The 70345-nt window shown below is 41.3% G+C and overlaps 5 protein-coding genes across 10 annotated transcripts in view; 1 reads left to right on the top strand and 4 right to left on the bottom strand.

Moving 5' to 3' along the window:
- The window catches only part of LOC307036765 (mitochondrial intermediate peptidase-like), a 37307-nt gene extending 28111 nt beyond the window's left edge, over positions 1 to 9196 (bottom strand). The window contains exons 1-11 of one of the 2 annotated variants that reach the window (XM_079677378.1): positions 8985 to 9196; positions 8580 to 8796; positions 7839 to 8012; positions 6651 to 6739; positions 6437 to 6523; positions 5765 to 5828; positions 5281 to 5463; positions 3979 to 4135; positions 3740 to 3788; positions 2696 to 2756; positions 2285 to 2337 (exon numbers count right to left, since the gene is read on the bottom strand). In XM_079677378.1, coding sequence (XP_079533504.1) covers positions 2285 to 2337; positions 2696 to 2756; positions 3740 to 3788; positions 3979 to 4135; positions 5281 to 5463; positions 5765 to 5828; positions 6437 to 6523; positions 6651 to 6739; positions 7839 to 8012; positions 8580 to 8726 — 1064 coding nt within the window. In that variant the 5' untranslated portion in view covers positions 8727 to 8796; positions 8985 to 9196. Of the gene's footprint in view, positions 1 to 2284; positions 2338 to 2695; positions 2757 to 3739; positions 3789 to 3978; positions 4136 to 5280; positions 5464 to 5764; positions 5829 to 6436; positions 6524 to 6650; positions 6740 to 7838; positions 8013 to 8579 lie in introns of both variants that reach the window. The other variant, XM_079677377.1, reaches the window with a different exon arrangement.
- Positions 9197 to 10602: 1406 nt separating this feature from the next.
- On the bottom strand, positions 10603 to 41576 carry brwd1 (bromodomain and WD repeat domain containing 1). The gene is made up of 44 exons (XM_079673743.1): positions 41043 to 41576; positions 40886 to 40944; positions 40748 to 40777; positions 39996 to 40055; positions 38679 to 38829; positions 37888 to 37986; positions 37054 to 37214; positions 36011 to 36232; positions 35346 to 35446; positions 34090 to 34160; positions 33672 to 33772; positions 32731 to 32771; positions 32547 to 32648; positions 31620 to 31773; positions 31363 to 31497; positions 30303 to 30431; positions 30009 to 30157; positions 29770 to 29846; positions 29412 to 29645; positions 28771 to 28954; positions 28391 to 28481; positions 27023 to 27121; positions 26687 to 26757; positions 24514 to 24754; positions 24184 to 24300; positions 23993 to 24100; positions 23775 to 23899; positions 22807 to 22889; positions 22585 to 22696; positions 21817 to 21878; positions 21562 to 21717; positions 21009 to 21129; positions 20773 to 20898; positions 20609 to 20675; positions 20359 to 20409; positions 18703 to 18828; positions 18470 to 18622; positions 17138 to 17292; positions 16822 to 16973; positions 16584 to 16709; positions 15770 to 15943; positions 15319 to 15639; positions 13435 to 13611; positions 10603 to 13343 (listed from the first exon to the last, which is right to left on the bottom strand). Exons 1-44 carry the CDS (start codon positions 41077 to 41079, stop codon positions 11662 to 11664), a joined length of 6993 nt encoding a protein of 2330 aa, XP_079529869.1. The 5' UTR covers positions 41080 to 41576; the 3' UTR covers positions 10603 to 11661.
- Positions 41577 to 47338: 5762 nt separating this feature from the next.
- On the bottom strand, positions 47339 to 50589 carry LOC307035902 (uncharacterized protein). The gene is made up of 5 exons (XM_079675759.1): positions 50422 to 50589; positions 49303 to 49326; positions 48547 to 48624; positions 48311 to 48439; positions 47339 to 48222 (listed from the first exon to the last, which is right to left on the bottom strand). Exons 1-5 carry the CDS (start codon positions 50443 to 50445, stop codon positions 48109 to 48111), a joined length of 369 nt encoding a protein of 122 aa, XP_079531885.1. The 5' UTR covers positions 50446 to 50589; the 3' UTR covers positions 47339 to 48108.
- A 497-nt stretch (positions 50590 to 51086) lies between these two features.
- get1 (guided entry of tail-anchored proteins factor 1) lies at positions 51087 to 57517 on the top strand. Its single transcript, XM_079675756.1, has 5 exons — positions 51087 to 51246; positions 53053 to 53218; positions 55333 to 55400; positions 55910 to 56024; positions 57197 to 57517. Exons 1-5 carry the CDS (start codon positions 51157 to 51159, stop codon positions 57268 to 57270), a joined length of 513 nt encoding a protein of 170 aa, XP_079531882.1. The 5' UTR covers positions 51087 to 51156; the 3' UTR covers positions 57271 to 57517.
- Positions 57518 to 57700: 183 nt separating this feature from the next.
- LOC307035894 (lebercilin-like protein) lies at positions 57701 to 66160 on the bottom strand. 5 transcript variants are annotated; one of them, XM_079675744.1, is made up of 10 exons: positions 65991 to 66159; positions 62880 to 63069; positions 62234 to 62499; positions 60856 to 61098; positions 60014 to 60151; positions 59867 to 59936; positions 59687 to 59781; positions 59388 to 59499; positions 58469 to 58534; positions 57701 to 58132 (listed from the first exon to the last, which is right to left on the bottom strand). In XM_079675744.1, exons 2-10 carry the CDS (start codon positions 63046 to 63048, stop codon positions 57768 to 57770), a joined length of 1524 nt encoding a protein of 507 aa, XP_079531870.1. In that variant the 5' UTR covers positions 63049 to 63069; positions 65991 to 66159; the 3' UTR covers positions 57701 to 57767. The 5 variants fall into 5 exon arrangements, with proteins under 5 accessions (XP_079531870.1, XP_079531873.1, XP_079531872.1 ...); XM_079675747.1 differs by having other exon boundaries at positions 59687 to 59778; XM_079675746.1 differs by lacking the exon at positions 65991 to 66159 and adding an exon at positions 64276 to 64316.
- Positions 66161 to 70345: the final 4185 nt, after the last annotated feature.

The raw sequence follows: 70345 nt of genomic DNA, 5'->3' as shown, positions 1-70345 counted from the left end.
TAATTCATGTTTTTAAATGTTGTAAGAAGGGGAACAAATGTACATGTATACGGTCGGATTAGTGACTGCTTTTTCCCCCAATTGCTCAACAAACACACATGTCTAAAACTCCCCAGATTATTGTGAAATCAATTGTTAGACAAAGCTACCAGACAGAGCTCAGGGCAAAAAGGCGGGGGTCTAAATATGGATGCTATGAAGCACTTTAGATAACCCACCAGTGTTTTATCAGTGATGAAAAACAGACTGCTGCTCCGTTAACCTCACACACACAATCTGTACTGCGTTTCCACGCTTGGGGAGTAAAGGATTACCGTAATGGGTAATCAGGATACAACTAAGTATTCCCCTACAGTTTCAAATAAAAGATGTAATTAGATTACTGTTATATTTCCAAAGATTGTGGATTACTAGGATGACAATGTTATTAAAAAACATCACAGTAAAAATATGTTATTGATCTTTATTGTCTCTTGAGGTATCCATAATGTCTGCAATAAATATTTGTTTATATAACTCCTTCAGGACGTTTGGACCGGTCTTGTCTCTCGTGAGCACTGGGAGGGAGAAGTGCAGCTCATTAAGAAAAGAGAAACATCTGTTAATCTCCGTCTCTCCCTTCCCTCATTTCCGTTATCTCTCTGCTGCGTCTGTCTAATAAAAAAGGCAAAAAATGAAGTGTTTCTACGATCGAAACATCTCGAAACTATTACAAGAGTAGATACTGGTGAGGGCGGCCACATGTTTTAAAGGGGACCTATCATGCAAAATGCACTTCTTGATGTCTTTTATACATAAATATGTGTCCCCGGTGCGTCGGGAACTCTCAAAGTGTCAGAAAATAAAACCCTCTCTCTTCCTCCGTACGCAAATCTCTAGTTTTTGCTATCAGAAAACATGCCTGACGTGTTTTGGACGTAATAGAGAAGCGAAGTCCCTCCCTATCCGGGGGACCTCCATGGGACCTTATTTCGGAAAAAGTATGTATTGAAGTCAATGGAGAGAGAAAGCTTATCTTTCGATCCCGTTTGAATTGTGCCACGAATGACACATATGATGTTTGTCAATTTAAAAGATAATTTTGCAAGTCAAAACAATTCAAATGTGTCGTAAAAATGTGAAGTAACACATTTTTTGTGTGAAACCGCTCAATGAACTACATCTCCCATCTCGCAGCACACACACAGACGGCCGTCACGTTGGCACATTTCACTTCTTTCTTTCAGAATGAGGCGAAAAGTATTAAAAGAGGTGAAAATCACTCCAAGTCTGGGCATGTTGAGAGCTGTACATACACACAAGGGGAGTTTTGGTCGGTTTCTAAACAGCCAGCATGCGGGACCGGGACTCTGGGATTTGTAGTCTTTCTAGTCTTTCTAGTTGCGTATTTTTCATAGTCTTATATTTCAACAGTTTTACAACAAACTGTGACTTTTTTGAAATGGAAATTATTTTTCAAGATTGACAAACATAATATGTGTAATTCCTGGCACAATTCAAACGGGATCGAAAAATAATCTTTCTGTCTCCATTGACTTCAATACATAATTTTTTCCGAAATAAGGTCCCATGGGTCGCAAGTAGATGGGCGGGACTTCCCCTCTCTATAAGGTCTTTGTTTACATTAGCAAGCATTGCTAACACTCAAAGCTAACCTGTACTGGAGAGAGCATGTGTAAAAAAGCAGCTTGAAGTGAACCCGCAAGAGAAAAAGCTTTTGAGCTCCATACTGTTTCAGAAATAATCCTTGATGTGGTTTGGAACATGATATGGCGTTTAATCAAGGCAGAATTGAACTGAATCTGCCGGGTGATTCTGAGCAGGCACAAGCTCCGCTTCCTCTTTTTCTTTTTTTCAAACTCAGGACCCAGAATCAGCATTTCTCTAAAGAGCTGGAATAGAGGGATATGAGGAATGTCTAAAATACAAGATCTGTTTGGTATTCTGAGCAAAACAAATCATAGACATGTTTTTATATATTTGTATATATCCGAGAACCATATTATATGCCTAAAAATAGCATGATAGGAGACCTTTAAAGTAAAAGCCCCCTGGAGCAGCAGATTCATTTGTCCTGGATTCTAAAGGAGTTTGAGACACTGAGATGTTTCTCATTCTCCTCCCTGTGAAACCTTTTGTAACACCTGAGGATGAGCTGAAACCCGACAACATCTCACACCCTGCTGGAATATGAAATTACAAACATCCAAAAGAGATACAGATCATGTTGACTTTCTCAAATGACAGCAGGATAATAAAAAAACTCAAATATAAAACGGCTCACCTTTCAGCACGCAGGACACCGCTGAGGTACGGATGATCCCACGGCATGAGCTCCTAAAACAACAAATGTTTAACATGTGAAGAAAGAATCACAATAAAATAGACTACGTTTAATCAAAGTGACCATAAAAGTAAATGTAACAAATGTTTGTTGCCGCTTTAATAAGAAATGTGTAATATTTGCAGGTAAATATAAAAAAAAAAAAAATGGAGTATAAAAATGTTTCTGATGCCTGGGCTGCTGCTTATGTGTTTATTTTGTCTTTATAAATATAAAACAATCCATTAAATGAGTTACGTGCGGTATCCCCTGTTGTCCTGCAGCCTTTAGACAGACTTTAAAAACCAGCCAAAGAATTTTAAAAAATCCTCATGTGAAATATATTGTGAACAAAAAGCAGATATGACTCACAGCATTAAGTGGGTTGAGTTTCTTCTTCATGTTAGTCATCATCTTGAAGTCTTTGGCTGTCCTGTGAGAGATTAAAGGAAGAAACAACAAGTCGTGAGCTAATTGACTCGAGGCTTCATTCCAGTACCCACCTATCTCCACTCAGGGTCAACGGGGGGTCAGAGCATATCCCAGCATGCATTTGGCTGAAGGCGGGGAAACACCCTGGACATTCATTTATCCTGTGGGTAATTTAGAGGCTCAGGTGCACCTGACTCACATGTCTTTGGTCTGTTTAACGACTCCAGATGTTACAAACCAGAGGAGGGAATGTGACAAAAAAATGATTTACTGATAATATTTATTAAACTAACTGAATTTGTGTCAGGTTTTGTTACATTTACGACTGGATTCTAATTTAAGGGGCCCCATTCTGGTCATTTTTAGGTTCATATTAGTATTTTGTGTCTCCACTGTGACATGTCTCCTTGCTTTAATGTTCAAAAAGCTCTTTATTTCTCTCATGCTGCAGCACCTCTTTTTCACCCTCTGTCTGAAACCAGAGCCCAGTCTGCATTAAATTGGTTGGTTAGCTGGCCGGCTCTGTTGTGTTTTGTCAAACGCTTTGAGATGTCCCGCCCCTTAGCCTATCACGTACAATGTGTTGGAGCGCTAGCCAATAGGAGCGAGCCTTTGCGGACCATTTACAAGCACAATTGAACACACTACAGGAAAGGGAAACCCCCCCCAAAGCAGAACATGGCCTCTTTAATGATGCATTTATGTAAAAACAATTACAATTCTGCAGCTGTCACAGGTGCAGGTAACTTAAATCATATTTTATACTTCCAGGAATCCTTCACACTAACTCATCTCGTCAAATAAATGTAGTGATTTAAAAGTACAACTACCTCAAAATTGTACAAACGCTTTTAAGTTATTTTCCATCACTGGCTCAGAAAAATAACAAATATTGAGAATTTCTTTCACAACTATTAAGAAAAAATATCAAGCTGAATAATTTATCGGAATATTTCTTTATGATTTATTAAAATGAGACCGTACTTGTCTGACAGCTTGTCTGTTAACAACTGAAGGAAGCTCATCACCGCCTCTGCAAAGGGAAAGAAAAAGGAATAAACAGCCTGTAACTAAAATCACAAAAAGAGCAAAAATAATGTCTGCATCTTATATTAATCTGTGTCTTTTAAAAATGGTTTCATGTCGATACTGAAATAATATTTGCAGTCACGGCACTGACTGAAAGATACTATATTGATGCTGAAGCAGAGAGGGGTATAAACCTGGTGTTTTGGCCATGGTTCCTTTCAGGGCTCGGTGAGCGTACGACTCGTAGCCCACCAGTTTGGCCATTTTGTATCTGCACTTCAGCAGCTCCTCCAGACACTTCATCAGATCTGCGTTAGGATACAGGTAAATCCTGTAGGCGATTTCTCGAACCTGCAAATGGAACCAGGACAGAACAAAATCCATGATATTACAGAATATTTAATGAATGGGCCCTCGTTATCCCACGCACATCTTGCACCACTTCCTGTGTCCACTATGTGGTGCTAGAAAACACACGTTTACATTATACTGCTCCACATCATGTGAGGAACAAGGGGTCGAATTCTCAATTTCTCTCAGGAAGGTTCCTAACTAAGTTAAATGACTCAGAGGTTTCTAAGTGTCAGCCATGATAGGAGCTGTTTGAATTCTCAAGATCAGGGGTGTCAAACTCAAATACACAGTGGGCCAACATTAAAAAAAATGGGTACCAGTCGAGGGCCGGACTGGTTCAATGTTTATTGCAAAACTTATTGAAATGAACTTATTGCACATATTAAACCTGGGACTAACAAAGCTTCAATGATTTCCTATAAAAACAACATTAAACATTAAATAATCAGTTGCATTCATTTCTTATGGCTCTATCTGCAGCTTTCCGGAGTCATTTCTTATGATTACATTTTTCCACAGGCCATCAACAGCTTCAACAAAACTATTTCCCTCAAAGTAAAAAACAAACACGCCATGTTGTCGTGTGAGAAAAAGTGCAGAAGGAAACATCCATGTAAACTCAGTGTGCTGCTCTGTGATGCTAGCTCAAGCAGATACTTGGCATCTGATCTTAGGTGCAAGGTCATCAATGTTTGGGCTCAGGCTCTGAGCGGAGGAGACCCCTCAGGATGGAGTGAAGGTGTGCGTGCAATATACCGGCGGCCCAGATCTAATATAATTAAAAATCATCCTGCGGGCCGAAATTAAATCCACCACGGGCCTGATTTGGCCCCCGGGCCTTGAGTTTGACACATGTGCTCTAGATGATAGGAAAGGAGAAAAATGCTGTCCTACAATTCTGAAGCCGCAACATCGAACATGACACAACATTCAGACGTTTGTCATTAGAAATGCAGATCATGTAAGTTACTCTGCTTATTCAGGATTTTACAACTCATGGCGTATCATATGTTGTCAGGACAGAGTATATATTACACATCTTCAACCTGCCCTTACATCCAGTCCTAAAATCTGAAACATGGCAGTGGCGCCACCTGCTGAACAAAAAGTATAAATGTTCCCAAATCATTTCAGGCACATACCAAGTCATCGGGGGAGTCAGCGTGTAATCCCCCCACTTGGATGAAGCTTCCTTCACTGGCAAAGTGCAGGTGTAGATGTTCGGGAATCGCAGACCTGGCGATCCTGTTGGGCTGGTGAGAATTGACCAGGAACTCGTTGTTTAGATCCAGAAGCTTCACATGAAGAGCCACCGCCTCCTTCCTCTGTGGAGAAAACAAGTTAGTAAACACAGCAGGGGGTGGAGGCCTTTTTAAACATGCTGTCTTTATGTTTTATTCACAACGTGTCTGTTTCTTTCCCAGATGAACAACCAGAATGTACCTGCTGGCTACCACATCAAAATACATGCGCTGTCCCATGGAAAATATTCTTCTCTGACTACACCAATGCTATATGGTCTAGTATGGTGTGACTGTGGACAAACAGTGGTTTTGGTTATGTCATCTTTTGTTGCTTCCCTTTCCCCCTAGGAAACATAACAACCACCTATTATAACCATCTCACCAGCTTCTCATCCAGATGAATTCCACTGATTTCAAAATCGAACATGAACAACTCTGCCACTCGTCTGGAAAAAACAAACAGAAATTAATCATTGTTTACATCATTAGATATGATATAAACATTACATATTGATGTGGGAACAAAGAAAGAGAAACACTGTTATTTAATCCATGTTTTAAACAAAATGGCTCAGTCACTTGTACTTTTTCATTTACAAAGCCATGTTGGATAAAGTACCATCTTATATCTGCTCCCTGATCTCTCGGCGAATTGAAAGTACTTATTGCCTGAGATCGCATGCTACGGTTTTATTAAATGTGCCAAGTGCTAGGACTGTCTTAGGGAAAAAAGCTTTTAGATGTGCAGCTCCACTAACTTGGAACAGTCTGCAAAAAGAATGGAAAATTACCAAGCTGGTACCACATGTTTTTAAAGCTCGGTTGGATGCTACAAAATCAGATGCTGTTGGTACCTGTACATGTGGATAGATATGTAAATTGTAATCCCTGTACATTTTGCTGTATGATGTCCTTTTGTTGTTCTGTTGTTTATGTTTTTATGTCTTCATGTGGAACCTACTGCTGCAGGTCTCCCTTGAAAAAGAGATCATTGATCTCAATGGGATTTTACCTGGATAAATAAAGGTTTTGAATTTAATTGAATTGAAATTACCTGGAGTCAGGATCCAGCTGAGACGCGGTGTCTGGGTTCTCCAGCAATTTTTTAAGACTATTACAAAGCTCCACATTAGTGTTCAGTCTGAAAAAAACACAATTACAAAATGACATGTGTGTGCTATATTTGAGTATTTCTATTTTATGCTACTTTATACTTCCATTTATTTGTACAAATGCATCATGATTGCTTTTTGAAAGGTTCGTCTTACTTCTCCACCACCGTGCCGATCTCTATGCAGCTCTTCTCTGCAGCCTCGCGAAACGCTGGGTCTGGATGAGCTACTTTAACAAAGTCTGCCTGTGAGAGAAGAGAAAAGCAAGTTGGTCTGCAGGTAACCCAAGAACCACATGACACATAGTGAGAGTATAAAGGAATCATAACAGCTTTGTTTAAAGCATGTAGAGGCTAAACCAACGCTTTAAAAAGGGGCCCTATTATGCTTTTGGGGTTTTCCTTTACTGTAGTGTAATATAGCTTTTTGTGCATGGAAATGGAAATGGTCTGTAAAAGGTTAAAATCCCTCTGTTCCCTCTTGAGGGAGAAATTAACTTAAATGTCATAAATAAAAACCCTGACAAGTAATATTTACAAAGCAGGGTTTTCAAAGACAATTCAAAGAGGAGATATGGTTTCAGCGCTGATCTTATCTGGCAGGTATTCCCAAAGTCCAGGAGCCCTGACTCCAAAGGCTCTCCTATCCCCTTTAAGTACACATTTGGACCTTGGAACAACGAGGAGGGAAGCATGTGAGGATCTCAGAGTGGAGAAAGGAACATGGGGCATAGAGAGGGCCAGGAATGAGTCCTAAAACCCAGATATGAGTCAGCATTTTAGCACTTCCTGTTCCCTCGTCTAGAACTCAATGGATTCCTAAATGTGCTTTTGGTTGTTAGCCTGACATAAGGTCTGTGGTTAACACCAGCTGAAGAAATTTTACTTTTTTTTTTATGCAACATAAAATACGTCAGTAAATATCCCACTGGTGAATTGGCGGTTGCTAACAAGTGTCTAAATCAGAGGACTAAACATCATCATGCCCAACATTAGCCGCCTTTAGCTTAGCGGTGGTGAAGGGAAGTCATGTTACGGTGCTGTAGTTCCTTTATAGTCTAACGTTAGCTTATTACTTCAAAAATCATAAAGTGGTGTATATTTTGGAGATAATCCTGCTGAATAAAACGTGTAAGTATCATAAACGTTTGTTTGCCACAGAGATTATGTTCTGCAATAAAACAAAATCCAATGGAGAAATCCCATTGGCTTTTTTTTAAGTGAGCCAGGGAGATGCTGACTTCCGAGTCAACCTACAAAAGAAGGCCATCACTGCACCCCCTCTGTACACGAGTTGTGGAGAGCAGCACAGTTTCAGTAGTCATCAGAGAGAAGGAGCACTCACCAGATCAGCCACTTTACACAACTCATCTGAGAGCTGATCAAAAGACTCGACTGTCTCCACACCCGAAGGACCAGAAATAACTTTGTCCACCAGCCGTCGTGTGTTCCTCAGAGCCGTCTCTGTGGCCGCCTGAAAGCCTGCAGGACAGCTGAGCTCAGTCACTCCAAACAAACCCTGAAAGCAGAACCAGAAATCCTTTATCTTTCCCACAGCAAGACATTTACAGTGTTACAGCAGCAAAGGGAAACATCAAAATCACTAGACTAACATGTTTGATAAAGAAATTAAATAAAATGAGTACACAACCATGGTAAATAAATAAGTGGCAGTATTATAAAAGTGAGTGAACTAGCAGCCACTAATAACAATAATAAATAGTTACATGAATGTCATGACATTGTTCATCCAAACTGAAGCATCTCTATTTAAATTAGTTTGTACTTAAGATGCATGTATTTTTTACTTGATAGTATACAAAACAATCAGTTTGAAATGTAATATTACGTTCTTTAAAATGACTCCTCCCGCACCCAATATACCCCCAAATATAAACAACAATTTAGTCAATCAATAATGTGGCTTCTTACAAATAAAATATATAGAATGTGGTCTTTTATAAAAATCAATATGGCTTATTAACACACATTTAAGCCCGTTTAAATGCAGGGTTATGTGCTTTAACAAAGCAGTGTTGTAACATGTTTTAGTGACACATTTAAGACAATTAAAACAAATACCTACCACGTTTTTCTCCACCAGATTTGGTCTTCTTTGAGGTTTGGCATTGAAAGCAGCTCCAACAGGAGACCATGTTGTGACATTTCTCCGAACATGAGTCCACAAGGTTCTGTGCTTCACAAAGTAAAGCAACCTTGTGCAGGAAGACATGATGTACTGAAGCTGCAGCTCTTCTGATCTTCTGAAGCTTTACTGAAGCCTGCTGTAGTGTTGACAGTGGCTGACAGAGGACATGCTAACTTTAGCTTCAATGTTAGCTTTGATGCAGAAGCAGGATATGTTAAAAAGGAAAACAAAAAACGTATCAACGTCCGTTTATTCTAAACCTTTCTCTTCATTGAATACTTGCTGTTTTATTGTCATGAGTTAAGAGGTGTAGCTGTCAAGTCAACAGAAGCAGCTACTCACATGTTAGCTCCTTGGCTATCCATCAACGTAAATCTAAATGACGGTGACAGGTGTTACTTTCGCGTAAAATCTCAAATGTATAAATATTTAATAACAAATACAAATTAACATGTACATTTAACACATGTTTCGCACAAGTGATTTATTATCCCAGTGTTACCAAATTAAATTAAAAACATTGCTAATCAAAAGGGTCGAAAGTGCGACCAGTTTAAGAAAAACATTACGTGATGTCGTCACGCTGTTGTCAGAAGAAGCCCTTTCACGTTAAAAGTTTGTTAATTTCTACCAATAAACTAAAAATCGTTAAAGCACATCACGTTGACCTTTTAATTTGAATTTCCGATAAATAATTGGTTGTTTTTCCATAAATACAAACAACTAAAGTGTAAGCCAAAATTACTACATATTAAGATCTTAATACTTTTCAAAATCACGTTATTATATGAAAAATAAAAAAGCCCTGAAACCCTTTTTCATTATTTGACTTATGTGTTAATTGAAAAGACCCTCACTCTTTAGTTAATGAAATCATTTGTTTGTAGTTTTGTTTATATTTGATGCAAGCCGTTAAAAATCTGTAGCCTATCTGTAATAGGCCTATTAAAACAATTTAAAGTATTTGTCTTGACCCTGGACATTTTTTGAGTGAAACTTGGAAAATAAAGTAAAAAACAAAAACACATCTTTACCTGAGTATTTACATGCTGTATAAAATGATATTTAACTATACCATAAAGCAACAGAGCAAGTGTGTGGGAGAGAAACTCCATCTGAAGGGAACAACGATCAACAAGAACGATCACACGATAGGAGAAGGAAACCCCCAAATATATTGTAGCCTACATATTGCCCCAAATGTATTTTTGATGTCCATCTACGCCGGAATCCTGAGTCGTGGCTGATCCTGTAGCTGTTGTCCTGAGTCCTGGATCCTGAGTCGTGGCTGTGCCTCTTGCTGTGGTCCTGGATCCTGCATCTTGAGTCCTGGATTTCGAGTCGTGGCTGAACCTATCTCTGCGATCCTGCCTGACTCATCATACTACTTCCCTGATGGCTCCCACAGGATTGTTGACATCCTCGTCATCATCCTTCATCTTCTTATTATAGACACATGCATTTCCAAACATTTGGTCTACCTATGCTGTAAAATGTATTATGTTTTCAATGTACACACGGCATCTATTGCACGTCTGTCCGTCCTGGGAGAGGGATTCCTCCTCTGTTGCTCTCCCTGAGGTTTCTCCCATGTTCCCCTTTAAACTGTGGGTTTTCTCTGGAAGTTTTTCCTTGTACGATGTGAGGGTCTAAGGACAGAGGGTGTCGTATTGTCATACTGATATTCTGTACAAACTGTGAAGTCCACTGAGACAATTGTAACATTTGTGATATTGGGCAATATAAATAAACATTGATTGATATTGCGAACTAGATACTTAGTGTGTGGGATATATCTCCAAACTATTCATTTGAATCTAAGAACAAAATTCTTGGGGGCAGAAATATCTTTGTATATAATGTGTCAACAAATGTATTACCTCCCGACAAGCTACATGTCTTTCTGTCTGTTAAGTTCGTACCTGCAACAAATGTAACAAAGTCAGAAACATAACACACCTTGAAATGATGTCTTTATTATTGTGAGGAATAACTCATCCATTGCACTCCACAACCACATTGCGATAATAGTTTTCCTGTGATTTAATAAAAGGTGTAGTACGAAAAACATTAAGCAAAATGTCATAAAGCGACTTTATTTAGAAACCTTCCCCGTTAACAAAATGAAACCATGTGACTGGCAAAATGTTTTTAAGTCAACTCTGAAAAAAAGAATTTAACACTGAAAGTAGGTAACACAGAACAATAACAGGCCTTCCCAATATGAGAAATCACAGTATTTTGCAAAGAGTACTTTTGTACTTGGCAAACAAGTACCAATTTGTGACATATGGCAAGACAATGCAGTTAATTGTAAAAAAAAAAAAGATAAAGAGAAGAAATAAAAAAAACAAATTAAATAAACACTTTGCAACCGACTGAACCTCAAGACGTCTTCATCGATCAAATATGTACATCTATTCACTAGAACACAAACTAACTTAGAGAAGAAAAAAACTAATGCAATGGGGGAAAGAATATTTAGTTCATTTTGGCTCATAACTCAAAATACAGACGAGCATTGAGTGTGTGGATTTACAAAGGAGTGCTGTAGTCAAACGTCTGAAGCATGGATTTTCTTTTTCTTTTTTGTCCCAGTGAGTGTGCTTGGACATCTGGAGTCGAATTCTGTTGCGCAGAAAACAACCGCATGTCTGAGACTACAGTAAACGTATTTGACCCCTGAGTTTCTAATGCAAAACTAGTGTATGAAATACCTCATTACAGTGTATCTTAGTGCAAGCCAGCAATATGCTTGATTAAACGAGAGGTATATAAGAGTAGCACCCACGCGGACAATCGCAACGAGCAGAATGGGGCGGTGGTGTTTTCGCTGTGAGGGAAAAAAAGACCCAGCAGTTCAAATGCTTGAATTCGTATTACATCTATAAACATGTTTTTCATAGAAAATATAAATATCCCTGAATGAAACAGATTCACAGCATTTTCTCTCCAGGACTCCAGTGCTACTACCGTATCGTGTCTTTGTGTTAAAGGTCTCCAGTTCTCTTCCCGTCCTTCATTCGCTGTCGTGATAGCTCACCGTCCGCTTCCCTCGGTTGCGGGTGTTCACGCGTGCTTTTTGCTTTGTTTTGCGCCGCGTCTCGTCGCTGTCCTCCTCCTCGTCCTCTGAGGCGGACGCACGACGGCGCGGCCTCAGCGGGCGGCCGGTCGTCTTCTCAGCGACGCCCGACCGCCTGTGACTCCTCCTCTTTGGACTGCTGCGAAACCCTGAGCTGGCGGACGAGTTTTCGGCGGCTGAAGACGAGTCGGAGCGGCGAGCGCCGTCTTTTCGTTTTTGTTTTGGCCGACTGGCGTTTCTCTTCCTGCTCCCAACATCCTCCTCTTCCTCCTCCTCCTCTTCCTCTTCCTCCTCCTTGCTGGCTTCAGAATGTGACAAGGTGTCTCCTTTGGACTCCCTTTTGGGACGTTTCGAGGACCTGCTGTTTTTATGGCTCTTGTCTTCTCCGTCCTCCTTCTCCGTAGCAGCATCTTCAGAGTCTGAGGTGTAGATGCGTTTCTTGCTGGAAGACGTCTGACTCCGGGCTCCGTTGGGAGAGCTCCGGTTCGACTCTCGCTTGCTTTCCCTGGACGCCGTCTTCTCAGCGCTCCCCTGTTCCGAGTCTTCCTCCGAGTTGTCGCTGATGTAACTCTTCTTCGGTCGTGCTCGGAGGTTCCGCCGTCTGTTGGACGCGTTGTCCGACTCTTCGTCCGAGGAGCCGGTGGAGCGTTTCCTCCTGGACTTCCTGTTGGGCTTGTATTCCTGCTGGGAGCTCTCCGAGGCCGAGGTTTCGCTGCGAGGCCGTTTGGACTTGGTCTTGTTCCTCGTCGACCTCTTGGTATTGGACTCAGATTCCTCGCTGGAGCGATGGCTCTCTTGGTCTCTCTTCAGGCTCTTCTTGCTGGCTCTCTTCGGAGGGTCGCTGAGCTCCTCTGACTCGGCGCCCTCCGGTTGGTCGGTTGAGGCAGGCTTTTGTTTGTCTGGTGAAACTTTACACTTCTTCTTAGAGTCCTTCTGGATGGCCTCCTCCACCTTTCTCCCGTTTTGGTGAGGGCGTTTCTGAGAGCCGTGGTCTTTGTACTCTTCGTCTGAGCTGACGGGAAGTTTGTGTCTTGTGGTCCTGTGTTCAGTGTGCTCTACCTCTTCCTCCTCCTCATCATCATCCTCCTTATCCTCCTCTACCTCTTCCTCCTCCTCCTCATCCTCATCCTTATCCTCCTCTTCATCTTCCTCCTCGCTTTCAATCTTCTTCTTCTTCTTCGTCGTCTTGGCGGAAGAGGTTGCTTTGCTTCTAGAGGACTTCGGAGACACAGACTCTTCCTCCTCCTCCTCCTCTTCCTCGCTTTCAATCTTCTTGGTCGTCTTGGCGGAAGAGGTTGCTTTGCTTCTAGAGGACTTCCGAGACACAGACTCTTCCTCCTCCTCCTCCTCTTCCTCGCTTTCAATCTTCTTCTTCTTCGTCTTGGCAGAAGAGGTTGCTTTGCTTCTAGAGGACTTCGGAGACACAGACTCTTCCTCCTCCTCCTCCTCTTCCTCGCTTTCAATCTTCTTCGTCTTGGCGGAAGAGGTTGCTTTGCTTCTAGAGGACTTCCGAGACACCGACTCTTCCTCGTCGTCTCCAGAGCTCTCCTCTGCAGCCTCCTCTTGCTCAGAGTTGCTGTGAGGCTTCGCACGGTGTCCGTTCACTTGGCTCAGAGCGTCTGAGGAAACAGGAATCCCACTGAGTACAGAAACCTTTCCAAGCAAGTGTCAACAACAAATCTAATGACAAGCGATGAGGATGCTCCTTACCATTTCCCTTCGCCTTAGCAGCTTGTCTTGACGTCCTCTGTTTGCGGGACCTCGTTTCTCCATTCTGCTCGTTTGGGGAGAAGGATGAAGCATCGCTGTCTTGGTCTTGGTCTTCCTCCTCTTCCTCCTCCTCCTCCTCCTCGGATTCGTCACCCGATTCCTTTTTTTTCCGAGAAGCTAGAAAGGGAAAGAAGGGCAGAGTTAATCTGTGATTCATGAATAATAACAAGTTTAAGATCCTAGCATTTCCTTATATTTTGGGGGGAGATAAAACAAATACACATGTGGTGTTGTAATAACAGGGTATATGAAGGAATCCTGAAGTCAAATGGAAAACCTTTTCCATACATTTTAAGACCTCATTGCCACTTTGAGTTTTAACCGGTTACCTTGGCGACACACTTGACCTCACATTTACTATATGTGACCTGCTCTATCGAAATCAGTCGCATTGACCCGAAGACACATTTTGAGTTTTATAAACTGCTGGAAAGAGGAGATTCCTAGCTTTCTAATGATATCAGGATTGTTTTTGTACTCCAGATATTAAGCGAAATATGTCACATTATATAATGACTGTCACCGAGTCATCATTTTGAGAAAAAGCCCTTCAAAGTTTTCTCTTCTCTGGAATCCATCGATCTGATTGGTTATTAGCAAATGATCAAAATACTACGGAGGGAAGATATTTTCGTTTGGATTACTGGTCTGGGGGAAGCTCGTGTGTGTGTGTGTGTGTGTGTGTGTGTGTGTGTGTGTGTGTGTGTGTGTGTGTCACCGGCTGTTGTTATGCCTGCTGTGACGTTAAGTTATTCCGTTCTCCGCTTGTAATTATGCGGTCACAAGCTTCAAACCTGTATTTATCATCTGAATTTGCCGAGACAAGTTTAATATTCTGAAAGCAAAGACTTTGTTGAATTGAAATCAGATGAAAACAAACTGTAACGGACCCTGGCGTGTTATTTATGATTACTCTACGCTTACATTCATAATGTCAGCCGGAGGGAGGGGGGGGCGGCGCTGCGGAAGAGCAGATTGCCTGTCTTCTTCCCTTTACAAGCTTAAAGAATGTATTTATCGTGTGGGTTTGGAAATAAAAGTTTCATATTCTGAAAGCCAAGACTTTGTTTGTTTAAAATCAAACGAAACACTAGAACTCCGAAAAAATAGTTTTTTACGCAAATCCACTTTTATTTTGAAATGAGCCGTTGCGACTTCCAACTGATTTCGATAGAGCGGGTCACATACAGAGTATTGATTGTCCTTCCTCCTTATCTTCCAACCATTTGGACGCAGACTTGCATTTCCCCATAACGATGTTGTTTAACAACCGGCGTAAACGGAGCTTCGCGCGCTATCAAGCAGGGAGCGTGCGATGAATAAATAAACTACACAGAATCACACTACACACCTACGCCATGATTACATTCAGGCAGACTGTAGAATACAACCTCTCTGGACAATTTATATACTTATTGAAAACAAGCTACAAAAAGTAATACCTTGGAAAATGCCGTTTTTAATAGCCTTCATTTTCGCTAAATTGACTTATCTACTTTTGAAGACCCCGTGGACACCCTGAATAAAGAAGTGCATGACAACGCATGGTATTTTTGTATCTTTATTATAACACTGTTCCTGAATGATTGTCTCTTAGCTAAAGCACGGACAATCAGCTGTGATCCCCCTCTGTATAATGTGAGCACATGATCTCTGCTGCTATCACTATCTGTTCCTACAGTGGAGACCCTGTCCACTATCTCTCACTCCTGTGACACTTCAACAAACTGGAGCATGACTCAGCTAAAGGCCTTTCCTCTGTCTTTGTCCAACTGTTTCTGAATCAGTTTCATGAACAGGACTGTTTGATAAAGGTTTTCCTACCCCGTCGTGAAGGCTTTTCATCAGAGTCGGAGCTGCTCTGGATCACCGCGGCGCGCTTGCTGGTCCGGATTGTGAGGCGGAGGCGGCTGCTGCTCCTCCTCGGCGTCTCCTCCTCTTCCTCCTCTTCCTCCTCCTCTGACACTTTGAGGAGTTTCATCTTGTTCACCGCTGCCCTCGCCGTCTTCCTCTTGAGCGACCTGCGCAGCGTGACCCCCTCCCCCCCGTCGGAGCCCGGGGACGAGGCTCCGTCAGAGTCCCGGTGGTGACGCCTTGCCCTGCGAGACGCTCGGCTGCTGTGACCGTTCACCTCGGCTCTGCCCTCTGGAAACCAGCCGTGAAGAAGAGTGTTTAACGTGTGTGTGTGTGTGTGTGTGTGTGTGTGTGTGTGTGTGTGTGTGTGTGTGTGTGTGTGTGTGTGTGTGTGTGTGTGTGTGTGTGTGTGTGGTCGTACCTGTGCGCCTCCTCTCCGCTCTAGAGCTGTTCCTGGTCAGCCGTGTGCTCCTGCTGCTCTTACTCCTGCTGGGGTAGCGACGACCTGAAAACTGAGAGGACATATGTCCATCCTCTCCAGCCGCACTGTCGTCCTCCTCCTCCTCTTCCTCCTCCTCCTCTTCACTATCGCTCTCTGCAACAGCAGAAATCCACAAACACAACCTCAGCAGGGTATATGCAGGAATCCTGAAGTCAAATGTAAGACCCTTTTCCATACATTTTAAGACCTCATCGCCACTTGGAGTTTTAACCGGTTACCTTGGCGACACACTTGACCTCACATTGACTATAGAGTGTATTGATTGTCCTTCCTCCTTATCTTCCAACCATTTGGACGCAGACTTGCATTTCCCCATAACGATGTTGTTTAACAACCGGCGTAAACTGACCTTCGCGTGCTATCAAGCAGTGAGCTTTTTATGGCAAAAATCATAATCTCGATTATTTGGGTCAATAATTGATATCATTAAAAACGATTATCCATTTATTTTTGAAAACATCCATTTATTGGAGAATTTTTTTTTTAACAGTTTTTAACAGTTGATTACCCTGAACTTTAAGTATAATTCGACTGAAGTAATACAAAAAAGTCATAATAATAATAAAAAATAATCGTTTTTTTTCGATTACGTTGTTTTCGTAATCGTTGCCAGCCATAATAGTAATCTGTTTTCTCTGATCATTGGAAGAAAGAGAACAGAGAAAATGAAGAGCAAGAAGTGGAGGAGAAGAAGAACAAGAAGCAGACTCTCAGTACTTTAGACCGAACTGACCTTTTTTCCTCTGCTTGGCGCGGTTGCTTCTCGTAACTCGGGCTTTGTGTCTGAGTCGACGGTGCCTCGAGGAGCCAGAGCGTTTCTCCTCCTCCGAGTCACTCTGCTCGCTCTCACTGTCAGACTCTGAAACAAATGAAAACGACACATAATGAATTCGGGTAATCCAGAGTTGCTTTAAAGTTTCTGCCAGAAGAAAGCCCGATGTGGACACTAAGCTGCAGAGCTGTTGGCGTACCTGGTGTAGATGAAGCACCTTTGGAGTCGTCGGAGGAGCTCCTCCTGCGACTCCTCCTGGCTCGATCTGGAACACCCACTTTGGCTGAGGTAGATTTGGTCGCTGACGCGGACTCCACTTTTTCCTGAGTTTTAGCTGCAGCTCTCTTTTGACTGGAAAACAATAGGAATAAGCATCAAGGCACGGGCCTGGACTCACTTCAGACGCCTGGAATGACTTCAGACGCCTGGACTGACTTCAGACACCTGAACCGTTTCCTGTCAGGTTATTGTTTTAGCATTTACACTAGCTGAACAAACGCGTAACTCAAACCGACCTGGACGTGGACTGATCGTGCGACTGCATTTTCTTGCGGCAGCGCTGACTGCGGCGGAGCCTGTCGCTGCTCTTGATGGCCGTTTTGTACTCGGATGTGATCGCTCTGATCTGCTCCTCGAAGAAGGCCAAGAGCCGCAGGGTCATACTGTAAATCTAGAAGAAGACCAAAGGGACAGGTCAGATAAGTTTACAGGATACAGTTCTGATTTCAAATAGGATGGTGAATTGGATCTTTGTTTCTCCATTACATATTCAGCTTATTACATATTGTGCTTCGGGTTGACCCTGAGAAGCATAAGTGGGTCTTTTTTGACCCGGTGAGGTGGTTTTCTTGAAGTATCTTTGTAATTACATTTTTTTATCATTTAATACTCCAGCTATCCCGTTTTGGATATCATGCCATTCACATTTTAAATGTACATTTTAAGAAATTGTAGTTTTTGTATTTCTACCCCAAGCTTCCACAAGTGGGTCAAAAATGACCCGCATGCATTTTCTATGGGAACCTTTGATTCTTATCACCTGTTGCTGTCAGGAATACATTCACTGTGGACCACACAGACTACATCAGAAGTGACACCTCTCAGGAAGACTATTTTACACAGCAAGATCTGATACCTGTCAGAATAATAATTATAATAATAATAATAATAATAAATTATATTTGTATAGGGCTTTTCAAGGACTCAACATCGCTTTACAATATAAGGGGAGGTTAGTGTGGGGGGTATAGGACTATCAAACTAGATCAACCGGCATGGATTGATGGGGGGGGGGGGGGGGGGGGGGCTATGAGTAGACAAGAGGAGAAGAGATGAGTTTTGAAAAGGGACTGGAATACTGTGAGGGTCTCAGAATAGCGGTGATCTTTGCATTAATATGTTCAAAACGGTTTTTTTCAAAATGTAAAAAAGAAATTCTAAAGAGTGAAAAATTAAATATAAAATATTTCTAATGTGAACTTTAGAGTGATTTTTCTTAACCAAAATGACAAAAAAACACATTTTAATACGGGTTCTTTTTGACCCACTTATGGAAGAGTATAGGGTCCGGCCACTCGTGCATCTAAGGGTTCATATAATCGTCTTTCTGTAGGTAGAGGTGATATTGGGGCTGTTGTGCAGAAAAAAGGAGAGAAACTCCCTCTGGATGGAACACAGGGATTTTATCCTTTGCAGAACATTTACAAAAACCTATATCACACAAAGGAAAGGGAAAACCCACAAAACACAAAATAGGGATTCTTAAAGATGTCAAGCCATAATCTGTACCAGAAGAAGATTTTATTCGCTGAACTCCATCCATCTCACTTTTATGATCACGTCCTCACCTTGGAGCGTTTGTTGGGAGTGTAAGCTTTAGCGTTGGCGAAGATCAGCCTTATGTCTTTGCACAGCTCTGTGGGGTTTTCATAGCGGTCCTCCCCCAGTGTCCTCCTCACGGTGCTGAAGTCCATGGGTGTGTCAATGATGTTCAGGTAGTCCTGGAAAAGCACATGGTTAAGACACTTGAAACATAACATGCTGACGTCACTATGATGGTTGTTTTGTTGCGTAAACGTACTGGGTAGTTCTGAGGATTCACAGGCTGTCTGAAGGGCTCCGAGTCCTCGCACTCAAATATGTAGTTGAGGAGATTCTTGCACTTCCTCTTCCAGGCGTCTCTGTCCGGCACCACCTCTACAGAGCGCTGCAAACACCATGAGGACAGAGAGAGAGAGAGAAACATCAGGACGTGAAACACATCCCAGCTGGATCAGTCCAGGTCTCAGTCTATAGGCTCGTCTCAATTGAATATTTCACCTCCTCCTTTCCCTCACTCGCGTCCCTGCATTGCGTCTTAGCTCCGCCTCCGTAAGATGTGAGCGAGGGACACGAGGAGGAGACGCGAGGACAGAGGAGTCCTCAGGTATTAATTGGGATGGGATTGATTGTTTTGTCAAAAAACAAACAAACATGTCGCTGATGACGATGACCGAATATTTTATTTATAAGAAAAATATATGCTAGAGGGGGTAGGACCAGAAAAGTTGTTTTAAGCTTCTTCTTGCCCCTGTTGAACATGACAGAGACTATTTGAGAATTATTATTCTTTTTTTTTTGTTATTATTATTATTATTTTTTGTACTTTGTTATAATTATTATTTGAGTGAGAAAGAAAAAGGAAAAAAAAAAAGAGTATATATATATATTATTGTTGTATGTTTTTGTTTCTGACATGTTCAATAAACTGACTAAACTAAAACCAAACTGACTAAAAAAAAAATGTCCTCGTTCACTCAAACGACGTCTGTTAATGATGACATCATGTGCACAGCTGTATCCCCTCTCAGCGGGCTTAACTGAATAACCCTTTAGAACCGGCCCATTTCTTGTTAAATATTTATTTAAATGAATGAATCTTTCTCCTGTTATTCAAGGAATTCAACGTATGATGGTTGGTCCTGCTTTTGTGTTCCGTTGTGGTTTAAAATGTACATTTCAATACAAATATAATTATAGTAATGTGAAAGCCTTTATTCTGAACATGTGTGTCCTGTAGATCCCCACATTCAGGACTGTGCATTTTAAATAATTTAACTCCTGAATATCTTAACACAAAACAATCAAAATAATTGTTATGTATCAAGCTCTAGCCATTTATGAATAGCTTTCTTAATAGCTATGTTTTAGTGACGTTCAAGATCATTAAACATGACTTAAATTGTTAGTATAACCTTAAGAAATGAATTTCACAGAGTGGTGAGCACTTTGACATTTATGGGATGCTTTTCCACTCATTCTTCCAGCTCTCTGTTTTCCTCTGTTGAAATCGACCAGCTGTGAAGGTGGGGGCGGGGCTTTTATACGCGACTAGTGAAAACACTTCCACGTAGTCAGGGGCGCCGTAAGGGGGTGAAAAGTTAGGACGATTCTAAGGGCCCGTGACTGACAGGGGCCCAAACTATTTTAGAACATAAAGAAAAAAATGTTTAAGTAACCAATGTGATCTTTTCATGGAGCTCAAGATCCCTGGAGGCGCCCCTGCGCGTAGTCTGCCCTCGTGTATCCTCCCTCACCCCTCCTCCCTCACCCCTCCTCCGTGTGCATTTCAGCTATTGGGACGTCCTTCAAAATGGTGTGTGTTGATTGATTTCCGGGTCAAGTCCCGGAGGAGGGGAAGAGAGTAGTCGAGGAGGGGTACTGAGACGAGCCTTATGTGTTTTATGCATGGGTGTACCTGTCGCAGTCTGTGTCCGGAGGAGGTTCCTGGAGCTTCTGCATCCTCTTCCTGTAGGCAGCAACCAAATCAAGGTTACATCTGATCATTAAGCAAAACACAATTACCTACAACTACATCAATATCAACTGTAGTCTCTAGAGGCTAATTAGGTTTTCATCATCAGTCTCCTTCCTCTATTTGTCAGTTAAACTAATAAAGTAATTTGACAGCATTATACATCAAACAATTAATTACAAAGCAGACCTACCTCGTCCTCATCATCCATCTCCTCCACAGCATTGTAAATCTCCATGATATCTGTGCAGCTCGGATTACTGGGGAAGTAAAAGGGAAACATGTTTACATTGAAATGAACGATACAGTGCCAGGGGGGTAAGTCGGTACTGAGAGAAATAAAGAAGTCAAACTTACTTGACAAATTTCTGGAGGACGTTAGTAATGATCTTTGCAGAGTGGGCGATCTTGCTCATTGGCTCATTGAAAGTGCGGGCGTTGTGTGCAATATACCTGGCATCCCAAACTAATGCTGAGAGACGCCTGTGGGTCAACGGGGGGGGGGGGGGGGGGGGGGGTCAGTACAGAGTCTTCACAAACAAAACGTCAACTGTTGGACTTTCTGAAAACAGGCAGGATGAAGGAGGACTCGCCTGTAGAATCTGTTGAGGAGACGCAGCCGGATGGTGCCCAGGTCCGTGGGATAGGCGATCTCAGTGCAGTAGGTGGGGTACTGGATTAAGTCCACAGGGCCAGAGAAAGGAGCTGCGATCTCTGTAACACAACCACCAGGAGTCAGATTCATAATCTCTGGAAGCAAGGGGGACGTTTTGGAGAAGGACATCAGATTTTTTAAGATTATAAACCAAAATTGTATCTGTAGGAGCTGTTTGTAATGTCTCATTGTGATATTACTTCACTTATTATTGGTGATTGGCGTGTACCGGAGTTGGGGCGGAGATTTGAGTCTTTGCAGACCATTTAGATGCACGTATATAAAAACACACTACAGGGATAGAAAACCCATAAAAAGCAGAATACGGCCTCTTAAATTCATGGTGCTTGACTCCAGTGCGTCGGTGTCTTTACACATCCTACATGCCTCTGTGTGTTGTCCTGACTTGTGCGACAGGATGTACCTTTAGTCGTGGCCAGACATGTGAAAGAGGGTATGTGTGTGTGTCCTTTTTGTTGTTGCATACACACCAACGGTGATGAGCTGGTCGATGGCGGCGATGATGCGTTCACACTCGGCGTCCCGGCTCCTCTCCCCCCACTCCCCGGGCAGAGGCTTGTACATCAGCTCCCTCATCTCCTCCTCCGTCACGGGGATCCCGCCTCCCTCCAGCTCCGGCTGGGGGGCTGCAGAGACACACTTAGTTCAATATGCATCCAACCTCAATGACCCCGCTCTGTGCTGTGCGTGTGGTTGAGACAGTTAACGTAGAAAGTGTTAATTACCGTCATCTTGAATCGGTTCCACATCCCAAGGACTCAGCTTCTCTGTTTCCCCGTTGTCCCATCTGGTGGAAACACAAAAACCAAAATCAGTTTTCACTCTTTGCAGCCACACTGACTGCTTCCTTCTTTGTCCCAGTTCAGATTATACTTGACACACATTGTGTTAATCTCCCAATTCGAAGGTTGTGGTGTTGATCCCAGCCCCTGCAGTGAAACATGTTCATACATCCTTGGGCAAGATACTTAACCCCAAATTGCTGCTGAGTGAGTGAGTGAGTGAGTGAGTGAGTGAGTGAGTGAGTGAGTGAGTGAGTGAGTGTGTGTTTACAGAATAGTAATGCATGTTACAAATAGCATACAGATAACACACCTGTCATGAGTCTTTATAACCACTAGTGGGCAGACATAACATTTAGATATACTGTTGACTGCAAAAATACAACTGAACACAAAAACATATTAGAATTGAACAACTAACGTTTATTGAAAACATGTTGGTACGAAATCAATTATATGGTCTCATTTTTGCTATTGTGGCAATCCAAGGAGGCTCTCAAACAGTGGCCGAAATTTGCTTCAGAATATTAAGATTGAGATGTATTTTTATTCATACCCGAAGGGAAATACAGATCTTCACTCTGGTGTCATTTGAAATGTCACATGTATATACACTGTACTACTAATTCTGCTTCTGACAGCATGAAAAACAGCACGTCCCACACCCTCCACTATTTCTACCCTCTTATGAGAAGAAGCATGATTTCCCACCTGACTTTGAAGCACTGGAAGAGGCTGTCGGGGTATTCGGACTGGTATGGCTCCTGACAGACGATCATCCCAAACCACCAGGCGTCGTCTATCACTGAGCGGAACCTGTCGTCTGCACAGGAGAGAAGACGTTCAAGAGGACGTAAACGGCCTGATAAAGAAAATACAGAGGATGCTTCTTGGCCTTGAAGCAAACATCTCCAACAGGATGCACACACTTACTCGCTTGCCAGTTTCTCCGGAGCGCCTCGTCATAAGTCTGCCTCACCACGAGGAAATCGATCACGTCCGGCATGTCGTGATACCTGTGGGGGGGGGGGGGGGGGGTCAGTGTCACTTTAATGGGGGAGTACTACAAACATACAACTTTATCCATAGAAAAACTAATCAAGCTGATGACTTCGCTTCCATTTCATAACACATATTACAGCACCAGTGTTCATTTCGTCGACGAGCTAAAAATAGATTCTTGATAATAAAGTCTATGATGAAATGTATATTTTGTTTTCGTTGACGAGACGGGACTAAGGTGTTAATGGTGGACTATCGGACATTCAAAATGCAGGATATTTTCCCCCAAGTGTCCGTCTTGTCTGTCAAAATGCATCTTACGTTTCTAACTTGCAATATCATTATTTCCGCTCTCTTCACTCCAGAAGAGCGATCTCCCTGTGTCTCTCTGTGTGCGGGGGGCGGGGCCTAACTCTCTGCCTCTCTCTCTGTGTGTGTGTGTGCGGGGGGCGGGGCCTAACAGACGCTGCAGTGGCGTGCAGATTTTTAAGAGTAGTAGTACCGTTAAAAGCCTTAACGATACCCATCTCTGGATATTCCACAAGTAAAGTGTTGAGAGTGAAATATTGCTTAACGAAATGTCAACACTTGATGCTGTCACCTTGATTCCAATTTCAGATACCTGTGTGTGTCGAACTGAATTGGTTTAAAGAGAGGAAACATTTTTGACTAAAACTGGACGAAAACGTTTTGAGTTTTCATCGACTAAAAACAGACCAAAATCTCTTTGCAAAATTTGATAATTTTCAAGGGGGTTGAATTTAAGTCATTGTTTATGTACATCCAGTTCAAATAATGCTCAGGCAAAGACCCCCTTCTTGTTGGGGTGCTTCTGGTAGTGAAACATGGATTAAAAACTTTCCCACAAAGGAGGCAGTAAATGAAGTTGAGCTGCTCACTTGACAGAAAAGGACTTGTCTGATATTTTTCCGGTGCCGTTGTCGATGAGCGTCAGCTTCAGACAGCAGAGCGTGGGAGGAGACACTTCATATTTGATCCCAGTGATCTTCACAAACTCCTGGTCCTGGAATACAAACAGCAGGAAGTGCATTTCATTGGACGTCAGTGCAATCCATTTGTTTTTTTTGGTGTGAGAGAGAGACTTTATATTTCTTACCCGCAGCTCCATTTTCTTCCAGGGCTGTTTGTCTAAGTTGATGGGGTACAGGTTGCCGCGGCTCACCGTCTCAACGTAGGCCTCGTGTCCCTGCCGGAAGTAGATCACCTGACAACACACACACAGATTCACAGCATTTTCAAACATCCCAACTAAAGAAATGTTTCTTTATAAACATCTCATGTTCGTACCTCATCGCCCATTTGGGGAACAAAAGGAGACTTCCTGGGAATGACGTCGGTGATCCACGGTGACGGTCTGAACTCGTTGGACACTTCTCTGTTGATGGATGGTCTGACCTTTGGACGCTGAAAGGAGAAGATGTAGAACGATAAGCAAGTGAATATGAACCCATTTTAGAATATGTGTTATAAGATGTATCTTAATAATTCCTCACTGACAGAAACAAAGACTGAGCAATGGTTATTAGCTCGGGATGCCGTTTGCCCGTTTCCTTTGAGCCAGTAGGGATTTAGTCAGCGACACATCAGCATTAGTTTGGATACTGAATCAAAACTCACTCTGGGCGTCTTGTTCTTTGCTTTCTTGGATTTCCCTTTGCTTTTCTTGCCAGCTCTTTCCTCCTCGTCACTCTGCTGCTGCTGCTTCTCCTTCTCCTCCTCTTCCTCGTTCTCCTCCTCTTCTTCCTCTTCAGAGCTGCTGATCCTGCGCTGCGCTCGTTTCCGCGATGATAACGGGGTGGAGGGCTGCAGGTTGATACCAGCGTCCGCCGTCCAGTCAGAGTACTCGCTGGACGTGTGGCTGTCGAAGAAAGAAACAATTCAAAGTCTCAAAAATGATTACAGGCAATACAAAATGAATAGAGAACATTTGTTTAAACCTGTGTGGACTACCAGATGGGGGGGGGGGGGGGCATTGCCACTAAAAGAGGCGCTGTTACTCTTTTTGAAGTTTATCCTTTCCTGTAGTGTGTTCTATAGGTTTGTGTGCATGTAAATGGTGTGCAAAGGCTAAATCCGGTGTGCCTTCCAAAGGGAGCTTCTCTCCTACTCCTTTTTCTTTACTTCCAGAGCAGTGTGACATCACTATGTAACACTTGCACTCCTATAGTGCGGTGCAGGGATGACGTATTTGCCCCGAACTAAGCTGTGCGTGGGTTCCCTCGACAAAAAAGCAATGGGATTTCCCCATAGGATTTTGGAAAATAGCTCGAAAACGTGGAAAACGAACCTGTTTGATAAATGCACGTTTTGTTCAGCCGGATAATCTCCACATGTCTACCCTACTTTTGTCATTTTCGAATCATAAATCTAATCGCCAGAAGCAAAATGCTAATGTTTTGCTATAAACGAACTACAGCAGGGTCGCACGACTTCAACGTCACGCCAACTTAAGATCCATATTCAAAATGACAGATTCTAAAGGGTACAAGTTGAAGCGTTTGTTTGAACAGTTTGCAGGAGGCAGGTACTTGCTTTCAAGCAGAACAGGGCAAACAAACTTAGCGGGGGTGTTAACGCGTTCGGTGTAATGACGTACAACGGCCTTGACAACTTCTGTAGTCCTATTCAGCCACTTGGTAACAACCATCGCTTTTCAGACACGTAAACTCTTCAGAAATCACCAGTGGGGTCACTGCTGATTAGGGGTGGGCGATATGACGATATTAGGTCTCCACGATATGCTTTTTCAGACATATCGTATCTATCGTGATAAAAAAAAAAAGAAATTTGAAAAAAAAAATATATGAAAAAATTAAACCGATGTGAAAGACATGCTCTAAAGCTGTCTAGTCAGGATTCAGACAGTATTGCACTTTATTTATTGTCTTGTTTGATTCTGTTGGCGTTATATTTTATTTAATTAATAAGGTATTTATATAGTTTTTCCCTTCAGTTGTGCTTAAGTCTTTTATTGCACTTCAAGTCTAAAGTTTACATTTTAATTGTTTGGCACTGACTTTTCCTCATTGATGTTTTACTTAGTTATGTTTTACCCTCCTTTTCATGTTTATTGATGTTCACTTCTAGTGCTACCTCAGAAAGTTCATTTTCATACTGAGAAAGTGTGCCTTGAAGCCATATCAAAATGTTGAATTGTTCATTCAGGGATTCATTTCAGACATAAAACCAGTTTGAAATGCTATTTTGGTTTGTTACTCCTTTTTGTTTTAGTTTCTGTTGCCTTGTAGGTGGTTGTCCTGTTAAGTAACTTGAAAGGTAACCATAATAACCGACATGAAACAATATCGTGATATATATCGTCTATCGTGATACTGCTTGAAAAATATCGTGATAATATATTTTTCAATATCGCCCACCCCTACTGCTGATGTATTTAATGTCGCAGAACAAAACGTGATCCGTCTCTTCAATTTGTGTCAACCACAGACCTTATTTGGAGAAATCCCATTGGCTCTGAGACGAGGGAACCGGTAGTGGTAAAATGCTAACTCCCCTTCCGGGTTTTAGGACTCGTCACTGCACCACTCTATTGTCTAACGCTCCAACATATTGTACGTGATAGGCTAATGGGCTGGACTTCTCTAAGTGGTCGACCAATCACAGCAGACCCGGAAAATGTAATTAAAGCATGGAAACTTAACACAGTAGAGGAAGTAAAATATGTCCTCTTTAAAAAGTAGTAATTCAATATTTGTGCAACGATGAAACTTTTGTATCTTTATCTGGTACTCGTAGCAAGTTCAGATAAGAACACTTAACGACTTTTTACCTTGAGCTGTCACTTTTCCACTCTTCCTCATCATTGGATGAATCCATTTCACTGCCATCCAACTCGCCCTCCTGAAGAGATAAAAGAAATAAAAAAGGGAATTGTTTCAAATCCAGCTGATGATCCAGCAGATCCAAAAGACAGCAGATGCATATAAATATAGTCACAGACAGGCTTGGGGAGTAACGGATAACATGTACGGGATTACGTATACAGGATACAAAAAAAAAAGGTAACAGTATTCTCCTACAGGTCATTCTAACAGATTACATGTTTAAGGTAACCCTCCCAGCCCTGGTCCCAGTGGAGTGGAGGGTGTGATATCTCGCTGTGTACCTCTGAACTGGCCGTCTCCTCCCCCTCCTCACAGGACAGGTCCATGAACTCCAGCCCTGCGTGTGCTCGCCTCGCAGCTTCATCCTCGTCCGAGTCGTCCTGAGGGACAGATGGAGCGGACTCAACACCAGCGCGAATATTTGTACAGAAATAGTTGTAAACAAAATCATACAGGGGCGGACTGGGACTGAAAAACAAAAACATTTCTGACTGGAAAGAGTTCATTGACATGGGCTACATAACATTCGAAACCGGCCACAACTGTAGGTTAAAGGTGCGACCCGTTTCTTAAACTAAAATAGATAGATGGACTTTTATTAATCCCTCGTGGGGAAATTATTTCTCTGCATTTGACCCATCCTAGTGTCAGGAGCAGTGTGCTGCCATTTTGAACGGTGCCCGGGGAGCAGTGTAGGGAACGGTGCCTTGCTCAGCGACACCTCGGTAGCACTTGGTCTTGCCGGGACTTGAACTGGTGATCTTCCAGTTGCCAAGCCAACTCCCTATCGACTTCGCCACCACCGCCCAAAAACAATAAAAGCACACCACCCCTGCATGGCACCACTTGTGTGGGCTGGGCTGAGCCAGAGTCCAGGGCAGCAGGAGAGTCAGTTCAGTCTGCATGGATCTATGATTGTATGTGGGTCATTGTAACAGTGTTATACAGTAGTATGAAGGAGGGGCTCATCACAGCTTCTTTCCCACTTCAAAAAGTTACTTTTCATTCTGGGCATAACCGTAGTGCCTATAAGCATGTGTGTACATAGACAAAAAATAACTTGAGCACAAAAAAAACTCCCGGAGTGTTGTTCCGGTGCGCTCGCAGCATATGGAAACGCAGCAGCAGCCGTGTCACAATGCCTTAATCTGAACTCATAATATTATCGGAGATATCTTCACTTGACGAGTAAGAACCAAACCAAATTAGCATTAGCGCTGTCGCCATCTGTCACCATCTGTCACCATCTGTCACCCATCATATTGGAAATATTTTATATCCACACAACAAGAGCTTGTTATTCTGTCAGGCCCCATATTATGTCACAGACGTTGTCTTTATGTAAGATTATATCAAAAACTAAAAAGGTGACAGAGCCTTGACTGTGAGAGAGGGGGGGGGTGTGGGGGATGTCCGGTGCCTTGCTCAAGGGCACCACGGCAGGGCAGGAGGTGAACTGGGACCTCTCCAAGTAGCAGGCCACACTCCATATTTGAGATCTGGTCGGGGACTTGAACCGGCGACCCTACGGTTCAAAGTCCAAGCCCCTACTGACTGAGCGCCACTGCCGGACTAAGTATAAGTAAAAGTACCATCTTATCTTATCATTGTAGACCTCCTACATTGAAGCAAAGTAAACAGAGACGTACTCGACAGCTGCTGTGGATAATGCGTCTCTTCTTGGCGTTGTACAGCGACATCTCCTCATCTCCTCTGGCTGTTCGAAAGTTCTCCTGCTCCCTGAAAAACAATGAATAGTGAAAAACATTTAGAGCAACATTTTTAAAAAAAATGCTGTTGCTTGCTGGGCGCATTTAGACATATGCATTTTTAAAACACAGCTCAGACTTTTTCAGTCCAAGCCTTCCAGGTGATGGCGAGGTGGAGACAAAGTAAGAAAACAGGAAGTGGGATGGGAGCAGAGGTTCACATAGATGTTAAAAATGATAAATGTTCCTCTGTCAACCTAAAGTCTGTGTGTGGTTGGTTTCTCTGTGAATGGTAGATGTAGTTTGTCCCTCTCAGGTACCTGTAGCTGCTGGGCGCCACCTCCGGCACCACCACCCTGCGCCTCCAGGCCTGCAGGTCCCTCTCTGTGGCCATCTGGCTGCGAGGGGCGTTCTGGTGCATCTGGCGGACCCCCTCCACCTGCCCGCTGCGGCGCAGACCTACGTTGGGGGGCGACTGCACGTCCGCTCGTTCATTCACAGACGCTGTAAAGAAGGACAAACATTAACCTTCCGTAAATGGGAGCTGTAAGTTTAGCCTTACAATGTTGTTATTTCATTATAAGAGATATTTCTCCAAGATTAATAGTTATTTGCTTGTTTCATTATTTTATATACGTGTGTAATTGAGAGCAACAGTGTGAAAAAAGTTGTAGCATGAAACTAACAAGGTTATGCTGTTTTGTTGTCGGTATAAACAATGATGTTTCACCCCAATTTTGAAAATGTTAAAGTTAAATGCATTAATCTAGGCCACTTGGATTATGTGTTTTCCTGCCTAGGGACTGCAGACGGAAATAAGCTTTCAGCTATAATCCGACATATAGCATGTTTTTATGAAGTAAATTAATCAACAACACTAAATTGTAAAACGGATTGTGACTTCCTTTTGATTGAAGTGACTCCTGTGACTAAAAGATAGGTTTATAGTCCTCACTGATACCTCTGCGTGGGGTGCTTGGTGCCGGTACCAAGAATAGTCCCTGAGCCTCAGCTTGCCCCTCCGGTGCTGCTGCGGCCCCCGGAGCGGCCTCCCCCTCCCCGGGCTGGCCCTGCTGGTCCTGCTGGAGCTGCAGGTTTCGGATGGCCTCGTCCAACAGGGTGCTGCGTCTGATCGCAGCCTCGTCGTGCTCTGAGGTCTGCTGGCTGATCACCTGCTCCACCACCTCGCCGTCACCTGGAGGCAAAGTCATGAAACAGGAAGTGAGGTGGTAGCACAGGTTCACAGAACTTAAAAGTCCTGACTAAAACTGTGAAATGGATATAAAAAAATACAATTGTGTGGTTGGTTCAATTCTTACTGGTGGCGACGTATCCCAGCTGAGGAACCAGGTGTTCGGCGGAAATGTTCTCCCGGCCTGGGACGAGACGCTGGTACCTGAAAATCAAGTAAAGACATTATTTAACTGCATGAATAAATGAAGACAGATTTTATATTTCACACAGCTGAAGGTCATCCATCTTTAACTCAAACCAATATTTTGTTTTTATTATTTTATTGCATGGACCTAACAGGTATAAATAAAGATTGGATGTCTACTTTGGTGGATGGGGGTTTCCGTCCACGTCCACCAGGAAGGGTGGGGGCATGAGATGGGGGGCCTGCTGCGTCTGCTCGTCCAGCACGAAGCCGTTGGTGTCCCGGATCAGCGGCCGGTAGTCTGTGTGGAAGAACACCTGGTCTGGAAGCTGTGAGGAGACCAGGAGAGAGGAAGTGTAAGACACCTTGAAGCTTTGGTCACTCTCAAGTGATTTCAAATATAAGCTTTCATCCGGTTACAATAATACATTGTTTTTGTAAAGATTGAAATGTGCATGTGACACGTTTCCTTACCTTTTCATACGGCTTGGAGCTGCCGAAACCAAAGATGAGCAGATGGCCATGAGAGTCCGTGCAGGCGAAGCGATGACCATCTGGGGTGAACTTGCAGTCAAAAACGGCCCCATGTCCCTGGCCCTCAATCTGTGAGAGAAACACAAAATCACAACAGGACAAAAGTCATTATGTAGATCGTGGAGCAGCAGAGAACTACATCGTGAAAGACTTCAAAGTTACAGCACATCTCCTCAGTCAGTGGTCACCTGGCCCAGCTAGATATGTAAACCTCGGCTACTGCCACGGGCGAATGTCACCGTTTTTTGTAGAGATGTCCCGATCCGATCACGTGATCGGGGATCGGAGCCGATCACGTGATTTTCAAAAGATCGGAATCGGGAGAAAAAAAATCGGGGATCGGGATTTTTCTTCTTTTCTTTTTTTTATAAATACTTTTTTTTAAATGTTGTATTTAATGTTACAAAACAAAAATAACCATGTTCAAGTCTTAAAGTCATCCTGAGGCCTTAGTTTTGGTTTCAAATGACAGAACATCATGTATGTGTTGCTTCTTTGGGGCTTGTTTTCATAGACCTGGTTGCTTATTTCTCTCAAATCTGGCAACAGAGTGGGCAGGGAGCAGTGTCTAATTGTAGCAGTAAGCTAACGAGTACTGAAAGCTTTATTTTGTTTTGATCCAATGCTGCACAACTGAACTGATCCAATGCTGCTGTGAAAGAAAGAAGCTATATCCATGTTGGATAGAATATCCTTTAAATAAAAAAATAACCTTAAGGGACAACTTGAATGCTTTTTTTCTTTTTTTTCTCTTCATGCATTGCATAAAGATCGGATCGGGAAAAATCGGTATCGGCAAATTGTCAAAATCAAATGATCGGAATCGGATCGGGAGCAAAAAAAGGTGATCGGGACATCCCTAGTTTTTTGCCTTTGGCAGTAAATAGGGCAAACGCCTGCCTATTTAAAAAGGTGCATCCCTAGTATTGTTTGTTTATCGTGTCACAGAATGGTTTTGTTTACCATTATGTAATGTCATGTTCTCATAGTGTCACTGTACCATGTTGAAGTAGTGCTGGGTGCTGGTTCCTCGCAGCAGATCCCATATGAAGACGTTCCCGTCGTGGCCGGCAGACAGGATGATCCGGGGGTCTAACGGGTGCGGCTCCAGGACGAACACCTCGGCCTCGTGGCCCTGAAAACACAGCTCCTGTTAGTCCGTGTGTGTGTGTGTGTGGGGGGGGGGGAGGGGGGGGAGGGGAGGGGGGGGGGGGTAATGAGGGGGTTAGCTCTGTGTAGTAACAGAAACATGATTACTTTAAGGATATGTAGCAGCTGTCCTGTGTAGGAGTTCCACACTTTGAGGAGATGGTTGTTAACGGCCGTAATGACTGTGTTGTCGTGGCGGTCCCACGCTACCATGGTGACTTTGGGTTTGAAGTAGCTCTCCTCTTCACTCATTGGTTCAACGCTGAGAAAAGAACACAACAGATCAGAAAAAAAAACCTCAGTAAGGTACACCTCATTATATATGATCTTATAGAGTTTCATTATATCTGAACACAAACGAGAATACAAATTGTCAGCTTGTATCTAGTGATTTTTCCTGAATGATCCCTTTTTTCCTGTTGCTAAAACATCTTTCTCTCTAGTTCTCTCTCCATGTCTTCTTCAGATCAACACAAATACAGAGGACACATCTAAGGGCCGTCTCCACATAGCATGTTTTCTGAGCATCTTTTTTCAATTGATCCCATTGAGAACATGCCGTCACATGCATCCACCTCCAAAAAGAAAATAGTGCAGCGGCCAGCCTCTTGTGTCTGACAGCGTCTGGCGAATGGAAACTGTCATGACAAAGAGCAGATCTGCTGGGCGGACCCTGACGGTTAATGTGTGACTTTTATCGTCCTCCTCCCTCGCTATACGACTGTCAGACTGAGCAGTGAAGCTCATCCATGCAAAGTTTCAGAGTAAGCATCTTCCGGTTGATTGTAATAGCAAAGAAACATGTCACACACACACATAGAAGTGTAAACACATGATCAAATCCACGGGGGAAACGCTGGTCTTTCATAGAACAGCAACGATACATCGAGATATCGGTTTCCAATTTTAAAAAAAGTGTTTTTTGATGAAATACATAGAGCAGGCTCTGCCCAGCGCCTTACTGCCTGAACAAAGACGCTATGTGGACACAGGCCCTAAGGGATCCTCACTGCTTAACATTAAAGAGCTCCTTACCCCGGCAGAGTGGCGGCCATGTTGAGCAGGAGGCTCCTCCACTGCTGCCGCAGGTGGAGCTTCCAGATCCGGGCGGTTCCATCTCGACTCCCACTCACAAACCTGAGACAGGACAACACCACACATCACTCCACTGTGTACACATCTGTAAATCAATGATGAGTAAGCAGTGATTGTACTATACCTTTCCCCTGAGTGGCAAAATTGGATGCTATCAACTTTGTCCTAAAAGAGGAGACATGGACATGGAGAGTGATCATGAGTCATTTGTAATGTAACTGCTGAATGTTTAATATGTTACATTACATTACTTGTTAGACGCTTTTATCCAAAGCCACTAACATACTCAATACTATGGACAATCCCCACAGGAGCAATTTGGGGTGAAGTGTCTTGCCCAGGGACACAACGACATGCTGACTGCAGTGGGGTTTGAACCTGTGACCAGCGTTTCCGCCAGGGGGCCGTCTTGCCGTCATTTGACGGAGTTATTCAGCTCGGGACGCCCTGAACGCGAGCCGAGGGCGTCCAAAAAATATTAATAATTCGAGAGAAGATCGAGAGTTTTTATCGCTTGAAATGACGAAAAGGAAAAAGGACAAGGACATCCCTCTGTTGGAGGGGCAAAGGAGTCTGGTGGGATTATTTTCGGAGTATTGAAGATTGTTTCCCCGACATCGAAGGTGCCTGCTACAGGACAACACAGAACGTGCGCGATTTGGACGCGCTGAGCGGGGGGCGTTTTTAGTGGCGCACGCGCGTGAGCTGCGAGCACCAGAGCCTCGCAGCGGCGAAACTGAGGCTCCGTGGTAAACTGTGATAACATGAAGAGCCGTTAGGGAGTCGAAGGAGCCGGCGCTTTAAGCGAGCCGAGCCAAATGATCCGGCTCACTAATGTAAAAATACAGTAGGCCTATCTATAAGGGACGGCTCAAGTCTCAAGTCAAAATTCAAAACAACCCCCCCCCCCGCTCTCGGGGTGGACGCCCTCTCTCAGCCCTGGTCTGGCGGAAACACTGCCTGTGACCCCCTGATCCGAACACCTACGTACTAGTCCACTGCGCCACATGGTATCTGTGTGTTGCATCATGTTACACAGAGATTGGCTTTAGAGACGTTTCTCACCGTGTGCTCGTGCAGTTCGGATATCTTATCTGGACTCCCGCCTCCAAGGTAGTATATTCGGATGACATCGTCAGTACTTCCTGTTACTAAGAACATCCCACCTGGAAATATAAAAAGATAACAAATCAACTTTAATGTCGGTAATAAAGATATGCTCATAATAATATATATAATAATAATAATAATTGTATTTATTATTTTTCTGTTAGATTAAAGGCATACGACATACGCCTGTTTATTATATTTTGTGTAAAATATGAATTCTTATTCTGAACGAAAAGCATCTGGGGCAGATCAGGTAAATGAATACACGTTTTAAATGCCTTATCACATGAAGAGAACACATTCAGACCTTTTCAATACATCTGATACTAACATTTTAAATAACAGTCTACTTGAGATGAATATAAATAATTACCCGGGCTGAATGAGGAGCACACCGTCTGGACTCCTGGCCTCGGACGCTCTGTAAACTTGTGTGGCCGATCGCTGTCGGACAGGAGAGAAAATGTTACAGATTTGAAACAGAATAGGATATATTTTACAGCAAAAATGCATTGAATGTAACACAGAAACTAAAATACTAAGTAAAAACACACAATATTTGGCAGAAAAACCATAAAAGATCTCTGAATCCTTTAAGAGACAGATGTTCAACATGCAGAACCAGAGCTGACCTTTTCATCTGTGTTTATTTAATGGTCTATCCTTCAAATCTATCAGAGTTTCATCCAACCGGCATTTCAACTGCATGACTGTATATTGTGTGGTAGTCCCAGATACGTAAAGAAGCCAAACACTGCAGTCTCTGAGTTCATCACTTCACCCAGGGACAAACATAGCGAAGACAGAGCTTGATTCAGACAGAAAGTCACAAGTCAGCTGAATTGATCTGATTTATCACAGTCGTATGGACCCAAAATAAAAACACATTTTGCAGTGATTTAAATTGCAATACATGTATCAAAATCATGCCGAAATATCGAATTAGCAGTGGCGAAGCGTGTCTATCACAACTGGACCTTCTATACACACACAGAACCCCCCCCCCAGCCGCCGCCACCTATAAACCGGTATATGCAGGAATCCTGAAGTCAAATTTAAAACCTTTTAAGACCTTTTTTAAGACCCTTTCCATACATTTTAAGACCTCATCGCCACTTTGAGTTTTAACCGGTTACCTTGGCGACAGACTTTACCTCACATTGACTATATACAGTATTGATTGTCCTTCCTCCTAATCTTTGAATCGTTTGGACGCAAACTTGCATTTCCCCATAACGATGTGTTTTAACAGTCGGCGTAAACGGACCTTCGCGCGCTATCAAGCAGTGAGCGTGCGATGTCCTGTTCAGATGACGTCAAATCCAACGGGATGCCATAAATAAACTACACAGAATCACACTACACACCTACGCAATGATTACATTCAGGCAGACTGTAGAATACAACCTCTTTGGACCATTGATATACTTATTGAAAACAAGCTACCAAATGTAATACCTTGGAAAATGCTGTTTAATACTTTTTAATAGCCTTAATTTTCTCTAAATTGATTGATCAACTTTTGAAGACCCCACGGACACGCTGAATACAACCCTCTACAGAAGAGGGAAAACCGCAACAAGCATAATAAAGCCTCTTGAACATGTTCTGTTTAAAAGCAGCACTCACCTAAAGTTGATGTTGTTGACGTCCCACTGCCAGAAGCAGACGGTAGCATCAGTTCCAGTGGAGAGCATGTAGCGCTTTGAGCCCTTAGCAAACGGTGAGAACTGAAAAAAACCACAAATCCACAGAACAACATCTCAATCACTCAATTTATATTAAAATCAAGACATGCATTCTTCATGAAGCGTCCTCCCAGAATCCTGTGCAAACATGTTTTTACACTTAGCCCGAGGCAAGATGTCATTGCAATAAAGAGATGATGCAATGATGGCTGATGGGGACATCTTTTTTTGTACAAAACAAGTCTTTGCCAGAGCTGCTCCCGCCCCTCCTCCTGATTTCTTTTAAGGCAGTGTCAATGCAGCAAAAGCATATACTGCCCCCCAATGTTTTCTTAAAGTATGAAATGTATGAATTAATGTGGAATACTACTGTGAATATTTGTTTTTGTATATTTGTGGATATAAATAAACGTTGGATTCATGATGGCTAAACTGGACGTCAGAGAAACCAACAGATGACGACGAACAGGAAGTAAACACTAACGCGAACAACAGAAGACAGAGAGGAAGTCAATAATAACGGGAACAATGTATGGGCTCTGGGAGGGTTTGAAGACTGGTTATTGGAAAATAAAATGTACATCATCATGCCAGAGGTGTGTTTACCTGTAGGGAGGTAATGGATCCGCTGTGCCCCTGCAGCACAGCCACGGGGGCACAGGTACGAAGGCACCACACACGGATGGTCTTGTCACAGCTTCCTGCGGCGATGAGCGTGTTCTCATAATTAACCGCCAGGTCTGTGATCTCTGCGGAGTGTCCTCGCAGCGTGGAATGAAGCCTTCCATCGAACGAAGACCAAATCTTCACCAAACAGTCGTCTGAGCCCTGACGAAAAAAAACATACCAATTTCTTGTTTAATAATTTATTCTAGAATGCATTCAAAGATGGTGGCGACCTACCGATTAAAATCCTCCTATGACTGGAGCAACTTAGATCATAACAACATCATATGCAGGTGCAGTCCCAAATAAGGCATGGCAATATGTCAATTTAAGATTGATATTGTTTTACGAGACTAGATATCATTGTGCTGCCTTTGAGGTGGATCAGTAGTCCATTCGTTGGGTCATTTTTCTTGGCACAGAGTGAGTGACGATGACGATGTGACTCCGTACGAGGATCTTTGTACGGAGTCACTGTGGAGTGGAGACATTGATGAGTGTTGCTGTATTTTATGTGTTTATGGGATAGCATGTGTTAAGCTAAACATGTTGTATTTAAGCTAGCAGTATGTTAGCTAGCTCTGTTTGTGAAATGTCACTGTATCTGCAGTAGTAGTACAAATCTTGTGTTTATTTTATACAGTACAGTTTTCAAGTTTCAAATTTCAAGAAAAGACAAGCCTCGGCTCTTTTTTGGAAAACTTGTGCAGGTGAGCTAGCTGTCTAGCTTTGCCAAGGAATACGCACTGCAAGGGCAGGGTAATCCTCTTACATCTAAATATAATGTCGTAGGTGCCGTCTTATCCAGTGGTAAATGCTGCGGTACAACAAGTGATGTAATTTTCGTAATCCAGCAGATTGTTTCAAATATATATAATTGGCCTATGATTTACTTGTATGGTTAACATTTTGTCTACACTACAATATTGATATTGAGGTATATGCTCAGAGAGATTGGGATGTGCTCCCAGGTGAAATCTTACTGTGAAGATCCTGAGACCGGTTCGATCGAAGGCGATACAGTACACTGCAGACAGGTGGCCCAGGATCCGCCGGTGCAGCCGCATGCGCTCATAGTTGCTGACGGGGTTGATGGAGCTGAAGCGCTGCACTCCTGTCAGCTCTCTGCCTCGATGGATCTCCACTGCAGGTGACAAGATGCCAACCATCAAAATACAGTCATACAATTAAATGGCTGCGACAAGGAGAAGCATTAAAAAAAGCCAAGCAGCTCCAAGTAAATGTTCCAATTCCCATTGATCCATTTAATTTAAAGGTCCCATGTCATGGCCATTTCTACTGATCATAATTCCATTGTTGATGTCAACTAGAATATATTTATATTGTGCAATTTTCCAAAATCACATTTCTCATACAGCATCTCTGTATAGTATGTGTATTCACTCTCTGTCCTAAACGGCTTGTTGGAGCTCCTGCCCCCCCCTCCCTATGAGCCCAGTGGCCGTCTGCGAGACAGCAAGACACAGCGAAACCCAGCCCGAACACACACACCCACAGCCTGGCTGGGAGTTTGTGTGTGTGCTCATAGCCATTAACGTAACGGCGTACTGGGCACGTCACTGTACCCAGGAAGAAAAAGAGAAATCTCCAACGAGGCGTTTCTGGGCAGCATAGACAGGTATCTTCTGTGTTAGAGTTTTACTCGCTACAGGGTGTACTTTGAGGGTTTGTGACTCTGCAGACCGTTTACATGCATAAAAAGCTACATAACACACAAGGGAACGGGTAATAACCAGAAAAGCGTGACATGGGACCTTTAAGAATAATAGAGAAATATTAAGGAAGGTCGGACTTACCGAGGTGTGGAGGTTTTTTGCGGTTGAAAGGCCTCTCTGGTGGTCTGCCCCGGTGAAGGGCTGCATATGATGAAGCTTTGAACCGCACACTGTCGCAGTCTGAGAAACACAAAACAGATCAGAGTGATTCAGTGGATCTACCAGCTGTGTGTGGGAAAGGATATGATCATTTCTGCCATCTGCACAAACCAAGAAACTATTCATATCTGTATATAATGTCAAAGTACATATTATCAGTGTAAAAGGAAGGCTTGGGGAGACACGGATTACATGTTACATGATTACGTAATCAAGAAAAGGGTAACCGTATGCCGTCCAGATACATGAAAATAATCAGATTACTGTTACATTTCTAAAAATGGTGGATTATTAGCAACATGTTAGTAAAAACCTGAAAGGAGCATATTGCGTTTGTTGTAAAAGGATCAGATCTTATTTCTGCTTTGTGAAACTGTGGTATGTCCTCATGTGTTTCATTGTTGGTGTATAGGCTACTGCCTGAATATGCTGAATGAAAGGCAGATTTTCCTATAAATAAAATCGTTTTTTTATCCTAAATATCTTGGTTTCTTCTTTTATAAGTTTCTGTTGTCTAACATAATACACTTAGGTAATCAGGTAATATGTTTGTATTGTGATACTCAGATTAGGTTACTGATGACATTTTCTTTTTGTACAGGTAACTAGTAATTGTAACTGAAATCCTTGTTGAAGTAATCCTCCCAACCCTGGTAAGATGCATGTAGAAGCTCAGTAACATCCACAGTATAGTTTCCATTAAGACTGTTTACCTTTTGCCGTCCTGAGCATTGACTGCTTCCCGGACCCCAGGAGGGAGTGAACTCCTGGGACACATGATGGCACATCTTTGTCAAGAATTGGTCCGATCTGCTTGCATATTTGTAGCAAATAGTCTGGTGAAATATGTCTGTTTGCTGCAACCTGTCAGGGCAAACAAAGACAGAATAGCGACGTGAATAATCACTGCTTAAAGAATTGGTCAAATCAACCTCAGTTTAGATAATAGAGTATGAAATGTAAACGCCAGACAACGTTCTTCAATTTAAGGATTTGCTGCTCTCTTGTAAATCAGAAACAGTTAAGTAGGTTTACACAGACAATGAACTTGTGTTAGTGCAAAATGTTGCTTACATAAATACAGTAAGAAAAATGAAGCGGTAAAGAAGGAGCAAAAATAGAACTATTATATAATTAAAAAATAAGGAGAAAATAATTAAAGTAAATATATACATTTTTAAAAATGTAAAAGAAATAAAGATATGACAAATTACTCTGAATATTAAATGTCCAGTATGTCAGGGTTTAGAGTTGTGTTGTATTTAGTGTAAAATTAAACATATTTCAATGTTTTCTGATTTTAAAAAAATAATTAATCAAGACATGAAATTCGTTTTAAACTGCCCCTTAATCGGGTTTTAAAGGATATAATGAAAAACAGAGGTATTGTCAAGTAATTGAACGTTTTCCTCATAAAAATAGCAAGCATAAACACATTTTTTGGTGGAGTCTTGGTCTGAGAGTATATATAAAAGCTGAATTTTAATGCATTTGTGATAAAGTGTTGTAAATAATATTCAAGGTTGCTCTAAGAACGTTGTCGACTTGAAATGTAGAAATGTCTGACTGACAGCCGTAGTTGGTGGTTTCATGTGCTGCTTCTCCACTCGTATTCTGAGAGGCGGGGATTATTATGCAGAAACTTCTCCTTTTATGGACCAATCACAGCGCAGGTCACATGCAAAACAACGCAGAGACAGTGCATCTCGGCCTCTGATTGGCCAGTTGAGCCGCCTCGACGTAGCAAAGAAGCCGAACAACCGACCCTTTCTGCAGTACAACAGTCGGGGCTAAATATCATAAAACCATCTCTCAAAATACAGTTTTCGGAGCTAAAACGTCGTTCAATGCAACAAATTAAGTAAGCGGGAACGACTTGTGACCTTGTCAATCATTCCGACTCGAGAAAATCCCACAGTAGTTAAGCAGGAAATAGAACAAAGAGCGTAAACAAGCACAGCGCATGGACACAGAGCCCTGTCACAACACAATAACAAAGACATAAAAACAGATATTAAGTTAAAACTCACCACGTCTTCGTATGTTCTCGGGTGCTCGTTTCCCAGCCAGTCCAATCTACCGGGTAATAGCTGTCGAAAACAGAGTTTGTTAAAGCGACCACGAACACCAGCAGCTACACATTACGATAGTACAAAAAGAGCCGGTGATCAAAGTCATGGAGGTATTAAAAAAAAAAGTGGGACAAGTTTGAGGTCCAGAATCAGTCAGAAGCAGAGGTGGGAAAAGTACACAGATCTTGTACTGAGTAGCAGCACCACAGTATTAAGTAAAAGTCCTGAATTCAAAATGGTATTCAAGTAAAAGTAGAAAGGTATTGGCATTCAAATATAAGTACTAATTATGCAGATTGACCCATTTTCAGAATAATATAGTTCATGTGTGTTGATTATAATTATTAATGCATTATAGGTCTATCAAAGCTGCTAAAGGTGCAGCTAGTTTGAATTATTTTGTATACTGCAGGGTAGCTTGTGTAGGTGTAACTAAAGTCTTATTTAAGTGTTGATTATATTTCACATAATTAATCCAAATGTGCAATGTAACTAAAGGTTTAAGTAAATGTACACCATTTACCTCTGAAGTGTAATGGGGTAGAAGTACAAAGCAGCAAAAAATGTAAATACTCAAGTACAAGTACCTCAAAATTGTATTTAAACACAGTACTTGAATAAATATACTTAGTTAATTTAAACCACTGTTCAGCACCGACAGACAGCAGCTAGCAGATAACAAGCAGCCTCTGCAGCAGGGACATACACACCTGATGTTCCTCCAGTTCACTCGCCAGGACCTGCAAGGGATCAAAACACACATTAGATTGCCTCTATTACAAAACTAGCTAAGGCAACTATTTTGGAAATACTACACACACTGTTCTAGTCAAAGCACAGCAGCTCACCTCAGCTGCTCTCCGACATGGACCCGTTGTTAGGAAACGAGAAATCAGGTAATAGAGCTCTGAAATGAAACAGATTAGAGCAAATAAATGATATCAATTAGCAGGAGCGTTCACGTTGTAAATTAAGCTATCATTGGGTTTACTTTTTGCAGCTTACCCGACTCAAGGAGCAAAATGTTCCGATGTTTGGCCATTGTGATTCGGCCGCGATTTGGAGAGGTGAAACAAATGTTAAGGCTAACTTTAGGACTACACAGACGAGGATATATTTATTTAATTTCGGTTACACAGCTCTGACCCCCCTCCACGGTTGCTCCCGCTTTCTATTCAGCCTGTTTGCAGTCGCCATTGGAAGGATGAGGGCCCCAGCGCGATACGACTTACTTCCGCCACAGCGGAGTAACACCAAGCCGCCAGGAAGTGAGCCGGCCGTTGAAGCCGAGTTTTGGAACGCTCGTAGTGGTCAAACGGTGGCACTACAGCTCCAGTGACGTAATTTAGGCCCATAAAGACTTTTCCGCATTGACTTACATTGGAAAAGAGACGTCAGTAAATCCGCACATAATTTTTTTTTAGATATATAATCTTCGCAGTACGAACACCTGTATGGCCCTTATTTAAATCATTAGGTTGTAAAAGTTGTAAAAAGAGCTGAAAGCTGAATCCACCACCAATCTCCCCACCATTCATTTGGCCGAGCCGAGAGCGGCAGATCGGAGGCGGGGCTTAATGGGAACTCAAGTGCGCATGCTCAGTGGGGATGATCCGGGTACTTTTTGAATCTACAGTCGCTCTATTCTGGGCTTCAAGCGCCACTGAGCGGCTCTCGTATGAATGAACGGATCTCCGCTTCCGGCGCTGTATCCAGTTCTCTTTATACATCCATGAGTAACACAGGAAAAAGGGGGTTGGGAAGCGAAGAACACTTTCTGCAAAAGACTAAAGTGTGCGTTAGCTCGTCCGTTAGCAACATCGGTACTATTTTATGTGAGTCACGTATTGTCTCGAAATCCAAATCCACTTGTTAAAAAAACTAACATAATAAGAAATAACAACAAATATATTACAAACGGCCGCCCACTAGTTTTTTCTCACCGAGCTCGTGAATTCTGCACATGACGTCATAGTAACGGTTGCCACTTTGCTCTTGACGATTATATATATATGCTTTATTATTTTTGTAAAATATTTAAACCAGCTCTTTTTTTATTGTAAAAAATATATATATCTCAAAACGTCATGTTTGGGGGAGATACTACACGTGAATAAGTACAAATGTATTGTAGTACAAGTCTGAAATACTGTATTATGTATACAATTACAAATGTCTTCTTTAAGAAATGATAAGTAGCTTACACTACCGGGATAGAAATCTGAATATTACTTTAAGCCAGGTATAACGATGTTAATATTTTCATCCAAAATTCTTATATTTTGTTTTATTTTGTTGACTTGTTAGAGTCAAGTGTTTTTTTTTTGTTTTTCTACCGAGGTTAATTTTATATCTCTTGGTATCCCTCCATAAATCCGCACTAATGTCAACTGTTGTAGACCGTATGATCAAAAGCCGTAACAAAAACAAGTTTTCCCCCATGTTCCTAGGAATAAAAGTTGTATATGCTAAACCTGGCTATGAATGATGTATAATAAAACTCCTTTGTAAAGACCTTTTGAAATCAGGAATATAATTTATTAATAGTGAATAATTAAAAATATAAATAGTGAATACAAACTTGTATGTTTGGTGTAATGCTACTGAAGTGGAGATCTCTGGTACAGAGAACAAAATAATTAAAAGAGGAATTATGGTATAATTCCATAGGCTACTATTAATCTATATATCTACTTAGTCTGCTACTTACATTAAGACTTTTCTTTTTTTAAGTTGTATGAAATGATATGTTTAAATATATAAATGAGGCACCATTTTCTGACTTTTGGGGAATTTAGTGGACGCAAATGTATAAAGAGTTAAAACCAACACCCTAATGTGTATTTTGGATCTTTTAGCTTCACAAGTATTAAATAACGCATGATATAAAAATGATATACGCAAAATTCTGAAAAGGAATCTTAATAAACAATACCAAGTACAGGTAGCCATATATCATACTGTACCGTACGTAGTTGTTTTGGTATCTATATTTTATGTAGATTTCTCTACATTTTAATGTTATGAATTTTTTTTTTTTTAAATAAGTTTTCGATAATAGTTTTATTTTATGGTCCTTTACTTACAACTATCTTCTTCAACTGTGTTTATGTATGCACCATGAACACCAAGGCAAATTCCTCATATGTGTGAATTTATGTGTGGTATTGCTATTTTTACCTCAAAAATACTTCTTCCATCTATGATTCTCTGTATGTTTTATCTTTGTAATCATATATCATGTATTAGATATCCTGAAGGATATGACATCAATTCCCAAGCTAGGTCAACATGGCAAAGAGCCCTATTGCCCCGAAGGCTCTAGATTCACCTCGTGCCATGTTGCCCTTGGGTAATTTGATTACATGCACATTTGTTTGGGAATTTGCCCCATAAACTTAAGGAAAATACTGACTGGTTTACTGCATTAACTCATGATCCTTTGTAGAGAGGGGACCTGTGTCACTGACTCTTGTTAAGTCAAGTCAATCTTAAAGGGGCCCTATTAAGCTCTTTGTGGTTATCCTTTTCATGTGTGTTCTATAGGTTTTAATGCATGTAAATGGTCCACAAAGGCTAAAATCCCAATGTTCCCACCAGAATAAATTAGCTCTTGATTGATGAGACGAGACAATCCTTGGTTTCTGCTGAATTGTCTAGTCTCCTTCATGAGAGAAACAAGGCCTGGGCAAAGGCTAGGAAATCAGGCTCAGAGGTAGAATGGCTGCGTTTTAGGCAGCTAAGAAATAGCTTCACTTCACATGTCAAAAGTGCTAAGTCGAAGTACTATTTGTCAGTTACCACAGAAAGCCTAAATAATCCTAGGAAATTTTGGAAAGCCATAAAATCGATATCCACCGGTGAGATCCGTAATGAGCTACCTCCTTGCCTTACAACAGCATCTGGCACTATATCGGACAGGGCCACTATGCTAAATTGCTTTAATAAGCATTTTGTGTCCTGTGGTTCTCTGTTTGATTCTGTTTCTAACTCTGCTTCTGTGAACACCCCAACCCGTGACTCTGAACAATGTGGTCTGGAAAACCCTTTCAGTTTTACTCCTTTTACTGTTAATGTTGTTCATGAAGCCTTAACCAAGTTAGATCCTAAGAAACCGGCTGGCCCGGACAACGTAGAACCTTTCTTTTTAAAGATAGCTGCGGATTTTATTGCTCTTCCTCTCACTACTCTTTTTAACCTCTCCCTCAGCACAAATGCAATTCCAAAAGTATGGAAGTCAGCTTATGTCTTGCCTTTACTAAAAGGAGGGGAGGCAACTATTTTAAATAACTATAGGCCAATCTCTAAAAGGTGCTCGAATGCCTAGTGAGTGAACAAGGAAAGGAGTTTTTATGTAAAAATAATATCCTGTCTAAACATCAGTCAGGCTTCAGAAAGCAACATAGCACCATCACTGCGACAATGAAAGTGGTGAATGACATTACGAGTAATTTAGATAATAAGCAGAGTTGTGCAGCTCTATTTATTGACCTTTCCAAAGCGTTTGATACCGTCGATCATCGCATCTTAAAGCAGAGGCTACTCAGTATTGGCATATCCAGCCATGCAGTGGGGTGGTTTGTGAACTACCTCTCTGAAAGGTCCCAATGTGTTCACTTTGATGGGCTGTCTTCTGAGTGGTTAAACATTGCTAATGGTGTTCCTCAAGGTTCTGTTTTAGGTCCACTTTTATTCTCCATATATATCAACAGTTTAGGTGAAAATGTGAATGAAGCTACTTTACATTTTTATGCGGACGATACCGTTATGTACTTTGCAGGTCCCTCCATTAAGGAGGCTGGTGTTAAATTACAGGCTGTTTTTAACATTATTCAGACTCAGCTCTCTGAACTAAAGCTCCTTTTAAATGTTGATAAAACCAAGGTAATGCTCTTTTCTAAAGCTAAAAAGACACCAGAGCCTGTTTTAGATATTGTTACTATGCAAGGACAAGTACTTGAAGTGGTTACCTGTTATAAATACCTAGGTATCTGTCTTGATGATTGTCTCTCTTTTAAACGTCATGTCAATAACCTGCTTAAAAAGCTGAGGGTTAGACTAGGTTTCTTTTTTAGAAACAAGTCCTGTTTCTCACTTGAGGCCAGGAAAAGGCTAGTCACTGTGACCTTTTTACCTGTGCTTGGACTATGGTGATTTGTTGTATATGAATACACCTGCCTATTGCCTGAACAGGTTAGATGCCACCTATCACAGCGCACTGAGATTTGTCACAAATTGTAAAGCACTTACACATCACTGTACCCTGTATGCCAAGGCAGGTTTGCCATCACTTACTGTAAAGAGGCTCAGTCATTGGTACACGTTTATTTATAAAGCTTTGTTGGGTAAACTCCCGTATTATATCTGCTCTCTGATAACACAGAGAGTTGCAAGCAGCTATTGTCTGAGATCGCATGATGTAGTATTGTTAGATGTGCCAAGAGCAAGGACTGTCTTAGGTAAGACAGCTTTTATGTGCGCAGCTCCACTTGCTTGGAACAATCTTCAGCAAGAATTGAAACTGAGCAATCTCATTCCTCTGCATGTTTTTAAAGCTAGGCTAAATGAAATGCTCATTGATACTATGGGCACTTGTAAATGTCTATAACTATGTTAATGTATCCTGTAAATATAATTTATAATGTCCTTTATTGTTTTATGTTTCATGTGGAACCTAAAGTTGCAAGAAAAAGTATGTGAACCCTTTGGAATTACCTGGATTTCTGCATAAGTTGGTCATAAAATGGAGGAAGCCACTGCTGTCCAGAAAAAACATTGCTGCACGTTTGAAATTGCAAAAGAGCACCTGGATGTTCCACAGCACTACTGGCAAAATATTCTGTGGACAGATGAAACCAAAGTTGAGTTGTTTGGAAGGAACACACAACGCTATGTGTGGAGAAAAAAAGGCACAGCATGGTTTGGGGCTGCTTTGCTGCCTCAGGGCCTGGACAGATTGCCATCATCGATGGAAAAATGAATTCTCAAGTTTATCAAGACATTTTGCTGGAGAACTTAAGGCCATCTGTCCGCCAATTGAAGCTCAACAGAAGATGGGTGATGCAACAGGACAACGACCCAAAGCACAGAAGTAAATCAACCACAGAATGGCTTCAACAGAAGAAAATAGGCCTTCTGGAGTGGCCCAGTCAGAGTCCTGACCTCAACCCAATTGAGATGCTGTGACATGACCTCAAGAGAGCGATTCACACCAGACATCCCAAGAATATTGCTGAACTGAAACAGTTTTGTAAAGAGGAATGGTCCAAAATTCCTCCTGACCGTTGTGCAGGTCTGATATGCAACTAAAGGAAACGTTTGGTTGAGGTTATTGCTGCCAAAAGGAGGGTCAACCAGTTATTAAATCCAAGGGTTCACATACTTTTTCCACCCTGCACTGTGAATGTTTACATGTGTTCAATAAAAACATAAACAAATATAATTGTTTGTGTGGTTTTAGCTTAAGCAGACTGTGTTTGACTATTGTTGTGACTTAGATGAAGATCAGAACACATTTTATGACCAATTTATGCAGAAATCCAGGTAGTTGCAAAGGGTTCACATACTTTTTCTTGCAACTGTAAATGCTGCAGGTCTCCCTTGAAAAATGTATCTATGATCTCAAGGGACCAATCTGATTATTTAGTTTGAAATGAAATGAAAAAAATGATACATAAACTTTAGATTGTAGTCTTCACATCAGAGGTGCACAAAGTACTCATCCTTTTCTTGAGTATAAGTAGAGGGTTTGAAAATACTCAATTACAAGTGAAAAGTCCTGAATGCACAATGCTACTTTAGTAGAAGTACATAGCTGCTATATATGCTCACAGTATAAATGCTCAAGTACTCAATATGCAGAATGACTGTTTAAACATATTAGATTTGTCATTGAACAAAGTACACTAATGCAGTTTTTCTCCAACTAGAGTGCAGTGTAGATATTGAAGCTGCAGTATATTCAGAGTTGCATTTTGCTGAATTCACATATGGGTTAATTAGTTTGTACTTTCACACTTTAAGTACATGTGGTCAGAATGCAGGACTTTTACTTAAGTTTACTTATGAATTTCAGCGGTAAATGAAATCTATATGAATGTATAAGATGTAAATATTCACAATTTTGGTTGTGAGCAAATCTGTCAGCTTATCATTGAGTATTGGTCTCATATATATATATTTTTTAGATATACTTCTCCCTGGTGGTGAATTGAAAAAGTAATTTCAGGTTAGACATGGTGAACATCTGCAACAGGCAACAATCACATGATGTAATCCGACACAAAATAGTTGAGAAACAGTTTACAGGAATTCCCACTTTATTTGGCATTTAATACCATTCATAACAAAGAAAATGTATTTTTGTTTTTTTTATTTTTTTAAAAAATGAGGAAACTGTACATTGGTAGATAAATCCCAAAAAAACCACAAAGAATATATCCACAGAGAGGTGGCGAATATATCTTGTTGACTGAGTTGTGAATACAGTAATCCTAATAGGATGAACTAAAACACGCACGATTAGCTTTGTAATGCTTCTTGAATTGAGCACAGCGGAGAGCATGGATGTGTCCAACCATCCTCACATGTACCTTCTCTGACAGCATTTGGAAAAAATGAAAAAAATCCAGTACTAGTGAACATGGTTAAAGTGAATATTATGAACAAGACTGACTTAACTCTTCAATCATACCAACACTTGATGATGTATTAAATCCAAAAACAGTACAGGTTACAAAAATCCCTCAAAGCGCCTCGGGAATGTCTCAGGTAAACTCTCCCGGAGCCGAACATCAAATTCCTGATATAGGCATCATGTCATGCAGGAAAACTACAAACCTAACAAAAAGGCAAAGTAAGAAGCCAGAGAGTACAAACAATGGAACGAAAAAAAAAAAGACTGAGAAGAAACTGAATGAAATTTGTAGTTGTTTCTTTAAAAATGCATTTCTGCAATCACGTGCCTAAAAACATTACTGTCTTATGAAAATAGTAGATAAAAATAGTCTCTGCATTGTACAAGAAACGAGGTACAGGGGGGCTCTGGCAAGTTAGTCTAGGTGTGTCACGGCTACTCGGCGTCCTTGTCTTCCTCCTCGGCTTCCTCAGCTTTGTCGTCCTTGTCCTCTGCCTCATCTGCTTCTTCCGCTTCCTCTGCGTCTTCTGCTTCCTCTGCTGCAGCGGGCTGGAGGATGGAGAAGAAAAACATGCATTATTATCGAGTTTCTCTTTGAATGTTGCTTATATTTCACAATTTCACAAGTCTGCCATACCTTCTCAGCTTTGGCCTCTCCGTTTTCTGCAGGAGTGGCCTCTTCTTCCTCCTCCTCCTCCTCCTCTTCCTTCTTCTCCTCTGGCTTGGCCTTTACAGGTTTGGCTGCCTTTTTGTTCTTGGGAGGTGCCTACCATGACAAAAAACAATCAAGGAACATGAAATGAATGCAATAGAGAATAGAGAAACAGTGCATTTGAAATGGAGACAGTGATTTTTGATTTGTCTCGTAATTACCTTTGTCTTTTCGGGCTTCTCTGGTTTCTCTTCTGGTGTATCCTTCACCGACAACCGTTGAGACTTTCTCAGTGGCTGCTGAAATATAAAAAAGGCAAAAAAGAAGATGTAAGTAATTGATATGCTAATCAAAATATTGTTGTATGCAAATAAGCGTATAAAGCTCAATGAACTGCAAACATCCCTATTACTTGCTAAATATTTTTTAAATAAACATTGATAATAGGCACTCAACGGGGAACTCTATTGATTACCAACTTCCGATGTTGAAGACCGCAAAGGCTCATTTCACTTAATTTAAATGGCTAAATGTGAGGCGTAGTGCAATTTGAAACGAAATATAGTTGTAAAATGGCACAAACATACATAGTCCAGAAAGAATATGCTATGACATCCCTTATAGTATAAAATATAATTTTTTTTAAAAACAGGGGAATTAAAATGACCAAAGAAGAAATACGATTTGGGGTGAATGTTAAACAGCGCCCCCTTGTGGCTGTTCCATGCAATGGGCAGAGCAGGATTGGATCATATCAACATTTTAGCCATTTAATTCAATATTTCATCCCTAGAAGATGTGTCTTTTACTGGCAGTAGTATAACTGGGATGCACTAAATTATGTTTAAAGTCAGTGTGAACCAACAGAGACATTTTCTTTGTCTTGATCAAAAGTAGAACAAAATGTTCATTTCAGTTAAAGTTGGGGTGTCGAGGACAGTATGGTGCAATAAATGGGTAAACACGTGCATACTAACCTCTGTGGCTGCTTCTGCGGATTTCTGTGGAGGAAAGAGGGAGAAATCAATTAAAAAATGCAAAAGAAACAAGAGCCATTCATGACTGAGCTAAAGTGGGTGTGTAGCGCAAAGAGGGGGATGGGCAACTCTCCCTCCCCTCAAGTCACAAAGAAATTATGAAACGTAGAAGTGGGGAAGTTTCTGAGTTAAAGAGGTTAATCTAGTTCTAGTTTCTTCCCGCCGAACACTGTTGTTTATCATTCACGAGACAGGCATGTTTTTTGTTGAGTAAGCATGGTGCTGTGGCTACTTTTTAACCGAGAAAAGCGGGAAGGGGAAGAAGAGGGGACCCCCACCTCACGATGCGCTCCTAAAAACGCACATCAATCACGCTGATCCTCTTTATGCCCCTCTATTGTGGCAAATCGGTTTAAAAAAAAAACCGTCGACAGGGTTTTACGGACTACCACAACATGTGTCGCCGCCTCTCCAAACATATATCAGCTGCCATGACACCTCCAAAGAAACGATTTTTACACCTCCGGCCACATGATGACGATCAGGATGATCAGTGTTACAGTAATGCGCAGGCAGAGGTCACCGTGTGTTGCAAATAACTCGATTTACTCAGTGCCAATACCTACATAATTAGTAATGCATGCAATCCCCGATCCGTTGAAGTATCCCGAGGTAATTGCGCAATAAATGTCTCCCAAAAGGCAACCTGTTCATCGACAGTGGTTACACCCCTTTGTTTGCACACGGTAGGACTAAATAATATTAAACCACGGTCGGATGAGCGGTGCATTTTAACAAAGCATCCACAAAGTAGCAGTATTAAGGAAAGCCGTGCATATTTGCAAGATTGTTCGATGAGAAAAGTGTGTTACGCTTCACTGCACTAAGTAAAAAGGCGCCACTTCTCTGTATCAACAACGGAGACACGACAGACCTGAGCAAAGCAACGGTGGACCTCATGCAGCCACATGGTTAAACTGTAGCGAACATTTATAAAGCGTATGCCGTGGTAACACACATATATTGTAGCGAAATGTAAATAAACCGTTGAAAAATTGATACTTTAAAAAAAAAAAAAAAGTCCGAGTGTACTTAGCATTATTTCACATTTTCACTTACTTTGGTGGCGCTCCTTCTTCCCATTGTTGCTTTAAGTGGTGCGGCAGAGACAGAAGAAAAACACAGCCTTTCACAGTGGAGGAAACTAAATGAATGTGGGTACACCTCTGCTGCTTACACCTCCGGATCAGTCTGTAACTTAACATATGCGTCCGGCCAGTACTAGAACTAGCTCCAACCGGATTGGATCCTCCTCTTTGTATATTTTATCCCTTATCCTACCAACCTAGCAGGGAGGGTAACCACCCGCCCCTTGCTTCCAGTGATTGGCTTTGAGGTCGAGGAAACACACATTTGAACCAAAACATCTTACCTGTGTGGGCAGGACCGTGTGCCAATCATTCTGCCCGAGCCAACTCTCACTTTTTAATCACAGCCTGTTCCCAGATTGTCTGTCTGTCTCTGTGTGTGTGTTTATTACTTGAAAAAATGCACGACAAACATGAACATGTTATGAGCTACAAGATTGAAAGGCTCATGCATAATACACTATCACCCAAGCACACCAAGTATTCACATGCATACTGACAAACCCTTATACAATGAAGTGTATAACAACTGCAGCCTAAAGATCACAAACGAAACAATATACTGAAATTCTCATGATAAACACAAATGATTATGAAGTGTTTAGGCTAAAAACAAAACAAGAAAACCTTGTATGGGCTCATTATTATGACCTAATTAGCCTGTTATATAACTCCTCTGTAGCTGCAACAAGGAGGAGAAACAAACATGGCGGCCAGCTATGCGTGGTTCCTTGTGCTGGGCTCGGTTTTTCTGGTCAACCTCATGAAAACACTCCTTCCGTCCATATCCGCTTTCGTAAGTCTACGGGTCTTTGTGTTAAAAAAATATGGCGTGCGTGCTGTGAAGTTACATAATATGTCTAGGTTATGTATGATGTGAGTTACATTTGCCGACTGTTGTTGACTAGCTTAGCATACCCTATGCTTTTTGCTACATGGCTGTTTAAAGAGAAGTGGAAGCCATTCATTCTTATGAAAGTCGCTCAGTGGCGCATGAAGCCCAAAATATGGCTGATCATCCGGGTACTTTTGCCCATAGAGCATGCGCACTGGAGATCTCCCGCTCATTGTTTAGTCAAATTAATGGAGGGAGAACATAACTCTCGATTCTACTTTTAGCGCATTTGAGCAATGTACGACTCGAAGGATTTAAATAAGGTTTATACAATTGTTAGTGTTGCGAAGTTCATTTAGCCCCTCAAAACGTATACGCTGATATACAGACATCTCTTTCCCAATGTAAGTCAGTGGGGAAAATAGTTTCTCGGACGAATACGCAACGGAGGCTGTAGTACCACCATTTGGCCACTAAGACGATTCATACAAATCTGCTTCAATGGCTGGCTCACTTCCTGGAGGCTTGATGTATAGCTAGCTTAAAAAAAAAAACGTAAATGCTGTGCTACAGTTAGAGGGTGGGGTCTTCTCTGAGATCCCGCTATTTAGTGCCTATAGGAGGGAACATTTTGTTCTGCATCATTGTTCAAATGTAAATAGCCTATTGTTACGCTAGGCAATGTGTAACTGCTAAAGAGATAGCTTACAAAAAAGCACTGGGTCATTGATACAGCCTTTAATTTCCAGCAGGCAGAGGTGGAACAAGTATTCTGGTTATTTACTTTAGTAAAAGTAGCAATACTACAGTGTCAAAGAACAAGTAAAAGTTCGTCATGCAAAATTGTGCTTGAGTAAAAGTACAAATGTATTAGCATGACAAATATAGATAAAGTACAAAAACAATAAGAACTCATTATGCAGATTTCCGAATCATATACATTATATGTTTTGATGATAAATGTTGATACATTAATGTGTTATCAAGCTGGTAAAGGTGCGGCTAGTTTTAATTACTTTGTCTGCTGCAGGGTAGCTTGAGCATTTTACTCCAGGTTTTTAAGTTGTATGTGATTGATCATATTTTTTGTATCATTAATTCATATGTGCAAAGTAACTAAAGGTACTACTACAGAAATGTAGTGCAGTTAAAGTACAATATTTACCTCTGTACTTCTACTCCACTACAATGCAAAGTAGCCTGAAATTGAAATACTCAAGTAAAGTACAAGTACCTCAAAATTCTACTTAAGTACAGTTCTTAAGTAAATCTATTTTGTTGCTTTACACCAATGCAAGCAGGGACATGCATTAAAGGTGGGGTAGGTAAGTCTGAGAAACCGGCTCGAGATACACTTTTTGTTATACTCCATGGAATGCTGCTAACATCCCGATAGCAATGAATATCTTAAGTGCTTTAACAAAAAATCCATAAAAAAATGTCATCTGTGGAAGCCGTAGTACTGTAAAAAGCACGACCAATCATTTTAGCCAGCCCTGCTAAAATAACTGGATGGCCTACCTGCCTGTCAGCCTTCCATCTGTGCACAAACTTATCTCGTGCCCTCATTGGTCATGTGCGCGTTCGTGTGTGTTGGAGGAGGGGCTCTGAGGAAGTGGCAGATTTTTTCCGGCTGTGTATTTTCAAATTCTAGCGCACTCAAGCTGGTTTCTCCAAAATGACCTTCCCCACCTTTAACTGTGGTATTGAGCCCCAACACATAAACATTACATTTAAAGTCTTGTCTTTCTGTGTCTTTCTTTAAAGTTCTCGAGACTGGTGCAAAAAGATGCCGAGCAGGAGAGTGAGATGCGGTCTGAGGTGCAGGAGATGAAGAAGGAGCAGCTCTCAATAAGCATGATGGATGAGTTTGCCAGATATGCCAGATTGGAGCGCAAAATCAACAAGATGACCGACAAGCTGAAAACACATGGTGAGAGAAAATACGTAGTTATTATGAGTGACGTGCATACAATACACAGTTTGACATGAGCCCCAAAACTAAAAATAATAAAGTAGCATTCATTTTTTTTTACAATTAAAAATGCTGACTTAAAAAAAACAAATGTGGAAACCCCACACAAAAAGGGGAAATATACAAATAACTATTCAATAAAGATTAGAACTAGTTACCTCTCCAAAAGTCCAAGAAGTCCATTTTAAAGGGATACATTTTAGAGATGTTTTAATTTTTAATCACGAAGGATTTAATTGAGATTTTAAAAACATGTACCTTTTGTCATGCAGATATTGAAACACTAGAACATCCCTTCTTTTCTTAAAGCATAATTAAAACCTTTTTTCCATTATTGGCCAACTTATAATAACCAAACAGAGAAAATAGAATTGGGAAATCTGAATATAATTGGTAAAGTGTTTCATTCACAAATGTCGTTTTCTCACATTTCTCCCGTATTTATTTATCTCCCGTGTACATGGTACTATTTCAAAACTCATTTAAATGTACAAAAATAAACAGTTTTACAAATTTTTAATTTATTTAAAATATTTTTGGATGTTTTTAGAAAATGATGTTACCCTCCTATTGTCTTTGTTTCCCTCCTCTTACTTTGGTGTTCTCGGTCAAATTTTAACTGCATTAACACAAAAAACATTAATCATCACCAAATTTAATTTAACACCCTTTCAAACTGTAAATATTGTATCAGACTACTGGTATACATGAAAAACTGCAGTAAACAAAGAAAGAATAGACACTGAACATGTATTGCGTGTGCCAGATGTGATTCACATGGGGGGGATTGGACACACAAGGGGGGGGACAAAGTGTGTGTGTGTGTGTGTGTGTGTGTGTGTGTGTGTGTGTGTGTGTGTGTGTGTGTGTGTGTGTGTGTGTGTGTGTGTGTGTGTGTGTGTGTGTGTGTGTGTGTGTGTGTGTGTGTGTGTGTGTGTGTGTGTGTGTGTGTGTGTGTGTGTGTGTGTGTGTGTGTGTGTGTGTGTGTGTGTGTGTGTGTGTGTGTGTGTGTGTGTGTGTGTGTGTGTGTGTGTGTGTGTGTGTCCTTTTCTTTACGACGGTCATTTTTGACCGGGGACACCATGGTTGTTACAAAGTTGACTAAATCATCCAAAATTCAATGAAAGTGGTGATCAGCAATTTTATATGTTTCTGTGAAGGACATCATAAAGCCTTAATGCAATCGAATGCAAAACAAAAAAGTTATGATTGATGAAAGTAGTAAATCGGTCAGATTGGACCCGAAGACAACAGGAGGGTTTTAAATCAAGTTTTAAAAACACCATTTATGTGAAATGGGCAACTAAAATGCAAAATACCCTTGAACAAATTTGAATTTATACCCCCTTTTTATATTGATGATCCACATATTTTATTAGTAAACCATATTTTGACTTCCCTATTAAGCCTAGGAAATCAGATCCACACAGTAAAAATAACAGCCGCAGGAAATTGTTAAAGGTTTTAAATAAATGACAGAAGAGTTCAGTGGCTGCAGCCGGCTGATGTTCTCCCTCAGGATTATCTTGTGCATAGACAGGAAGTGCCTTATCAGAGCGTCAGTATGAAACGCATGTACAGAAGCGCAAAGGCAGTTTTAAATTGTATCTGTTTCTATATGTTCTTTCTCTCGACTGACAGTTTTAAATATCCCTTGATCAGGCTGTAGCCAATATGAGATACTAATATATAAATATATATATATACCAGAACAATCACTAATTTATACTAGTTTTACTGTAGAAACAAAACAGCTGACTCATTGTCATTGCAGTTGTGTTCATCAAGAGAACTCTCCACTGTTTGAACAACATATTTACTCATGTAGTATACCTATATTAAGCTGACCGCCACAAAACACTTTTATTTTAATTTATTGTGTTAATGTATTGAACAGAGAGACTTTGCACATGAATCAACATTTTCGTAAATGAGGCTATTTTTTATCTGTAGTCCCTGGACAGATTATTGTAAAACCACCCTTAAAAAAGTAAATATAAATGATGGTATTAGATATGTCTCGAAATTAAATTGCATTGAGTCTAACAGTTGTGTATTTTATTATTTTGCAGTTAAATCAAGAACGGCAGGGCAAGCCAAAATGAAATGGGTTGTGAACATCGTCTTCTACATACTGCAGGTAGGACGTTAAAAATGTAATCCAAAACATTTGTATTTACTGTGACGAATCTGTCAATCTTTGATACTGTATATACTGTAATGTAGGAGCCACATATGAAGTATTGTTCTGTTTGTTACGGTACATGTTTTTGAGTCACTATAGGTGGTGGGCGTGTCTTTGGATTTGTGTGGTGACGTTTGCGGTTATATCCGGTTGCTTTTACCTGAGCACTTTGTGATAGATGGAGGGGGAGTGAGCTGGAGAAGGACAATTTTTGTTGACCGCACACACGGATAAAAGAATATACACATACGCATATGGACTATTGAATGTTTGCTTTGGAAATAAAAGGTGAAACGCATACTGTTGGAAAGACCGAGTTTTTGCGCGTCACAATGTTTTTCTCTTGTTTAGTCCCTCGCGGCACTTTGTTTGGAATATTACTGCCGCAATATATAAGGTATCTTTTTTCTATCATAAATCAAATGGAAAATGCATTACGTATTTATTCTGTCTTTATTTCCCAGGCTGCCCTGATGGTCTCCTTGATATGGAAGTATTACGCTGACCCAGTGACGGTGATCCCCAGTAAATGGATCGCCCCTGTGGAGCGCCTGGTGGCCTTTCCAACAGGAGTGGCAGGTAATCAATCTATTTTCCATTCATATATATCATTTATTCAAAAAGGAACATGCAGGTCAACACATTTCTAACTATATAAAATACACAAATAATACTCCAGAAATGTGGAAATCCATAGGTAGAAAACCCCATTCTTCTTTTTTAGATGGATTCTTTATGCATTTATACAAACAGTGCTGATGTGTATGTGTTAGCGCTCGCAATACATCTGGAAACCTTAACGTGTTAATAGCAAAACAAAAGACTCAAATGAATCACAATAGCAAGTTTGACCCAAAGTTGCTCACGTACTACAAGCGCTGATTTTGATCATGAATCACATGGCAGTGAGAAGACAAAAAAGAGAAGGAATCAGCTAAAGAGATGTGTGTTACACTGACTGGAGACCACTGGACATCAGTATAACCATCACTATCTCAACCATAACTCCCACAATGCTCTAGTTCTTTAGGTGAGGTGAAAACAGAGGAAAGGCTTTTAGCTGAACCATGCTCCAGTTTGTGGAAGTGTCACAGGAGTGTGAGATAGTGGACAGGGTCTCCACTGTAGGAACGGATAGGGCTGATAGCACCAGAGATACTATGCCATGTGTAGCTCACATTATACAGAGGCTTTGTCCACGCTTAAGTTAAAGGTAGGATAGGTAAGAATGCAAAAACCAGCTGGAGTGCACTAGAATTTGAAAGTACGCAACTGAAAAAAATCTGCCCCTTCCTTCAGACTTCCTTACAGAGCCCCTCCTCTAACACACTAAAACGCGCACATGACCAATGAGGGCACGAGATAAGTTTGTGCACAGATGGAAGGCTGACAGGCAGGTAGGCCATCCAGTTATTTTAGCCGGAGCGGCTCAGATGATTGGTCGTGCTTTTTAAAGCGCCACGGCTTCCACAGATGAAGTTTTTGTATGTATTTATTGTCAAAGTATTTAATATATTCATTGCTATCGGGATGTTAAGAGCATTCCATGGAATATAACAAAAAGTGTTTCTGAAGTGAATTACCTACCCCACCTTTAAGTGTCGGAAATCCGTTGGACTTCAGGCCAATCATTCAGAAATCATGTATTAATAAAGTAAAAAAAAACACTGGATTTCTCTTTCAAGTTTATCATGCATTTATTTATTCCAACACTCTATCCACAGACTGACAGAGCTCTTCTCTCTCCTCAGGTGGAGTGGGGATCACCTGCTGGCTGGTGGTCTGCAACAAGGTGGTGTCTCTGGGTCTGCACGCCGTCAGCTGAGTGACAACACTGGCATCCTAACATATCGTTCAAGATGTAGATGAAGACAGCCTCTGTATGTCTTTTTTTTTTGTCTGCTGCTCCAGGTCAACATTTTAAAATGCAGTGCGTTTAAGTTCTGGCTGGTTTATATTGCTCTATATTACTTTGGTGAATTTTGACCTTTGGATGATGTTTGGATTGTATTATTTAAAAACATTGATTTGCTAATGCCTTTTTAAGAAAAATAAAACACGAAAAGCTTGTATTCATTGTACTGTTATTTCTAGTAATTAGAGACACCAAAGCAAATCAGGTCAAATCTATCAATGAACTGTTTGAGTCAAACAATCGTTTATTCAGAGAAATACTTCAGTAGAAGAAAATATGTCACAATAGAGGAAACTCCCAGCTGCACAGTTTAAGTGGTTCTTACATTTTTGAATCCCGGAATCAGTGGCTTAGGACTGGACTGAAGTGCTTCTGATGAGCATGCTCGTTGTGTTTCAAACTGCCCTCTACTTGCCCTGAGGGCTGCCTGCTACACCCTTCCTGGATTTCCCAGCAGGTAGACAGAGTTCAGGACCCCCCTCGCCGCTGAGGGTCTCCATCTTCATCGGGCTCTGATAGGCACTGAACATGCTGTAGGCCGGTTTTCCAATGTGCATGTTCTCAATAGTTTGTTTAAAAGTGTAGCTGCTTCTGATTTTGGGGAGCGTGTATCCTTGTCTGTCAGCTCCATTAGCATTCAGAGATTTTTCCGGAATGTAGGATGTCTCCTCTGTTTTCCGCTCCTCTGCTGGGGCCTCGGGTGGCTCCTCTTCTTCAGCATAGTCTCCCTCAGATAGATATTCTTTGCCCTCATCTGCACTACTCTGCTTATCTGAACAACAAATAGGTTTTAGACTTTATTTTTTATTAATACTGAATGACCTTTGTGTTGTCTTGTCAACTTAAACAACTGTTGTCCTCCGGGTTTGTCTATTTATAAAGCATACAATATATAAATCACCTAAATCTGTAATCCTTTTAAAGACTACCTAATCCCAACTTTTACCACAAGTTTTCAATAGATTTAGAAAAAGCCCACAGATGCTACACATTTGAATAAACCCCCCATGATTCAATGAGTGCTGCAGCACGTCTTGTGACCCTCTGTCTGAAACCAGAGCTCAGTCTGCTCTGATTGGTTATTGGCTAACATTAATGAAGTACTCACCTGCACGTTCTTCTGGTTGGTTCTCCTCTAATGTGAGATTTGCAGAACACTCTGACTTTTGATTTTCTATGATCAAAGATAACACAAAAGTGTTGTTAGGCCAGAGATGAAAGAAGTAAAGTAGCAAAACTAAATTGTAAAAGACTGTTCTATAATCAAAGATAACAAAATGCTGTTTAGTGTGGATTGTGAGGTAGTACCACTATGTGTTTCTGTCAAGGGTTATCAACGGGAAACCGATGGACTGTCCACTCCGAGTAAGGAATGAGTCCTTGCCCCAGGTGAAGGAATCCAAGTATCTCAGGGTCTTGTGCCTTGAGTGAGGGGATAATGGAGCTTGAGATGGGCCGGAGAATCACAGCAATTGGAGCTTTACCGCCAACAGCTGAACCAAAAAGCAAAGCTCTCAATCTACCGGTCCATATTTGTTCCTACCCTGACCTATGGTCATGAAGGGGGGGGAGGTCATGACTAAAAGACTGCGGATCAAAGCGGCTGTAATGGGTTAACTACGGAGGCCGGCTGGCATCTCCCCTTAGGGGGAAGGTGAGACTTGGGAGGGCTCGGAGTAGAGCGGCTGCTCCTTCACGTAGAAAGGAGCCAGTTGAGGTGGTTTGGGTATTTAGTAAGGAGGCCACATGGCAGCCTCCCTAGAGAGATCTTCCAGGCACAGGGAGGAGACAGAGGGGCAGACCCAGGACCAGGTGGAGGGATTTGATCTCCACGCTGGCCTGGGAGCACCCTGGAATCCCCCAGTCAGAGCTGGTTGATGTGGGCAGGGAAAGGGACGTTTGGCGCCCTCTGCTGGAACTACTTCCTCAGTGACCCGACCCCAGATAAGCGGTAGAAGATGGATGGACAAATGTGCATGTTTGCGTTGTTTGTTGTGATGCATATTCAACATGAATGAATTGCTCACGTGCACAGGTCTCAGTTTCCTCTGAGTGATTCTCTTCCAACGTGAGATCTGCAGAAAGACCTGTCTCTGGATTGTCTATAGCCAAAGACTCCCCTGCTGGATTGTAAGGACGCTGAAAGGTATTCAGAATCTATTTGTAAGAGAGTAAAAATAAATTCATAAATTACAAAAGTCTCCAGAAGTAAGGAAACATCTTGAAAGGTCATTCAGCTTATATCAACAAGTTAACTCGAGCCGATGCAGGAAAACGAGTCAAATGTTGTGAAAGAAATCCAGAAAATACATGATTTGAGTCGTACCTGCTTCTCTGTATATTTTAACTCCAAAAGAGTCCCAGCTTCAGAGGAGAGACAGACTAATGGATCCGTCTGAACCATCTTACTTTTGCTGCCTACTAAAAAGAAAAGACTCTTAGAGAAAAAACGTCTAAACTTAAACAAAGTAAAAACCAGTCAGAGCAGCTTGTTGGGTTTGTTTACCTTTTTTTGGAGATCCTTTCAGGAATCTTTGGGAGTAAATATTGTGTGTTTCCAGTTCTCTCTCTCGATCCTGCAAAGAGGGAACAAATGATATCTGTAGTAGTCAGTAGGACATGTCTAATGCTGAGACAGCTGTTTTTCACTGACCTGGATCTCTTTGCTCAGGTGATATATTTGCTCTTGCAGGTAGCCGGTAATCTTCTTCGCCTCGTTGATCTTTCTTTGTTCGGCGAATATTTGGCGGTTAAATGAGGCCTGGCTCAACTCAAGATTCTTCTCCAAGTCCTAAAAACAACAAAAACCAGGGCATGACAAGAATGATTTTTTATTTTTTTTTAAATGTCACAATGACATATCCATTGTGTTAAAGGATTTTCTATTATTTATTTATTTCAGAATCAGGTTTTTTGCAAAGTAGGTTTAAGCATACGAGAGATTTGTTCTGGTTTATAGTAATGCATACATTAACACAGTAAGAGAGGAATATGTTGTAGGAAAGAGCAAAGAAATTATAAAAACTATTCAAACAAATACAACATTTAAATATTTACACAAATATAAATACACAAACACTAGAATAAATGTTGAGAGCTTTGCAGATTTAAAGCAAGGTGGAGGTAAACAGAACATGTGCAAAAACATACAGGGAATGGTGCAGGACTCAGTGTTGAAATGAACAAGATTCACTTGCATGATGTGCGTACATTATTTTCCTTTTGCCCTTGGATTTAAGTCATATGATAAGGCCTGTCTCTTTGTTGTACTTACAAAGTCAATAAATAAAAAATACAAGGATTAAAAGCTTTTTTTACTTTTGCGAGAAGAGTACCTTTCAGCTGCAGCACAATCATATAGATTCCCATTTACATTCCCAGGTATTCAAATATAATCCACAGTTGTGATCATGGGTGCTGTCAGGAGCTCTGCAGTGACCCTGGACTACAGTTCTGACCTCTGATCTGTCCCCCCCCCCCCCTGCCCCTCCGTACCTGTATCCTCCGGTCCTTGCTCTCCAGCTGAGCAGAGGCCCTGTCCAGCCTGAGGGAGAGCTCCTCTCTGGGCAGCAGGCTGTGGTCCTGGCTGAGCAGCTGCAGGTGCTGCAGACTGGCCTTGGTGCTGCGCAGATTGATCTCTGTGCTCTGGAGCTGCCGGGCCAGACTGTCCCGGCAGGCGCGGGTCTCACTGAGCAGCTGCTGCAGGACCCGGGCCTCGTTGCTGTGCTTGGCGAGGATCTGGGGATGTTACCAAGAGCACGGATAAGACGTTTTGGTCACATGTTTTTCATTCTTCAAATCTGATCAATAATCCTTCTATGTAATCAAAAGAATATTGGGACATAGGTAGACATTCTTTTGTTGGTAATATATACTGCAGTTAAACAGTTCTGGAGACAAGTGATTGACGTAGTATCTGATATCATGTTATTGAAAAGGCTATTCTTGCTGCTGAAATGTACAGGTATAAATAGGCTTCACTCAGAGAACTTGTTTTTACTAACTGTCCATGAGGTCCGCACTGAGCTGGAAAAAGGGCATTCAGTTACGTTGCTTCATTTGCTCTGAACCAGCTGAAACTCAGAGAGCTGGTCCCTCGAAACAGATTTAAAGCTCTTCTTAGTGACCGCAGAGGACTGTCTGTAGATGATGTATGGTGGCGTTTCTGATTGTGATATGTTCTCTGTTCTTGTTAAGGTTCTTGTATCGAAGCCAGGACTCTCGTGCATAAGAGATCTCAATGAGACTTCTCCTGCTTAAATAAAAAAAGTATTTGGATTCAGATACCATGTTGCTGATTCTTCTCTCAATTCAGATACCATGTTTTCGCTGGCTAAACTGCTGCCAAAAAGAAATCCCCATCACAAGGTGGGAACTCTCACATACTATATTTATAAAAAAATGGATATCTTCCAACTCATATCAGAACCTTGTACCCCCTCTGTAAACAATGCTAAGGGAGAAACCCCAGAGAACATTACATTAATTGGAGATTTGGAAATTTGTAACATTTTGAATGCAGGAGTTTTACTTGTATTTTTACACAGACATATTATTACTTTTACTTCATTATAAGATCTACTTCCACCTAATGCAATTACGTGTACAAAGATCAAAGGATATATCAAAACAAGTTTGGATAATTAATTGTTGTATTACATTTGTGTGAAGAGATGAACTCCTAATTGAAAACAAACAACATCTACAATTTGTGTGGAAAGGCAGGATGGGTGTCGCTAATGTCCTCTTTCTGTATTTACACTAATATAATATGTATCTATATGTTTGTGACATCTTGTTGAGATGACTGGAAAGTTTAATAAGAAGATGGTTAAAACAAATTCAATACAAAAATGAACAAAAACCACCCCACCTGGGAGATGCTGCTCTCAGACTCCTGGAAGTGCTGCAGCGCCACCGTGTGGCGGTGCTGGAGGTTCTTCAGCAGCCGGGTCTCCGTCCGGGCTGCGTTCAGCTGCTGCTGCAGATCCACCACGCGGCTCTTCAGGTCCCTGATGCAGATGGAGCTGGCAGACTGGATCCCCGGCTGCAAAACCTGGGGGGTCTTGATCGGGGGTAGCTTCAGGACGTGCCGGTTTGCATTCTGATTGGTATTCTGCTTCTGGGGCTCTTTGTTACCTGAAGAGAAACATTTATAATAGTGAGAATTCAATTCAATACAAATAAACAACAAGTCTTACTACACAGGTTATAATAGTAATACTAATAATAATACAAATAATACAAAATATATATTTTTAATAAATAATAATATAATTTTTTTAAGTCAAATAATAATAATACAAAAATAATAATAATAACAAAGCTTTATGGCACTTTTTCTTACACATTATGCAGCAAAACGTGCTCTAACAATATGGCACACACAAATTAAACAGGTGTATTCAATTCAGGTCACTTAAACCTTTTAGCATTTATGCAGCATAGCCTATATGGAAGAAAGCTGTTTTGGTTACCTTGCTTATATGTGATTTAAAACGTAATGTCAAAAGAAATACCTTTTTGTCTTCGGCGTTCATTTGATGTCTTGACTTCCTGGGTTTTGTTTGTAAGCGAGTCAGCCTTCTCTTCACAGTCAGTGCTGCAGCTCAGAGCGTCTCCATCGCCCTCCTCCCTGAGAGCAAGGAGGACCTGCTGCATCAGGCTCTGCTGCCGCACACACATCATCTGCTCATCTGCTCATACACACTGAGAGAAGAGGAACAGTGAGGAAGATAGAGGGGTCTTTCACAAAGAGATAATTAAGTAGGAGATAATTTAGCATGCAGCCAAGGAAGGTATCAAAGTTAATAAATGTTGACGCACTTGCACTGTAGTTTAGTTTTTGCATTCTATAACACTTTACACTTGTACACCATTACACTTCAGAAGGTACATCATGTTATTTAGACTTTTGGGTTACTCTACTTAAATAAATAGTTACACCTGGAATAAATTCACTTCAAGCTACCCAGCAGTAAATACAATTATTCTAATTAGTTTAGTTACAATAATAAATCAATAATATAATCCAAACATATAAAATATTATTTTGGAATGGGCCTATCAACATAATGAGTATTTTTACTTTTGTTACTTTAAGTTTAATTTGAAGCCAATACTTTTGAACTTTTACCTGACATTGTGAATAAAGGACCTTTTCTTGTAACAGATTATTCCTACACTTTGGTATTTCTACTTCTACCACAATATCTGAGTAGGCCTACTTCTTCCACCACTAATTCAACCAATATACAAAACAGGGGTTAACAAACGTATTTGTTTTTCACAATTTCTTTGTACCGATTTAACCTCAAAATAAACCAGGTCCATACCTTTTATTTGCTGTTCTGGTCCACCACGAGCACCTGCTGCTCCACACTAACCTATAGCTACTAGCTAACAAATTGTAAACAATGAGCTAGATTAAATTAATAGCAGATTAGCGCTGAATTATATTAGCGCCGTTACTAGAGCGGTTGTCTTGGTAACCCGCGGTGAAAATTAAAAATAAATACTGTAAAATGGAAAACAAAGACAAATAGGCCTACTAAATAATAACAAAACATCTTGTTTCGTAAACTAGAAAAACGACTGCAATGCTTTTTTGGTTTTTCAATTATAAAACGGTCAAAGGGTATTTTGAGCGATCTGAAAAGACACTTGATAGATAAAGGTTTTAAGATATCGAGGGAAAATACAAGCGAGAGGCCGTAGTCAGGCTTAAATGTCCTCTCAGAGCCGATAACACCAGTGGAAAAGACGGTGGAGTGAGGGCTTTCCTAGTTTGTTTAAATTAGGATTCGAATTTGACGGCTCAATAACTCCAACACAAACGATATCAAAATCTCTTAACAACCATAAGGAAGACAGGGAGGTTCAACCTAATTTATATCAAAACAAGCCGATACACACCATCCACAGAGCTGCAGCTTCTACCTGCAGCCGAATGCACATCCAGGACTGTTTGTGTGTGTAGGCTACATTATTTTTCATTTATCGTCATACATTCGTTTGGGGATTTTAGTGTTTTTTTTCTCTAGTTATATTAATAATTTATTGAAATTGGTAATTTTCCTATTCAAAAAGTCTTAAAGTTTTCAATAGCTTCCATGCCAAGTGAACCATTAGGCGCTTTCACACCAAGGGTGTTTCTCAATGTCGAGGAAGGATCCTTCAGAGCCACTATTTCAAGGATGCTACGTCATCGAATCCTGCCGAATGTCCAGGATCCTTGGAATTGTACCGAGGACTGAGTCCTTCGTTGCGGGAGCGAAGTCACGCCCATCTACTTCCGGTCCATGGGACCTTATTTCGGAATTGTGCCATGAATTACAGATGTTTGTAAATCTTAAAAAATCATTTCCATGTCAAAAAAGTCCCAGTTTGTCTTAAAACTGTTGAAGCGTCATTCCAGAATTGGGGGACAATTTAGACACCAACATTTTTGAAAAATGAACCTTTTATTTATTTTTATTTTTTTATATATTTAGGAAAAACAGATAATAAACCAATGAAGAATTACCCCTGTTACTCTAATTATAGTAACATGGTTGAAAGTAACAGGGTTGAAAATCAATGCTAATTTGTGCCTTTAACCTCAGGAATTATTGCTAGATGTAGCATGTAATGCTACTTTCCAAGGCAAGGACAGACTTGGATATCTAATGCAAGAAAGATAACTTTGAAATTAATATGCTTTATTCTGATAATATCAGTAACAGGGTTGAGTGGGTCAGAGTTCCACACTCTTTTAAGACTGAAAAGATTGTAAAAATATGAAAAATAAAAGAGAGGACTTAGTTACGGGCCGTTTCTCAATCGCGAGGATGCTGGCTTGGTAGTCGCGTACTTCCAAGTCACTTCCTTCAGAAACGAAGCAAGTATACTTCCAAGCCACGGCTACGGAAAACGAAGAAGAATGGAACAGGCTAACAAGTGTGCCACTCTCTCTAACGGTTTCAACACAAACTACAACAGTCTACTGACCAAAGACATCCTCTCTTTGGCCATGTGCCAGCCAAAAGCCGCCTTAAATCCAGGAAAAGTTTCCTGAAGAGCGTCCCACTCCTCGGAACACCGAGCACAAGCAGTGAAAGAGTCACTCGGTGGGAAGAAAGACTTGACAACCTCCCATCAGCAACAACAATGGAGCTAAAAGCGAGTGAGGCACTGCTCCCTGGAGCAGACATCAACTACGCAGTGTGGAAATGCCTAAACAGAATAAGATCTGGTGTTGGACGTGCAAAAGCCACTCTCGCCAAATGGGGATTCCTAAATGACGGGGACGTTGTGTGTGACTGCGGCATTGAACCACAAACCATGCAACACCTCCTGATATGCCCCCTGCTGGAGCAACCCTGCACAACATCGGACTTGGCAGAGTTTAATGAGAAGGGACAGCAAAGTGTTCAGCTGTGGCTGAACCACATCTAACCAAGCCCTTTAACTGACTGCCTTGTGGACACGATAAGAAGAAGAACATAAACTGTACCAAAAATAAATACCTCACAATGTCTATCTAATAATGAACTTGCTTTACTTTCACGGAACACATTTTTCGTGATAACAAACAAATGTAACAAAGTAACATATTTACCAACACATGTTCTTCGCCACTACATACTTACATTTAAATGTGTGCTTCGTCGGTTTAGCCATTCTCCGCAAGGGTTTTTGAAATTGGTCCGTGCGCAAAGCATTGTGGGGATTTTAAGGACGTGAAGTCTACCCATGTGCAGCCTCGAAATTACCCCCAAACCAAGGACGCGGCCTTGGTGGAATTCCGCCTCATTCTGAAAGAAAGAAGTGAAATGTGCCAACGTGACGGCCGTCTTGGTGTGTGGTGCGAGACGGGAGATGTACTTCATTGAGCGGTTCACACAAAAAAAAGTGTTACTTCACAATTTTACGACACATTTATTTATTTTTTTGACTTGTAAAATTATCTTTTAAATTGACAAACATCATATGTGTAATTCGTGGCACAATTCAAACGGGATCGAAAGATAATCTTTCTCTCTCCATTGACTTCAATGCATAACTTTTCCGAAATAAGGTCCCATGGAGGTCAACCGCAAAGGGAGGGACTTCGCCTCCCTGTTCTGATGAGTCCACCACCGTTACAGCGGAACATCAGTGTTTATGTGTTACAATGGCATTTGTTAGCAACCAGAAAATAACACCAGTAATGACAAACAGATGAGAATGCTGCGTGGGGTCTGGGTGCCGTGTTGGCGGGACGTTACGGGGCTCGCTGCTCCGCCCTTTGAGGCGCGGACAGTGTGAGCTGGATTACTGGTGTCGTTTCCTGGTTGCTGCGTGGGGTCTGCGAGACAGCGAGACACCGCGGAACTCAGCCTGAGCACACACACACACACACACACACTCACAGCCAGAAAAAAATGGAAAAAGAGAAATCTCCAACGAGGCGTTCTGGGGCAGCATAGACAGGTATTTTCTGTGTTAGAGTTGTAGCCTACTCGCTACAGGGTGTACTTTGAGGTTGTGGGACTTTGCAGACCGTTTACATGCAGAGAAAGCTACATAACACACAAGGGGACGGGTAATAACCGGAAAAGCATGTCATGGGATCTTTAAGGATTTACATTTCTGGAGGGCAAAAGAAAGTGTAAAAGGGGGATATGCAAATGGTTAAGGACGAGAGGGTTTTATGGTTTAATGGTGGGGATGTTTAGATGATGCCTAAGGGAATTCAAGGGTGGGACAAGTTGGCTATTCTAGTGTAACTGTAAGCTGTGTTCTGCAGAACTTCTCAATCCTCTGAGGATGAAGTAGCTCTGTTCCTACATTTGGGATCGATTTCACTTATATATTGACTTTCTTTATTAAATATAACAAAAGACAAACCTTGGCCATGAATCATTTATCAGTTTCTCTTAAGAATTTTCTCCACACTCGGTTAACCTCACACCTTCTGCATCCATTCATTGTGCATGTGTGCTAATGTGTCCACTGTCACTCTTCTTCCAATTAACCATCCACAAAATTGTTTGTAAACTCATGAAGAAACTATTTCTGTCTCCAGTCTCAGCAGATCTTCCACCAGCCTTGTCAGCCTCACTAGACTTTATATTCTCACTGCAGTGTAAAGAAAAGCGGCAGTAAATCCCTGACAGTGTGGGGCTCCTCTGACTGTTTCCCCTCACCTCAGACAGGTTCACTTCCATCAGCATGAGCCATGTGCTACCTGAGAGCTGACTTAATGTCATGGTAACAAAAGAAGTATGTGCTCCTAATGAGCTGTGACAAGCTCAGTGGAAGAGGTGCTGACAGTAATGACAACAGGAAGATTTCTAACCATGTCACCATCACTGCACATTGTGACACAAGCTTCCGGATACCATTGGTTATAATAATACTGTATATAATACAGCCTGATTGACAGGTCGGGGTGTGATTCCAAAACATACTTCTCTTAATGCCCTCAATTATACATGAATACAACTCTGACACAAATGGACAAAAAAACATTCTCAAAGTTGATTAAGGCAATATATTTGAAAAGGGATTAACAGAACTCTCTTCAAACATGTATTATTTTCCTTACAAGTGAAACAAGTATCATTTACAAATGAAACGTACACCATATGATATGTTGCTGTTGAATGAATCCTCTCATTCTATCCTTGTCCTTAACATCTCAAACAGGTACTGTGTAATATCATAGGTTGTAGCAGTGGCTGTTAATTCTGCTGATTGGTCGTGAGTATAATTGAAGTAAAGGAAACATCTATTCTCATATGTGGGGTGATGCTTGCCCAGAGGAAGTGTTATATGCTGGACCAGATGCATTCTTTATAAGTGCTTCCCTAAGAGCAGTTTAATCAACTGGCAGTTAAATTCCTGCTGACCAAACCTCTGCAGTATGCACCAAAAGAGCAGGGCAGAAGTCAGGGGTTTGCTGAATTACATCCATGGATGAAGATGAGCTGACACAAACGTACATAGCATGAGTCTTGTAAGTTGTATCATTAACGCTCAACATGTGAACACCATACAAGGGGAAACTTCCATTCTTACTAAAGGCCACTTCACAAGTAAAAGAAGTCAGATTAAGTGGAAATCTATTAGAAAAGTACCCTACCTCTCACTGGGTTATTACCTCAGTAAACATGTTTTAATAAGTTTATCGTTTTAATCGCTTGTGTCTTCAAGTCTAAATTATGATTCCATTAGACTAAAATAGATGAATAAAGCGCAGTATGCTGTAGGGCGTCATTAACCCATCATTGTTCAGCATTCTGAAAACAAAAGACAGTAAGATGTTAGCTTTTAATTTATTCACACTTAGTAAAGCTTAAAGCATAATTTTGGCTAAAATCAGCTTCTCAATTACTATAAGAACTAGCGTAAATTACAAATACCATTTTCAACCTACAGTAGCTAGAAAGCTAATGCTTACGTAAGCTAACTTTGCGACCTTGCTCTTCCCTAGCTAGCTCACAATGACTGTCCTCTTTTGTAGACATTCTGTATATCATTTTGTCAAGGCAGCAAGCATATTTGAGGGCAATACAAACAAAAGAATATCAGTGAATAATGTCTTAGATTTATAAATAGCCAAAAGCAAGAAACAGAAACAATTTAGTCTAACAAACTGACAGGACAGCTGTGACATTTCTGCAGTGTTTCACTGCAACAGAGAAAGCTATAGGGCTGGCACCTCAATTATTTAAAACCTCAATTTAAATTCACCCCTGAAAAGCTGATGCACCTGAACAAATACTTGGTACTCAATAGAGCCAAACAGTCTCTGTAAGCTCAAACAGATCAAAGATGAAAAACCCTCTTGCCAGTGTGAAGACACCCAAAGCACTAAGGACGATGATGAGTGATTGTTTTTAGCAAAAAATGATGTTCTGTTTTCAAGCAACAGTCGAATAGGACACACACCCAAACACACGCAGAGAACAATCTTAAATTGATTTCCCTGTTAACATGATTCCCGTGTGATTATAGCAACAATACTGAAGCAGCTCCTTAGGCCAGAAAGCACCATAGAGAAATCCAGCCCTGAGTGAGCGTATGTCGTAAGAGATTTGGCATATTCCAACACTTTTGATTTAATCTGATCACATTACAGAACAAACTATTAAAAGCCCAGAAGCTCTCTTCACAAGCCCCATCATTAGACGGCTGCCCCTTAGCGCTCTAACGCTCTCACTGAGCTTTGTAATCGGGCTCTGACACAGTTGGCATGCAGAGAATCACAAGATAGATTCATGACGTCGGAAAAGCTGCAAACTGTTGAACAGAAGAAAAGATAGATGCCTAATCACCGCACCGCTGTGGCTTCTAACAGCCAGGTTTCATATTAGACAAAGCCCCAATTAGATTATAACTGTCCCAGGTGACGGCTCCCATAGCAACAAGGTTGGGATGTCTGTGGTTTCACAGCAATCTCTCACACCACAGTCATGTTAGCATCTTGCAATATAGTTCTATAAACCTTAACTTACTGTGAGCTAAAGCTTCATAAAACTATCCCTCAGCCTCTTGCAGGCCCACAACCAAACTGAAAATATATAATAATATTGTGAAACAAATTAGTTTGATTCTTAGCATATAAAAGGGTAATTTTTAGTAGACACACACAAACACTAACATGGAAAAGTTGGAATACTGAGCACAATATTTGCAAGAATTCTTTTTTACACTTAACCGTCAATTAATATAATTGACACCAAACAAAAATCACATTGAAGAAGATGAAGATGAACCATTATCAATCCCCCTAGGATTAATGAAGAATTAATGAGAATGTCTACGCTTGCATTTGACTTGTGTTGTACACAGAATTAATACAACTATAGTATATGAAGTGTAAAACCAGGGTATTACATCACACTCCTAGAAAATGAAAGCTATTTACTGCAGTCTGTTTGTATCTCTAACCTTTAGTTTACATTAGCAATATGACAATAATGACATATAGGGTATGTCATACTGTACATTAACTGGC

Source organism: Notothenia rossii (assembly GCF_949606895.1).
Source record: "Notothenia rossii genome assembly, chromosome: 4".
Taxonomy (NCBI): Eukaryota; Metazoa; Chordata; class Actinopteri; order Perciformes; family Nototheniidae; genus Notothenia; species Notothenia rossii.
The sequence above is the reverse complement of the archived record's forward strand: the minus strand, read 5'-3'. Positions and strand labels throughout refer to the sequence as shown.

Coding starts and splice junctions, on each gene's coding strand:
- brwd1 (XM_079673743.1), bottom strand. CDS start 41,079: ATGGCCAAACATCGGAACATTTTGCTCCTTGAGTCGG. Junction 21,130..21,561: donor CGACCAGCTCATCACCGTTG/GTGTGTATGCAA, acceptor GTTGTGTTACAG/AGATCGCAGCTCCTTTCTCT. Junction 16,710..16,821: donor AGGTGCTTCATCTACACCAG/GTACGCCAACAG, acceptor CATTTGTTTCAG/AGTCTGACAGTGAGAGCGAG.
- LOC307035902 (XM_079675759.1), bottom strand. CDS start 50,445: ATGGGAAGAAGGAGCGCCACCAAA. Junction 48,440..48,546: donor AGAAGCCCGAAAAGACAAAG/GTAATTACGAGA, acceptor TTGTCATGGTAG/GCACCTCCCAAGAACAAAAA. Junction 48,223..48,310: donor GAGAGGCCAAAGCTGAGAAG/GTATGGCAGACT, acceptor TCCATCCTCCAG/CCCGCTGCAGCAGAGGAAGC.
- get1 (XM_079675756.1), top strand. CDS start 51,157: ATGGCGGCCAGCTATGCGTGGTTCCTTGTGCTGGGCTCGGTTTTTCTG. Junction 51,247..53,052: donor TTCCGTCCATATCCGCTTTC/GTAAGTCTACGG, acceptor CTTTCTTTAAAG/TTCTCGAGACTGGTGCAAAA. Junction 56,025..57,196: donor CTTTCCAACAGGAGTGGCAG/GTAATCAATCTA, acceptor CTCTCTCCTCAG/GTGGAGTGGGGATCACCTGC.
- LOC307035894 (XM_079675744.1), bottom strand. CDS start 63,048: ATGATGTGTGTGCGGCAGCAGAGCCTGATGCAGCAGGTCCTCCTTGCT. Junction 62,500..62,879: donor TGAACGCCGAAGACAAAAAG/GTATTTCTTTTG, acceptor GTTTCTCTTCAG/GTAACAAAGAGCCCCAGAAG. Junction 61,099..62,233: donor CTGAGAGCAGCATCTCCCAG/GTGGGGTGGTTT, acceptor TAACATCCCCAG/ATCCTCGCCAAGCACAGCAA.